This window comes from Motacilla alba, chromosome 3, assembly GCF_015832195.1.
Source record: "Motacilla alba alba isolate MOTALB_02 chromosome 3, Motacilla_alba_V1.0_pri, whole genome shotgun sequence".
Taxonomy (NCBI): domain Eukaryota; kingdom Metazoa; phylum Chordata; class Aves; order Passeriformes; family Motacillidae; genus Motacilla; species Motacilla alba.
The window spans coordinates 99,435,433-99,496,835 of NC_052018.1; the positions used below are offsets into that span (position 1 = coordinate 99,435,433).

At 47.7% G+C, this 61,403-nt stretch overlaps 2 protein-coding genes and 1 long non-coding RNA gene across 12 annotated transcripts in view; 1 reads left to right on the top strand and 2 right to left on the bottom strand.

The window, feature by feature from the left end:
- LOC119699655 overlaps positions 1–21,831 on the bottom strand; it is an 82,681-nt gene extending 60,850 nt beyond the window's left edge. Inside the window, exons 1-10 of one of the 6 annotated variants that reach the window (XM_038133468.1) lie at positions 21,458–21,831; positions 13,415–13,454; positions 10,163–12,301; positions 8,289–9,365; positions 7,298–7,354; positions 6,250–6,350; positions 5,886–5,950; positions 5,153–5,304; positions 4,910–5,062; positions 3,172–3,804 (exon numbers count right to left, since the gene is read on the bottom strand). In XM_038133468.1, coding sequence (XP_037989396.1) covers positions 3,485–3,804; positions 4,910–5,062; positions 5,153–5,304; positions 5,886–5,950; positions 6,250–6,350; positions 7,298–7,354; positions 8,289–9,365; positions 10,163–12,017 — 3,780 coding nt within the window. In that variant the 5' untranslated portion in view covers positions 12,018–12,301; positions 13,415–13,454; positions 21,458–21,831 and the 3' untranslated portion in view covers positions 3,172–3,484. Of the gene's footprint in view, positions 1–3,171; positions 3,805–4,787; positions 5,063–5,152; positions 5,305–5,885; positions 5,951–6,249; positions 6,351–7,297; positions 7,355–8,288; positions 9,366–10,162; positions 12,302–13,414; positions 13,455–21,457 lie in introns of those variants that run through there. The other 5 variants (XM_038133471.1, XR_005256493.1, XM_038133469.1 and 2 more) reach the window with 5 other exon arrangements.
- Positions 21,832–33,499: 11,668 nt separating this feature from the next.
- B3GNT2 (UDP-GlcNAc:betaGal beta-1,3-N-acetylglucosaminyltransferase 2) lies at positions 33,500–49,770 on the bottom strand. Of its 4 annotated transcripts, none has more exons than XM_038132911.1 (2): positions 49,297–49,770; positions 33,500–35,928 (listed from the first exon to the last, which is right to left on the bottom strand). In XM_038132911.1, the coding sequence occupies exon 2, from the start codon at positions 35,917–35,919 to the stop codon at positions 34,726–34,728; it is 1,194 nt and encodes a 397-aa protein (XP_037988839.1). In that variant the 5' UTR covers positions 35,920–35,928; positions 49,297–49,770; the 3' UTR covers positions 33,500–34,725. The 4 variants fall into 4 exon arrangements, with proteins under 4 accessions (XP_037988839.1, XP_037988840.1, XP_037988842.1 ...); XM_038132912.1 differs by lacking the exon at positions 49,297–49,770 and adding an exon at positions 48,859–49,269; XM_038132914.1 differs by lacking the exon at positions 49,297–49,770 and adding an exon at positions 47,833–48,793.
- A 140-nt stretch (positions 49,771–49,910) lies between these two features.
- LOC119698897 lies at positions 49,911–54,368 on the top strand. 2 transcript variants are annotated; one of them, XR_005256303.1, is made up of 3 exons: positions 49,911–51,042; positions 51,830–51,953; positions 52,054–54,368. It is a non-coding gene; the product is annotated as an uncharacterized LOC119698897 (long non-coding RNA). The 2 variants fall into 2 exon arrangements; XR_005256304.1 differs by having other exon boundaries at positions 49,911–50,186; positions 50,689–51,953.
- The last annotated feature ends 7,035 nt before the right edge of the window (positions 54,369–61,403 follow it).

Below are 61,403 nucleotides of genomic sequence, written 5' to 3' on the forward strand. Positions count from 1 at the left end.
GGTGCCAGGAAGCTCGGAGCAGTGGCTGATACCCCAGAGGGCTCTGAGCCCTTCAGAGGGACCTCGACAGCCTGGAGAGATGGGCAGGGAAGAACCTCCTGGAATTCAACAGGGGCAAGTGCAGGGTCCTGCACCCGGGGAGGAACAACCCCAGGCACCAGCACAGGCTGGGGTGGCCTGCTGGGCAGCAGCTCTGCACAGAAGGACCTGGGGCTGCTGCTGGACAATGAGCTGTCCATGGGCCAGCTGTGCCCTGGGGGACAAGAAGGCCAAGGGGACCCTGGGCTGCATTAGGAACTGCACTGCCAGCGGGTCAGGGAGCTGATCCTGCCCCTCTGCTCAGCCTGGGGAGGCCAGTCTGGAGTGCTGTGTCCAGTTCTGGGATCCTCAGGACAAGAGAGACGTGGAGCTCCTGGAGAGGGTCCAGCAGAGGGGGACAAAGATGATGAAGGGACTGGAGCACCTCAGTTCTGAGGAGAGGCTGGGGGAGCTGGGCCTGCTCAGCCTGGAGAAGAGACACTGAGAGGAACCTCATCCATGTCTGTCAGTGCCTGCAGGGAGGGGCCAGAGCATGGACCAGGCTCTGTCCAGAGGCAATGGGACAAGAGGCAATGGGACAATGGGGCAGGAACTGAGGCTCAGGAAGTTCCACCTGAACATGAGGAGGAACTTCCCTGTGCAGTGCCCAAGCACTCAGACAGATTGCCCAGAGAGGCTGTGGAGTCTCCCTCCCTGGGGATAGGCAAGAGCCATCTGGAGGCCCTCCTGTGCCGTGTGCTCTGGGATGGCCCTGCTTGAGCAGGGAGGTTGGAGCAGATGACCCACGGTGGTCCCTTCCAGCCTGACCCATCCTGGGATTCTGGGATGTCAGCCCCTCTCAATTCAACTGGGAGAGCAGGAAAGGAGAGATGGGCTGTTCTTAAAGCCAGCCTAGAGTTCATGAGGCAAAACAGTTTCTTTGGACATACTGGAAAATAAAAAGCAACAACACTATTTGGTACTGAAAGGGTGGATTTTTATAACAGGGAAAACCCATGCTAGCTACTGCTCACAGTGGGCTTGGTCCCTGGCTCTGCCCTGCTCTTTCACACACAGATCACACACATACCTTAGGTGCTCCCAGTAAAAGCCTGACATTTCTCCCAGGCACAGCCATGAGGGGCAGGTGCTGTCACTTCACACCAGATAAGAGGGGTGCAGCATGCCATCTCCACCTCCTGCATGCACCCAGAGCCCAGATGGACCTGCTGCTGCCATGGGTTTGGCTGCAGAAAGCCCTGCCCAGGCACATCCCTCCAGGCTTTCCTCTGTGCCCTGTGCATGAGCATCAGCAGGACATTCCGGGAAAGGTGATCCAATGGGAGGATCATCCATGGGTGATCCTCATGCTTGGGTTACAGAGCAGACTACAGCTGTGTTAAAGGAGCTGGCGTCCAACAGGGGAGCACAGGGTGAGGCTCACCTTGGTCCTGGAAAAGCTGGAAAGAAAGCAGAAGCATCCATTTGCTTATCAGTCGCTTGGCTTTGGGATCCAAACCTTACCTGACTGGAGAGAGAAGAGTTAGCAACCTGAAGAGCCCCCCAAGCCCCCTTTGTGGATCCAAGAAGGGAAAAAGAGAGATAGTGACTGACCAAATCCAAGGCCAAGGTAAAAACAGTATTATTTTAGCCCCTGCTGCTTTTCTTTGATCTTTGAGGAAATAAGCACACTCTGTGCAAACACATTAATGGTTTCCTTCTCTTAACAATGGAAAATTACATCCACTTACCTGCCTCCTAAGGAGAGGTTTGCATTTAATTCTCTGCTATTTACTAAATACTTTGAAAACCATGCATAGAAAATGGTTGGTAAGAGGTGATTGCGCCACGTATGTCAAAGGAAGCAATGATCAGGGTGCCTTCAGGAGACCAATTTTTCTGTTTCACTACCCAAAACTGGATGGCACCAGTGCTGAAGTGAGCTGCTGTTGGGGGAGTGTGTGCAGGGAGGCACCAGCTCTGCCTCACCTGGCTGCAGGCAGGAGAGCCCCATCAGCGGCAGCTAATTCAGATGAGCCTGCCATGGGAGAGCAGCACAGCCACGCCTTGCCAGAGGGGCACAGAGGATGTTTGTTCCTTTATCACCTCAGTACAAACAAGGTGCTCTCAACCTGATTCTGACAACACTGGCATTTGCAGTGCCCCAGTCTGTGTTGAATCAATCCATTGGAAAATCCCCCTCCACACTGCAAATGCTCCTTCTCCAGCAATTCAACAGCTGAGCTAAAGGAACCACCCCTTTCTTTTTTTCTTTGGTGGTTTGTTTTTGGTTGTTTTTTTGTTTTGGTTGTTTGTTTGTTTTTTTTTTTTGTCTGATTGGTTTTGTTGTTTTGTTTTGTTTTTTTTTTTTTTTGGGGGGGTGGGGGAGGAGTATGGAAGCAAATTATCCTAGGGAAACACCCCAGGAGCCCTTTTGACTCCTTCGCCAGTATCCTCACCTGCAGAGAAACACAGCAGGGCCATTCCCAGCCCCCTCTCTGGTGACCGCGCGGAGCAGACCCTGAGCTGGGCGCATCCCTGTGCAATCCCGCTCCCTTCAGCGCACACCTCCAGGGCACATCCTGCCCAAAGCTGCCCGACAGGCGCCGGGACACCACCCCCGAGCGGCCCTGACGGAGCTGTTTGAGGCAGGGAGCCGCAGCCCCGGCCGTGCCCAGCCCCGGGAGCAGCTCCCGGGCAGCTGCAGGCAGCGCCTTCCAGGGCTTTCGGAGGCAGAGAGCTCCCTCCAGCGGGGCTCCTGCCACCGCTCCCTGCACGCTTCTTCCCGGGGAAAGGGGCAATGCCGCTTGAAACCCCCTTAAAAAAGGCAAAGAGAGAAGTTAAAGTTACCAGGCTCCAGCTGCAGGACAAGCTGGGAAGGCAGCTGCGCTTTGCATCCGGCCAGGACGAGGTGGTGGTGGGGCTTCTGCAGCCAGCATCCAAAAATGCTGCAAGCACCAAAAAGGCTGTCCCCGTCACTCAGTGAGTGGGGACACACCTGCCATAACCTGACCAAGTTTCTCACCAAAATTTTAAGTCAAGTTCTGCAGATGTTTCTCAGCCAGGCTGGAAGAAATATCCCACAGATCCTCAGGTCATGCCAAGAGCTCTGCCTTGGGGGCAGGAGAAAGCAGGCAGCACTGAGCAGGATGCAGAATAATTTTTAATTACATATTAAGCACCAAAACATCTTATTTCTCTTTTTCTTTAAAAGAAAAATGAAGTTTTTAATTTTCCTGTGCAGATCTCGAGCAGGGTAAATCAGCAGGCATACAGCAGGGTGGAGCAAACATTTTGTTCCCCAAGCTGAGCAAGCATTAAAAAAATTAAGTTACAACATGAGGAACACTATTGTGGGATATTCATGGCCCACAAAACACAGCAGAAGGGTTGGCACCAGGGCTTGTGGCAGAAATCTGGGGAAATGCAGGAGTGAGTGCACAGGTCTCCGAGGCCTGGGCCCCCCTCAGAGTGGGGGAGGCTGCTCTGGGAAGAGCTGTCCTGCCTGGCCAGGGTGGACACGAACACTCCAGAGCCACTCGGGGGTCCTGGCCCGCAGCTTCAGCTGGAAGGGGTCCAGCTGCAGGCACTCCCCCAGGTTGTGCAGCTCCATGGCTGGCTCCTCCACGGCTCTCACCGGCGGCTCCTCAGGCCTTGGGCTCCTCCTGGGGGTCTGTCCCCACAGGGCTGTGACGCAGAGGACACCAAAGGCCACCAGCAGCACCAGGCCGGCCACGAGGGCTGCCCCCACCAGCATGTCAGCATGGCGGAGGAAGGTGCTGATCCCTGCCAAAGAAAAGCCACGGGCTCATCCCAGTGCCTGCTGCCCCAGGGACACCACTGTGCTCACAGAGTCCTCTGGGAAGTTCAGCATGGCCCCTGCCACCCTCCAGGAACCCTCACGCCTGCCTCCAGGCCAGAGCACATCTTCCAAACCTCCATCCCAGGGAAATACTTAGACCAAAAGCCCAGAGCAGCACAAGGATGGTGCTACCCAAGAAGAACCCTGACAGAGCAAAGCCACTGCCAAAGCCACGTGCAGCTACACAGAGACTAAAAGGTCTGCTGCTGTTCCCATCCAGGCCTGGAGGGACCCTCCCCATGGCCCAACAGATAAAGATGGATTCATAAAATTACCTGTGTCAGAATATAACAATAACCAGCTGATCTGTACGGGCTTAGACTGCTCAAGTAGTTCATTAACTTGGAGTTGGTAGGATGAGTGAGAAATTATATTTGGCTATGAGCTCACGTTAAGGTTTAAACCACTGCAGTGATGTTGAAGTAGTTTTGGTAAAGCAGCTGCAGTGTTTGGAGCACATATTAGAGAATTTTGCTGTTTTCCAGCCTGTGAGGCTCCATTACTCTGCAATTGGATTGGATTAGCCACCACTGATTATAGTCAAGCATCACATGCCATCTTCTCAGCCTTGTGTCGAAGCTGGGATAAACACCAGGAACATCACTGTCCTTCTTACCAAGATCTCCACAGGGTGCCAGGAGATCAAAGGGCATCCCCAGGAGCCACAGGGTTTGCTGATCACATCAGTTACAGCAGAGGTAGCTTATAAATTACCCCTGACCACACTTTGCTTATAACTTAAGGGCTCACATGTGCCAGGTTGCAGCCCCGATGCAGAGAAAGCAGCAGACTGGGGGAAGGGAGCCTAAAGCTCATGGAGAGGTTCTATTCCCAGCTGGGAACTGCCTTGCAAAGGCATTCCACATCCTCACCACACCTGGTAGGGAGACCTAAAGCCACCACTCACAGCACACATCAGCAGAGGTGCAGGACCCCCGGCGTGCTCACTCACTCCAGTGACTCTCCCCCACTCAGGCCAGGAAAGCACCAGCCCACGAGAGGGAGCAGAGCCGCAGTTCCATCCTTTACCTGCTCGGGGGGTGCGGATGCAGAGCGTGCCTGACTTGGTGGGAGAATGGTCCTCGTAGCCCTTCTTGCAGCGGCACAGGTAAGTGCCCACGCCATTGAAGCACTCTGCCTCCTCCCCACAGAGGCCAAGCCCAGCCTGGCACTCGTTCACATCTATAATGGGGAATAGATGCCCTAAGTCAAGTTCAGGCTGGGCATTAAAGGGTTTATCCCAGAAAAAAAAAAATAAAGTGAAGCACCCACCTTCAACAAAGAGTGAAACAAGCTGCAGCTCCTCCACACCCACCAAGGTGCCAAGCAGCTCCTCCAGGTGGGAGTGCAGGAGCAGAGACACGTTCCTCTCCTCTGGCTCCAGGTGCAGCCAGAAGGTGAGCAGCAGGTTGGCATCCCTTGTCCTGTGGGCAAGGGAGAGCCCAGGGTGAGGCAGGAGGAAAAAAAAAATCACTGCAGGCCCAGCTCTGACAGCCCATTTAGACCTTCTACCCTTGGCATAGGATAGTGGTGCTGCAGGCTCTCGCAAAGATGATCTGTGCCAAGAGGCTGCTTTGCACTTGGACCGTGGGAAAAAGGAAAGCCCAGGAATGACTCCTCATCTGAAGCTAGGCTGAAATGATCAGATATTTGTGTAAAGTGAATTGTAGTAGCAATCTGCAGTCCCAGATCAGCCTCTGCTGACAGCTCCCAGCTTTCTCCAGCAGGCACTGTGGCAGGTGAGATTATTCCCTGTTTCCTCCAAAGTTTAAATCCATTTTCTACCTATATAGGCCCCTGATAATACTAAACATCAATTTTCACCATCTCTCCTCCAGAAAACAATTTTTTTTTCTACTTTCAGGACAAGTTACAGATCAAGGAAGAAGAACAAACATGTCTCTTCCTGGGGAAGAAGAGTGAGAAGCTAAGACACTGCTAATCCAAGAAATATTACAGGTTTTAGCAGTCACCTGCCAAGCCAGCGGCACAGCATTAACCCTACCTTTTGACATCCTTTAACTTTATTTCACTGACTCTATTGGCAGAAAGCTTCAGGTTCTTCTGGATCTGCAAAGGAACAGAGTGACCAGTGCTGATTTGATGTTCAAACAGCAGGAGTATGACAGCAAACAGCTTCTTTTCTCACTGTAGCACCCCATCTTGCTCTCCCCTTTCACAAACCCCCTGGGATGCAGAGGATGTCCCACAGCCCGCTGCTCTGAGCCCTTTCTTTAGAAGAATACCAGTTCCCATTTGCTTAGCTCCAGGTGGTCTTCCCCAAACACAAAAGCACAAAATGGTCTCTTCTACATGAAGACTTGGGACATCCCATCTGTTCTTCTCCACCTCCTCATGCCCACACTTACGTGATTCTTCAGAGATTCAAGGAGACCCTTTTGGAACTCACTTCCACCGTGAGGAATCCAGTCCTTGGGTTTGATTTCAACAGTGACTTCAAACAGCACATCTACCAGAAGACACAAGGGTCCTGGCATGTTCAAATGCACGTAATACAAACAGGTTCCCTAAATGAGTTAGTCCTTAAACATCAACACCAGAACAGCACCATGCTTGTGCAGGTCAGTGCCACAGGGGTATTTCCAGGGGCTCTGCATCAGGTAGGACAAGTTGTTGAGTAACAGGTGGACACAAACCTTAGTTAATGCTTGTTGATGAATACTAGAATTGATCTTTCAGAGAAGAACTGACACAAAGCAACATATCCAATACATATCCAATCACATTCACATGCCTTTAGCCCTTCTGTTTCCCAAAGGAATTGATAATTATTGATGGAGTCTAAAAGCCAGTTTCTCTTGGAATCCAGACTGGCACAGATTTGCCAGTTGGCTGTTTAAAACCTATTTGTTCATCAATATTTCCCCCTGTTCAGAGCTCAGGCTCCTTCTGTACTGATTCCTTTGTGCAAGCTGTTTCTGTGGCTTGCTGGGCCATACACACCCTGCATTTATATTGTTTAGTTGCTCTCCCATAAGAGGGTTTTCCTTCTCTCCCTGGTCTCAGGGGCAGGATTTTTGCACATTTCTGATCTTGGTAGTCATGGGACATCCACTGGAATACACTGGAGGAATTGAGGTTCATTGACCTTCATTCATCTTAGAAAAACCTTATTTAAATAGCCAGGAAGTAATGCTTGGACTTTAACAAGCCAGCGTATATGTCAGGGTTGGCACCTGAACTTGGGTTTCTCCAGAGGAGACACACAAAGTGGCCAAAGCACAACTGTGGGATTGCAGTGACATCTTAAAAAATAATATATTCAGAGTGGTTACTACTCAGAAACAACTCCCACTGCTTTCTAAATGTAATGAGCAGGTGATGTCCAGCAAGCCTCAAGCAGCTCCCTGGGCTTGGGGTAGTGTTTTAAGGCACACTTAACTCTGCATGGCTCACCTCCAGGATGGTGCTGGGATTGCAGTCCTGTGTCATTCCCCACCGATGACATCAGATCTGCCAAAGCAAGGGAAAGCATCAGGGTGCTGTCACTGATGTACCAGTAACAGGGAGGGAAAGTAAGTTAGGTCTGTGTCACTTTGCAAAAAGAGTGCCATGTGCCAGCTCCTTCCTCTCTGTTCTTCATACTGAAATTGAATGTCAGGCTCTGAAGACAATCTCTTCTCCTCTACAGTGGAAAGTGTTCTTTAGAAATCACCCAAATAAATCTCATTTCCATTTCTGGAAGCAGACAAACTCTTATCCCTGTAAAACCATCAGAGCTGCCTTGGATCCTAGTGGAGCAAAATATCTTGGGCATTAACATGCCAGCAAATGCAAAAAATCTGCACAAAATCTACAACAGAGGGGCAAGAACAGTTTGGAGGTGAGGAAATACCAATTGAACACATCTTCTGCTTTCAGCAGAAATTAAAACATATCAGTAGCAAAATATTGCCTGTGTAAGTGATCTACCATCAACTCCTAAACTTTCTTAAGAGAAAAGGATTTTTCTAACCTTTCTCCAGCTCCCGGAGCTCAAACTCAATGATCATGCCTGGGAGCACTGTGATAGGCTACAGAGGAATCAGTGCAAGACAGGGCTGTTTAAATCCAAGATGAGCACTCCCAGTCTGCTTTGGGGGTGAAGTCACAGCTGAGAGGCCAGCTCCTCCATGGATAACTCAAAACACTTGGATTAGAAACCAGCCTGTCCCTATGATGAGCAGCATAATCCCATAGATGCCTACATTAGAACTGATGATCCTATGCCTTCTCAAGCCCCTCCCTCCTTGGATACAGGAGTCAAGAGTGGTACCACGTGGCCCAGCTGAAGGTAACAGCCATGTCTACAAATAAAACCTCTTAAGAGAGTGCTGCACCACTGGAGGTGGACATTGCACATTGTCAGGCATCAGTTCAGCCAGTAATAACCAAAAAATCACCTTACCAAAGAGCTCTTCAGTCCTTCCTCCCAGAGACACCCCATCAGCAGCAGTCACACCAGGAGAGGGGTAGAGAGGTGGTTTTGTGCTGGTGTTCAATGGTGGCTCTGCCAGCTCTGGTGTCTGTGTGTGATGTGCAACAGCTAGCACTTCTGAGGGGCTGCCACTGGCCTGACCCAGGGTAGGTGATGTGTCAGAGACACCTACACTGCTGTTTGGCATCTCTGAGCAAGGGGAACCAACTGGGTGACATGGGACCATGGTGACCAGAGCTGTCCCAGGAGACAGCTCCAAGGCAGGTGGCTCAGCTTTGCCCCCATTATGTTGCCCAGCTGAAGCTGGCTCCACCAATGTGTCATCTTCAGTTTCCCTGCCCTTGCTGCCTCTGTCCTCAAGGTTCCTTTCCAGCCTGGTTTCATCCTGACCGTGCTCGCTCCGGTTAGCACCAGACTGATCATCTTCCATGAGATCAGGAGAATGTTGGCCCACTTCTTCTGGGCTCACAAAGTCAGGCTGGATCCCACCACCAGCAGGTGCTGCTGGTGAGCCTGGAGGAGCTGTCAGCATGGACAATAAACCTTTGGTCACCACTGTCCTCCAGCTCTCTTTTTTAGAGGTCTCCTGGACAGGCTCCTGGGGAGCTGCCATGGTATCACTTGAAAAGCCCACAGTTTCAGAGTCTCTGAATACGTAATACTGTCCTCTAAAATACCTGTATTCATGGCTTCTGGAACCACTCCCTGATAGAAACAACACCTGGACCTCAGTGGCTTGTGCAGCAAAGACCAGAGTGCCTCGGTTGTGGCAGGCAAATACCACTTTGGTTTCCACACTTGATGAGACCCCCTGGAAGATGATCTTGTCCTGGTTGTTGCCACAGCCATCACTCCCCTGGAACCCTTGGACATAGATGACAATGTGCTTCTGGGGGCCTGCCCAGATGGTCCAGTTGCACCAGATGTTTGGTTTACCATCCGTGTGCAGCGGGAGGTAAAACAGGCCAGACCCATCCCGGAAGACGAGGTGGCAGCTCCTGATGGGAAAGTACTCAGTTACCCAGGGAGGGCCCAGCTCTGACATATCTGGAACACAGAAAAGAAACATGCTATCAGAGGTTATTATATTCACAAATTATACCACATATTACATTTTATATTATATATCAGACTTTTAGGAGCCCTGCAAACTTCCACACGAGAAGCAGCATTTCAGACCCTCTCCTGCTACAAGATTTCTGTAGTTGCAGCCCCTGGAGCCACAAACCCACACTTCAGCTGGAGCTAAGCTTCTGTGAGAGGCTGCATGAAGCAGAGCCAGTGCCTGCCAGCTCCAAGATGAACCCAGCACTGGGCAGGCCAGTGAGGAGTCCACCCCTGAGAAGGAAGGAGTGGCTGAGGCAAGGTGTGGTGAACTGACTGCAGGTCCCATTCCCTTGCCCTTCCAGAGGTAGGGGAGGAGGTAGAGAAACCAGGAGTGAAGTCAAGCCTGGGAAAAAGGGAGGGGTGGGGGGGAAAGCTGATTTTAAGATTTAGGTTGATTTCTCATTATCCTACCCTAATTTGATTGGTAAGAAACTAAACCAATTTCCCCAAGTCTGTTTTGCCCATGATGGTAGATGGTCAGTGATCTCTCCCTGCCCTTATCTCATCACCTCACAAGCCTTTACTCACATTTTCTCTCCCCTGTCCTGCTGAGGAGCAGCTTTGGAGGGCACCTGGTGTCCAGCCAGGGTCATCCCAGCCCAGTTCTCCCCAGCCAGCAGGTTAGGATTGCCAGGTGGAGACTGCAGGTGAAAGGCACAGCCTTGTCCTTGCCCCTACCAAATACTTTTGACTTCTAAAGATGACTTGTGCCAAGACACAAAGTGCTGGACACCTACCAGCGTGTTTCCCTTGCTGTCCTTCTGGCATCTGGGTGTTCCTGGGTGCACCAGAGGGCTCCCAAGGCTTTTGGTCTCTTGGCAGTGTTTCTCCCCATGGAGCTGCAGGCAGATCTGAGTGTGCAGGAGTGGTGCTGAAGGAGGCAGCTGTTCTCTGTCCTGTACCCACTTGCACAGCCTCTGTGGTTCCCTGCATTTTAAACCCCCTGAATCTGGAGACAGAAGCTGGTTTGTCACTAGCAGCACTGTCCTGATGCTGCACAGGCACCTTGTGCACCTCTCTGGTGTCAGACAGGGAAGCTGGTGTCACCCCAGAGCCTCTGCTGACATGGCCCTCAGACTGAGCAAGCCTCACACCAGGCCCTGGGACAGTGACAAAGACCGGGGAGGGACTCCTGGCCATCAAGCCCTCAGAGACTGTGGTTTCACCCCCCTGCCCCAGCACTAACTTTTGCTTCCCAGGGCCAAGGCATCTGGAGGACCCATCCGTGCCCAGTTCAGAGGCTACTGATGGATGGCAAGGTGGTGAAGGGGAGACCATCTCCTGTCCTCCTGGTCTAGCTGGGGAGATGTCCCTTTGCCTGAGACTGACAGGGTCCCAATCCAGAGCAGGTGGTGGAGAGGCCACCATGGACAGAGACTCCACTTGTGGAGGAAGAGGTGCTTCAGGGACTAAATCCAGAGAGCCAAAGCCTTCAGGGACAGGCACTGTGGAGGAGGTCACCAGGACAGGGATGGTTTCTGTCCCCAGGGCAGGCACAGGTGTGAGAGGATGCTCCAGCCCTGGTGCTGTGGGATGCAGCACTGTTCTCCTCCTGACAGCTCCCCCAAAACTTCCCGGTGAGAAAATATCCATGAGCTTGGTCTGATGGGGGCCAGTTGTGCCTAGCTCAGGTTTAGGCATGGACAAATGCCCCAAACTGCTTTGGCTTCTCTCCGAAAGTAGCTGCAAATTGTCCCTGGTGACCACACCAGAGGGGATCCTGAGGCTGGGCATCAGGCCCTTGGTGAGGCCATCAGCTGGGACACTCAACAGGGCACAGCTTCCATCCTTCTCCAGGCTGGCCATGCTGAGCTGGCTGTCCCTGGTGGGACCTGTGCCCTCCTGGCTTTGTCCTGTGCCAGGGGACAGAGGCTCAGAGCGTGCAGCCAAGGCCAGGTGACCCGTGCCTGTTGGTTTAATGGCAGTCTGCAGGTGGCCCAGATCTTTTGGCCTCAGGGTAGGGCTCAGGACAGGCTGGCTGCTCTCCAGACTCACCCCTGCTGGCTGCCAAAAAGGTTCTGCTCCCTGGAAGGCACCAAGCAAAGGAGTTTCCAAAAGCACACTGTGCACAGGAGCAGAACTCTCAGCACTGTCCTCACTCACAGAGGGATTCTGCTCCCAGATGTCCTGAGCTGCAGTGGGGATTATTCCCTGAGGTGCTCCTATGGCTTGAGCTTCCTGAGGCTCCAGCAGGTCAGACCCCAACCCACAAGGAGCTTTTGTTTCCAGGGCCTGTGTCCTTGCACGTTCACATGGGATAAGCTCTGTAGGACTTCCCACAGCCGTGGTGTCCAGAGTGATCCCTCTTTCCTGCATCAGGTCGCTGCTTAGCACAGTGGTGCTGTCGTGTGTGGTTGCAAAGCCCAGTGCACCTCTAAGGTTTTCAACCCTGCCAGACTGAAAACCACCACCTTTCTTTGGCAGTTTTGAAGCAGAAGTTCCAGAAATTGCATCATCTTTGAAGGAAGTGGCACCTTGCTGGTCTTGGAAGATGTAGTACTTCCCTTGAAATTGTGCATCTCTCTGGTTTGGCAAGTACCTCTTCAGCAGCACAACGTGGACAGCCTGAGCAAAGGTGGCAAAAACATGCATCTCCTTTTTCCAGCAGGCATAAACAACACTGTTTTCCACCAGGGAGGAGACTCCTTCAAACAGAATTTTGTCCTCATTTTTGTTGCAAGCATCCTTAGTGATAAATCCCCGGATATAAATTATGATGTGCTTCCTGGAGCCTGCCCAGATTGTCCAGTTGCACCAAAAGCTTACAGGGAAATCAGCATGGAATGCTGGAGGAGAAAACTCCCCATATTTGTCCTTCAGCACTTTGTGGCAGCTTCTTATAGGCGCATAGGCCAATAACCAAGGAGATGCCAGCTCTGGAAGACAAGAAGCAACAACCAATTTTTTCCCCCATTTCCACCTCCAAAAAGCTAATTACCATCTTTATTTCAAGAAATCATCTTCAGGATCCCTCTCCTCCCCATTTTGGTACCTCCTGCTCCCATTTGCCAACCAACATGGAAACCCATCAGTGGGAAAACATGGGAGTAAACCCTCGGAGAGCCAGAGAAGCCCTGGCCACCACCACCTCCTGCTCCGTGGAGAGCCAGGCTGTGCCCCCACTGCTACAGCCACAGAGCAGGGCACACTCATGCTTTAAGCCCCCCCATGGCCATGCAGGAGCACAGAGGTCCCAGGACAGCCGCACAGCGGGTGCCACTTGTCCCAGGGAGGCAGTTTCTCCTCTGCAGGGTCAGGCTGTTTAGGGACCAGGGCTAAAGGCTCAGGGAGTTGCCCCAGCTGGGTGAGTTAAGGAAGCCAAGAGAGCACTGCTACGTTTTGTTTCGGCCTGTGGGCTGGGTTTGTTGTTGGTACACATGCAGAGCTGGGAGACAAAGCTCTCCTGAAGGCATGTTCAATCACTTTGGTTTAAAGGGCTCAGCCAAGCCAGAAGTTATTAGAGCCCAAACATTAGTATCTCCCCACAGCACTCCAAGTGGAAAGCAGCTTTCCTTAGGCAGGGAAGAGCAGTGTTTTCCAAAACCACTTTCTCAAAGCCAGAAGAGTGGCAAGTTCAGGACAGATACACCCTACAGGAGCACACTTAAAGTTTGGGTTGAACTTTTGCCACTTGTTTGAATTGCTGCAGTGCTTTGCTCCTGCCTGCAGGACCTGCTCTGTGGCAGGGACTTGGCAGCCACAGGACAGTGGCACAGGTTATCTCCCACACCAACACTGGTTTTTCCCTACCCCAGCACTGAGCACTGATCAACCACATCCCACTCCCTCTCCACACCACCCCACAGCCAGATTGTTGCTCCTGATTTTCCACACTATTATTGGTGGCTTAAAGTACCCAACAAGTTCTGGTGGAACAAAAAAAATAAGAACAAAACAGCAACAACAACAACAAAAAATCAAAACCAAAACAAAACCAAAGACCCAAACAAACAAAAAAAAAGGAGGCTAATCTGAGAACTAATTCTTACCTGATCTAATCTTCCAATGTTCCTGAGAGGATCCCCTTGCCTACAAGGAAAGAAAATAGTCCAATTGCAGGCCTAAATACCAATTCCCAGTGTTTATAACACTGCTCGGAGAAATGCCAACACCAGCCCAGTGGGAAGGGAGAACCAAACCCAGCCTGGTGGGTGGGGGTTTTGCCTGCACCTGGACCAAGTCCCAAGGTCACATCATTTATTCCATGTGATTATAAACCTTCTCCCCTGTCTACATCCAGAAGCACTGCCTGATTTGTGCTGTTGGACCACAACCAATACAAAAACCAGCCCCAAAACACAGCAAGCAAAGCTAGTCAGGCTTTAATCACTCAGGGCCAAGCAGAAGAAAGAAGAATTTGCAAGCAGGCAGGACAGCACACCCAAGAGGGGAGTTTCCCACAGGGAGCCAAGTACCCAGCACCCCTCACTCACCCCTGGAGCAGCAGCAGCAGCATCACAGCAGCGCCCCAGCATCACCCCAGGACCCTGCCCAGCAGGAGCTGGCCCCAGCACCCAAGGCATCAAAAGCAGGGCCAGAATAAATGGGGAGGGCAAAGGCCTCATGGCAAAGCTTTACCAGAGGCACAACATTAAATGAGACAAAAAAAAATCCCAAACAAACAAAAAACCAACAAAACATACAAAAACCTCCCTGTGTCTCCCCAGAATAATCCAGCAGGCAGAGCAAATGTGGAGTCACCACCTCTCCCAGACCCTCTCCAAAACACATCCCCACAGCAAAGGGGCTAGCCTGGCAGCCCACTCACTCATATAGGGCTCTGCTTCACCAGTGCCAGCAATTAACTAATAGCAATTAGCTAATCAATGAACTGAGGCCAGCTATAGCTTGTTAGGGACAGACTCGCCCTTTCAGTTTGCTGCCCGCGTGTTGTTTCTGTGCTGGGTATTTGGGTAAAAAACATTTTTCTGTTTATAACACATAAAATTCTAAACTGAAATTAAAGTGGTGCTGATACCCCAATGTGAAACAGAAGCAGAGCCCAAGTTGCTTGTCTTATACAAAAAAAAAAAAAAAAAAAATTAAAATACTAGAGTGGGGAAAAAAAGAGTCCTAATGTAAAAGTGAGTGTTTTCATCACAACATTTTAACCAGCTTCTGCTGAAGGCTGTGATTTCCCCCAGGGCTGCCCCATCCTGAGACAGGACTGAGTGAAACAGGTGAAATTGCCTCGAAACACAAGCATTTACTGAAGTGTGGAGAGCAAATAGCCCAGGTGATGATGTATAAATTATTAGATGCTTAAAATTCTTTCAGCTGTAAGAGTCTAACTTGTCATTAGGAGCCACACAGGCAATTAAGCTGTTTGACATGCAGCTTTGACAATGTTGCTTTTAAAATGTCAATCATCATTTAGCAAAATAATTTTTTTTTTCCTTCCAGCTCATCACAGCCTGAGAAGATGATGGATGTTCAGGGACGAACACCCCCACGGGTTTTTTTGGGCTCAAATCAAGCAGTTCATCAGACTGTCCTAGCTGCCTGGGTTTTCAGTTGCATTGGAGGAAGCAACTGCATCCCAGCTCACAATTTTTAAGCTTTTCCATCCACCCCATTGCAGTCCCAATGACCAAAAGGCCAGAGAGAGCCTGTAACTCTTGCAGCAGGACAAACCTTTCCCTCCACAGCCACCTGCCCATAACTACACAGGCTCACAGTGGCCCCAAGCCCCCTCTTGTTGTCCAGGTGTGGACAGACCTGCAAAACCCCTTTCCCACTTACCACAGAAAGAGACAATCTTGGAAAATCACTCTGAGAGGATGGAGTCCAACCACTAGCCAAACACTGCCTGGCCCAACATGGAGCCACATCTATGGGACTGAAACCCTCCTATGGAGCCTTTGTCCTTATCGGGGACTACAGCTTGCCAGATGTTGACTGGGAACACCGCACAGCTGGCACAAACAGGTTCAGAATGTTCCTACAATGCCTGGATGATGATTTCGTGGTACTAAGAGAGCGACTGAGATGCCCTCCTTGATTTGCTGCTTGCTCACAGAGAGTCTCATGAGTGAAAGAGGCGTTGGTGGCTGTCTTGGCCACAGTGATCACAAAACTATCGAGTTTAAAAATCTCTGTTGACAGGGAGGAAAAAATGCCACCAAAACTTCAACCCTGGATCTGACTTCAGGCTGCTCAGGGAAGTAGAGGATAAGGTTCCCTGGGAAAATGTTTTTACAGGTGCTGGTGTCCATCAGTGCTGGTCACTTTTTAAGCATCACCTTCTAAGGGCACAGGAACAGGCAATTCCCCAAAAGTCAGAAGTCAAGCAGACAAGATAAAAAGCTGGCTTGGCTGAACAGGGATCTTCTGGAAGTATGGAAAAAAGGAAGCAAGGTCAGGTGACATGGAAGGAATACAGAGGTGCTGTTCACCACTGCAGGGAGAAAATTTGTGTGGCCAAAGCTCAGCTGGAGCTGAAGCTGCCCAGCGCTGTGAGAGACCATAAAAACAGGGTTTTTAAATACATCAATATAAAAAAAACAGTGCAGAAGTAATATCAGCCTGTTACAGGATGAGGATGGTCACCTCACAAACAGGGCCATAAAGCAAAGATGTTTAGTGCTTTCTTTGTCTCTGTCTTCAACACCAGTGATGGGGTAAGGGGCTCCCAGCTCCTGAACTGAGCCCTGAGGACCATTCCAGTGCTCCAGCTGGACCCCCATGAGTCTGTGGGGCCTGCTGGGATTCATCTGAGAACACTCCAAGAGCTGGCTGATGTCATTGTGAGGCCTGTCTCCATGATTTTTGAATTGTCTTGGGAATCTGGAGAGGCCACAGAAGCTGGCAGACATTGTCCCAGTTTTCAAGAAGGACAAGAAGGATGACCGTAGAAACTTCAGTCCTGTCACATTCACTTCAGTGACTGGTAAATTATGGGGAGGATTATTCTGGGATGTATTGAAAAGCACCTGAAGGTCAAAGCACTCCTCGGTCACAGCCTGCACAGCTTCATGACAGCAAAGTGCTGCTTTTATCACACCTGATTTCCTTTTATGGCAGGGTAACCCAGCCAGCTGATCCAGGGAAGCCAGGTGATGTTATGCTTTTGGATTTCAGTAAAGCTTTTGATGCTGTCTCTCCTGGGATCCTTCTGGACAAATGTTCATCCCCCAGCTGGATAAACATATCCTGGGATGGGTGAGCTCGCGGCTGGGGCACAAAGGGTTACACTGAATGGGGTGACATCAGACTGGGGGTCTGTCACTACTGGGGTTCTGCAGGGCTCCATCCTTGGCCCTGTGCTCTTCAACATCTCCATAAATGACCTGGACACAGGACTGGGAGGGACACTGAGCCGGTCCACAGACAATACAGAAGGGCAAGGAGCTGTTGACTCCCTCCAAGTCAGGGAAATGCTGCAGAGAGACCTCAACAAATGAGAGGACTGGGCAGTCACCAACCATATGAAGTTTAACAAGGGCAAATGCCAGATTCTGCACCTGGGATGGTGCAGCCCTGGATGCACAGACTGGGGAATGACAGGCTGGAGAGCAGTGCCATGGAAAGGGACCTGGGGATCCTGGTCCATGGCAAGTTGAACATGGGCCAGCAGTGCCCTGCCAGCCAGGAGGGCCACCCGTGTCCTGGGGGGTATCAGGCACAGCATCCCCAGCCGGGCAAGGGAGGGGATTGTCCTGTTCTGCTCTGCACTGGAGCAGCCTCATCTCGAGTGCTGGGGGCAGTTTTGGACACTGTAATATAAAAAAGACATTAAGGTATTAGAGAGTGCCCAAGGGAGGCCACAAGGATGGTGAAAGGTCTGGAAAGGAAGCTGTGAGGAGTGGCTGAGATCACTTGGTCTGTTCTGCCTGGAAGAGACCGAGGGGGACCCTTGCTGCAGTTACAGCTTCCTTGGGAGGGGCAGAGGAGGGGCAGGCACTGATCTCTTCTCACTGGTGACCAGTGACAGGGTTAGGGTTAGGGAATGGCTCTGAAGCTGTGTCAGGGGAGGTTTGGGTTGGATATCAGGAAAAGGTTCTTCACCCGGGGGGGTTGGGTGCTGGAACAGGCTCTCCAGGGTTGTGGTCACAGCACTGAACTGATGGAGTTCAAGTGTTTGGACAACACTCACAGGCACTTGGTGGAATTCTTGGGGCTGTTCTGTGCAGGGCCAGGAGATGGACTTTGATGATCCTTGTAGGTCCCTTCCAACTCAGGATATTCCATGATGACTCCACCCCTCTTTTGGGCCTGGCCATGCAGTTTTTTACCCAGCAAAGAGTACACCTGTCCATACCAGGAGCAGCCAGTTTCTTCAAGGGAATGCTCTGGGAAATGGTATCAAAGGCTTTAATAAAGTTTAGGTAGACAACATCCATGGGCCCATAGACTCCTGTGTGTCCAAGTGGTGTAAACTCCATGTAGATGAGGTTTGCCCTCCTGAACACTGAACAGTGTTGTGCTACCAGGATGTAAACCCTGGAAGGGAGCCCTGCTGCAAAGCAGGGAGGTCCCTAAGGCATCTTCTGGTTCATGAAGAGAAGAGGAGCATTTGCTTAATTTAAGCTTAACAGGTGGTAGAGATGGTGAAATAAATTGTAAGGCCAAGTTTATTTTTTATGTGCTGATATGTAAGGATTTGAGTGAGGAATCTTAATGTGCTTGGTTTGTTTGTTTGGTAGCAAGTCTTGATTTTCAGCCAATCGCCATAAAAACATAAACTACTCATTAGGATGTTTGGCCCTTTTGACTAAATCTTCATGTTCAGCAGTTGCTGATTCTTACTTATTTTGGGTCACCTGGCCTGAGAGCATCTCTTGGAGATCTCGTGGGCACATCCACACTGGCCTGGGCCAAGTTGCATAAATTCTGCATCATGGGGCCAAAATCCCCAAATGAAATGCCGTAGCCTTTCTACCAGCTCCTGCACCCCTGATTTCTCAGGAGGAGATTGAATCACCCCAGGATGAGCTGAGGGACCCAGCATGACCTTCAGAAGCCAAGCAGCTCCACAGCTGCGGAGGAGGGCACAGCTGCCTTGGGGGCTGCCAGTGTGGACAGTCAAAAAAATTAAGCTGATTTCAACAAGTGTTCAAATCTCCCCACAGGCAGCATTATTTACCAGGAGCTGCTACTTACAACTGTTCTGCTGTCATTTATAAGGCACCACAGAGTGTCTGAGAGCTTAGGATAGATAAATTTACCATCTGCCTCCCTCTAGTGATTGCATTGCTGAATAAAGAGAAAGTGAAAATCACACTGGGCTAACATTCATAATTCTCTCATGCACCAAAAGGAAGTGGGAAGAGCTAAAGTAGGATGAGAAATTAGGATTTTGCTCATCACCTCACTAAATAGAAATAACTAGGGTCCAAAACAAAGGGTGACAACTAAAAGCTGTTTGCAAAACAAACATTTTTTTTCTCAAAGACAAGACTATTTTTTAGGAAAAATGGTACCATCAGTGGTAGATTTTTGTTAATAGGTTTCAAAAGCTCTGTTATTCTTTAGAGCTTAGCAATGTGCCCAGTGAAATTCCAGGGACAGATGCAGAGTGCTCATCTCAACAGCTCCATCCCTCTGAGTGAGCTGGGAGGGCTCTGCTTGCAGGGGCTGCTCTATTATTTATATGTACATTATGTAGAACGAGCTCCCTGTATTCAGTGACCAGAGATAAGCATCAGTTTAAGTCCCATTTCTTTGTGTCACTCATTAAAGTCCCGTTTCTTTGTGTCACTCTTTAGCCAGATTGATTTTAGCTCTGTTGGGGCCGAAGGTGCAATTACACTCTCAGATACAATTAAAGGTAAGGGATTTCTCAGGAGCCGATGTTTTCCTTAAATAGGGAGCTGGCTTTCCTTGATCACCAGTTTCTCTTCCTTGATTCAGCTGCTAATCCTCTGGTCTGTGCTCAGGGATGTTTTACATGAGTGATGCCATCATGCTCCGCTTTATCATGGTGAGTGTTTTACCTGTGTTGCTGGTGGACTGTAGTACTGTTAATATAACCAATATATAGCTTAAACTCTGCATTTTGTGGGATTTTTATACACTAATAGCACAGATTGTACACCTGCAAGATTTGTAAAAATATTAGTAGTGATTTTTTCCCTAGGCTTTCAAGGCACCTATTTCTTCTTTATCCCATCCCAGGCATCCTCAGGCACTATTACTTAACCTCAGTGAGAGAAGTTAGACCCGCTGGTACATCCACAAACAAGAGCTGCTGCTCCTGACCTCCCACCTCACCTTGAAGGATGCTCCTGCTCCTCAGAGAAGCAAAACTGATTGCAGCAACACCCAGAGTCAGCTACTACTGCAGCTAGGAGAAATCTAGCTGAAAGCGAGTATTGCTCAAAAGAAACCCCAAAAAACCCCAAAAAACCAAACAAATAAACAAAAACATCAAAACCCAAAACAAACAAACAAAAACAAAAAAAACCCCTAAACTAAAAACCCACCAAGAAGTGCAAGTTCAACACCCAAGCTGTAATATCTTGTTTAGCCCACAAGGGCATCCTCAGATGTTGACAGGAATTCTTTTCCCAATGGGATTATCCCACAGAGCAGAGGGCAGTTCATCAGGGGCATCCTGCTGCCAGAGAGAGCATCTCCCTGGCAACTTTCTATGCCACTTTGGCTCAATAGCAAGCAGGAAAGACATCCCCTTCTTTTCCTTTTTTTCCTTGCAAGGGTGACTTTTATTGGTCCTTCCAAATAAGGACTCAGAGCAGCCACTTCTGCCACCAAGAAAAGCTGCTTGCACCCAAAAAAAAAAAAAAAAAAAAAAAAAAAAAAAAAAAACCTCATTGAGATGGGCTTGGTGAAGTGGCTCATGATGAGAGGGACAGAGCAGCCATCACCCCAGCCAGGGATTTAGGCCCTCTGCTGTCCTGGCAGGGGTAGACATGGCCCTTCTGCCCCAGACCAGAGGGACAGTGGCAGGCAAGAGGGCTGACGGCCATCTCTTCAGCACCAGGAGATTCCAAAGGCAGGGTTGGCTTGAGAGGACCCACTCCAGAGGATATGGGAGGACTGGCATTCAGTCGGGCACGGGCAGGCTCATCCCATTCCTGGATCAGCTGCCACCTTCTGCAGCAGGAGGAAAATTCAGAACACAAACCCTGCAGCAGGGATGCCCCAGCCACTCGCCCTCACACCCAGACGGGCCGTTGCTGCTGCTGGGAGGAAAGCCAGGCTACAGGCAGCTTTGCGTCCTGCAAAGCACTGCAAAACTGATTTATATTAAAAATAAAGAGCGCACAATACCGAAGTGCTTGGGGTTTGTCTATTAATCTCTCAACAGTCAGCTGCAAAACTAACAAATCCTCTGAAATAGCAGTGGGGAGCCGTGTCCCAGCTCTTTCCTCCCTGCCCCCTATAATAGCCAAAAATAATCAATAATGGCTGTCCGAAACAGGGAGACCAAACCAATCCCACAGGCTGCGAGATCATGACTCGCATCTTCGCTCACACGGTGGCTGGGCACAAGAACCCCACGGGGGCTGTGTTTCCCAGCAGCCGCGGTGCAAAATCCCCTCTGGACCAGCGGGCACCCGGCCGGAGCTCCGACATCCCCTCCTTTTGCCGTGACCCTGCAGCGTTGCTCTGCTGGTAAGGACTGAAAATGAGAGCGATGCGGCCAGGGTGAGAGTGGCATCATCCTCCCTGCTTTAAGCGAGCGAGGGCATAATTGAACCTCTCGGGAGCAGCGAGCCCCCGGGGAGGCAGCAGGGTTGTTATTCGGCTGCTAATTGCTGTTTTCGGCTGCCATCGGCAGCGCCAGGGACTTGCTCAGGGTGGCCCGGGGTGGTGACGATGGTGCCGGAGTTTTCCATCCCAATCCCCATCCGAAGGAGCCACCCTCCTGCCCAGGCAGCTCACCCTGCTGGGGTGGATCCGTCCTCTCTCGTGCACATCTGCACGCAGCTGTTTCCCCCCGAAAGGCAGCGGCACCGAGGGAGAACGAAAACCAAAACAAAATTAAAAAGTCTAACCCATTCTAACAGTCCATTCCCTCTGTGGCGACCACATTTCTGGAACTGGCAACAAAACCCAGCATTTCCCACCTGGCTCGCTGCTATCCTGGCTCCCACCGCCCCGGGGGCGGGAGAGACGCAGCCTCGTGTCTGTGTGCTGGCACCGCCTGGGAAAAGCCCCGGAGCGCCTTAGGGACTTTCCCAGCCAGGCAAAAAAAAAAAAAAAAAATCGTTCTGTTGCGCCCTGCTGCCCCAAAGCAGCCTGTCCTGCGATGCACAGGAAAGGGACGCGCCAGCACCGCCCCTCACTTTCAGGATGGCTGCGAGACGCGGCGCGGAGGAACGCGGTTTGTCACCGGGGCCATCCCCGCCTCGCCACCGCCGCTCTCCTGCGGCAGCGCCCGTGCGTGGGAGGCGGCCACGACGCTTTGCTGCTCCTCTCCGTGCTGGTTCATTATTGCACAGCTGGGGGAGAGGGATCCTATTTAAAAATAAATAAAATTTTAAAAGACCTTGGAAAAAAAGGGGAAAAAAAAATAGACACAATGGATGCCACAAAGGCTGTGGCGAGATTGATGGGATTTACTCCCTGCCTGCTCAGGAATGGGGTGCCGAGGGCTGCCATGGATCCTGTTCTGATGCTGTCACAGGTCCAGTGCAAGCTGCTCTTTGACTCGGGTTGTCCCTGTTCCAGGCCAGCATGGCTGGCTCTGCAAAGGGGCTGAGCCAGCACAGCTCTAGTGGGGCCGGGAGCTTGCCTGGTGTCCTGGCAAACGTGCCAAGAGGCCCTAGAAGAGGGATTTTCCCAAAGGCCCTGGGTAGATCTGCACAGCCCTGGTCAGACAAGCTCCCTGGGGTAACACCGCCCTTCCCCTCAGCCAGGGCTGTTACACACACTTCGGGGAGGTGGGTGTGGGATCCCATTGCTTGGATTTGTTTGGGATTCCAAACCTAGGCTGGATGTGTGCCCCAAGCTGGGGGCTGTGACTGGAGGCTGCTGGTGGTGAGTTCTGCCCGGGATGTTCGCTGCTCCACATGCGGGCAGGCAGCCACTGAGCCAGACCAGGGGCACTCAAACTGGCCTTATCTGGGCTGATAAACCCCCCCTCCCATCCTTTGGCTTCCCACAGTGAGGAGGTTCACCACAGGCTCCAGGAACCTGGCGGTGCTGCAGCCTTGCAACTCCCTGCCTAGGAAAAGTCTCAATTCCAACGTGCTGCTGCTGCTGCCTTCACTGGGCACCCACCAAACTGGAAGGTGCTGGAGGAAGGCAGCGGGGTTTGCTGAGGTGTGAAAAGGAAAAAATAAACCAAAGAAACTGGTGCTTTCAGGATGATACTGCAGTCAGGAAGTGGTTTAAAAAACAGTGTTGAAGATAAAAGTGAGACCATGGCACCAGTTTTTCCTCCAGTGCCGTTAATCACACGTGGTTCTGGAGCATGACAATGTATTACTGGTACAGAGCTACCACTTCCTGCTCTTGCTAAAGACTCTTACACAGAGCAGAAGTGAAGGCAAATGTTGAAAATCCAGCAAACAAATCATGAAAATGAGGACAAATCCCTGCTCTGAAAGGCTGCAGGAAGCACTGCTCTGTAAGTCCACGAAGCCGCTGGGGGACTACAGTAGCAAAGGCAATAAAAGAGATGGATTCTTCTTCCTGCTCTGTGCGGAGAGCAAATGGCTCCCAAATATTGTGCCTGACAGCACACCCTTTGAAATCACCCAGACATGAGCTGTGGTGCCTCCGGCTTCAGACAAAAGCCAGGTGTTTTGATGGAAACCCCTTGGGGAATGAGTGCTCAGAAACAGTCTGTTTCTGGGGCTGTACAACAAAGCCAGTGGCAAAGCCCTGCCTGATTTCAAGGCAGACATGAGCTCAGCCTGAAAGGTCTAAATCCCAGCTGCTCTGTGAGTGCCTGCGGGGAGGATGACTGGGCTCATGCTGGCAGCTGCCATCACCCTCAGCATCAGCTCTTGGAGAAACAATCAGAAACACAGCCAATTCCTCCAGCAGGACGTTCCAGTGACTGTGCCACAAACGTGAACATCCCCAAACCACAGACTGAATGAGCTATTGAAGGGGAATTTCCTCCCCCTTCAGCCTGAACTCTCTTTTACTTCTACTAATGACTCCACATGAAGGAATCCAGATGTTAAAAACAGCAGTCAGGCCAAAAGCTGGCCCATGTCCGTGTGTGACACTTCCCCTCTGTCCTGGCTGGCTGGGTTGGGAAAGAGCAGGAACCCAGCTGAGCAGCAGATTGCATTGGCTGAACAACTGCCAGCAGCCACAGCAACTCACCAGCCAGAGAGAAAAATCCCACCTGGAGCAAGCCAGAATAATTGTTGGTTAAAAAAAATAGACTGAGCAAACATTGCAGCCCTTCATGGCTCTGAAAATCAACATCAAATTTTTAAAAAGATAGTAAGAGGTGTGCTTGGAAAGGGGATTTGTAAAATGGTAACTTGGTCACCACAGGGGAGTGCCACCCACGCTGAGCCAGGGAGGATCTTGTGCCGTAGATAATTCTGCAGGGCCCAATTCATCTAGTAACGCATTTATAGGGATTTTCAACAAATAGGTCTGCCTGCAGTGGAACAGGGCCTTAATATCCCCTGAAGAGGCTCGTTGGTGGCTCTTAGACACCAGCACCCATCAAAAACCCTCCTGGTTGGGGCTTTTTGCTCAGCTGGGCTGATTTGTCCAGCCCTGATTTGGATGAAAATGGTTCACCTGCTGCCACCCCTGCCCTGGCAGCCTGCTGGCCAGGGAGCAGAGGGGCTGAGACAGTCATTCTTTAAATGCAGAAGTAATTTGGCAGCTGGGCTTATGGCAAATGATCCTAATGAAAAGCAGCTGTCTCATGCCTGTAAATAGGATTGTCTATGCAGCATTTTGTCCTAATAGAGTAAAATCAGAAGATAGGAATTTTATATAGAAGAAGAGTTGCAGTCTCAAATCTAAGCTCTACTGACAGGCCAGCACCATTGGCTAGAGCAGGAGGATTTAGGGACAGTCTAAAAAACCTCAGCACAGAGAAGTCAGGGTACCTCAAACAGCTTTTAATACCCTCCCCTGCTTCCAGCCACTCTGTAAAGCCCTCTAGCAAAAGACACACTTTATATCACATGAACCTCTCCAATCCCAAGCTTCCCTTGCTCTCCCAGGCTGGTTTCTCTGCCAGGCCCTTGTTGGCCTCCCCAGGCTCTTGCTGGTGGCTCATCCCCAGCTGGGTTTGTGCTGACTGACCGCAGAGAAACCCAGCTCAACCTTCCTCCCTGAGCAGGCACTGATCCAAAGGACAGCCTGTCCATGACACAAAGTGAGTGGAAGCTGGGGGTCTACTGGACTCTGCTGGAGGACACCAGGATGGTGAAGGGTCTGGAGGAGAAGCCGTGTGAGGAGCAGCTGAGCTCACTTGGTCTGATCAGGCTGGACAAGAGAAAACCGAGGGAAAACCTCAGTGGGGTCTTCAGCATCCTCACTGGGGGCAGCACTCTCAAGGCCAGTGCCAGTGATCCCAAAATCCACCAGAAAATAAACTTTCCAACACAATTTGAAGCATTAGAAAGCTGGCATCCTTTATCAGCACAGGACACAAAGGAAGATGACTCCTTCAATCTGAGGTGTGTGGTGAGACTTCGCAGCAGGGTTTTTATTCCATCACATTCATACATATTCATTACAATGTGCCTCCTAGCTTATACATAAACATCACTTTTCCTAGAACTAATTTGCATGCATCAGTCTCCTACTTGAAGGCCTTTTATGGTCCTGGAGGGTCATCTAAAGGGGTCTCTGGTGGTTGTACTCACTGAATCCTTCAATATAACAGGTGGCCTTTCCTTCAGCTTTTTTTTTTTTTTGGGCATGCAGTGTTGCGTCTTGTTACGTAACTTGCTGAAAACCCACTACAGACCTCTTTATCTGTTTCTCCACACACGCATTTCCTGCTACATTTATCATCCTGAGTGCTTGCCTTTACATTCTTTCATCTTTTTTGCTAGTTATTCTTTAGGCTCTGCCCAGCAACTTCAGGGGAGCTGAAAATTTCTATTCTCTATGTTATTTATCAACAGGACTTGAGGAAATGGTATGAAGCTGAGTCAGGGGAGGTTTAGTTTGGTATCAGGAAAAGCCAGTGCCTGCTGTGTGTAAAAAAGCCCGTAAGTTTTTCCTGTGCTTCTGGTTCACTCCTGTTGAAGACCCCCATTTGCTTTTCCAGGCTACTCTTGATTCTGTAGCTCTCTCTCAGGCCTTTCCTCAGTCATTCCTTCCCAAATCCAGGGCTCACACCTCGCACAGACTGAAGCTGCTACCTGTGGGTCCCTGTGGTCTCCTTCTGCACCTTCTGCAGTTCGCCTCTGTCCTTTTGGGATGAGCAAACCCAAACTGTGTGCATATTGAAAATATGGATGGGCTGTGGATTTACTGTATGTCAGCCCAGTAAGATATGACACAGCTGCTAAGAGCACTTGGAGCTCTTCTAACTCTTTATCCTGCTTCTTGAATACCAAACTCTTTTTCCTCCAAGTGTATGTTTATAAAGATTTTCAGATCTTAACATGAACAAAAATTCCCTGGAGCTGAGACTGGCGTCATGCCGAGCTATATATCATTGTAAAAGACAAATTCCAGACCCTGGGATATTCAGAACAGACCAAAATAAAAGGAAAAGAAACTCAAGAGGAATTTAAAAAGAAGTAGGTAGGAGGGATGTTTAATGTAATGTTAAAGCGGCACCAGTTTATTCAAGCAGATGCCAGTGACTAAATGAAAGGCTGGTTGTTTTCTTCTGCAATTTGTGCCCTTTCCTTTCACAGGTCTCCCTTCTGGGGATAGAAACAATAACATCAGCTCTGGAGCGCCATGTTTATCTGCTCACTCCTACAGAACTACACCCACACGGGTGATCTGGAGTCTGTTTAGCCCCCCAGAGACATGCAAGGTGTAAACATGCAACTGGAAATCAACGATCCACGGGTTTTTCAAAACCACTGTGCTTCACTTGAAATCATGGACAAGATACAGACAGAGGGGGGGAAAAAAGCCTCTAAAATATTTCTGTGTACCAGATACAGGCAGGTGAAGGGCATCATTTACCACTTCAGCTGCTCCACATGAGGCTGGGCTTGGCACCATTCCTGCCCAGACCTTTTCTGCTGGGCCGGATTGCCGGGGAAGGGCACAGCTGCTGGATCTGGACTCACGCTGCCCTCAAACACCTTCTCCCAGCCTGGTGAAACTGGGACAGTGGTGACTTTATCACCTGGGCTTCTCCTGGTTGCTGCAGTGCTCTGGGACACAGCCCTGCACATTCACCAGTTGGGAAGGTGTGGAATGACTCTCCTGGATTGTGCAGTAGCCTCCCCTCCAGACAGACACCATCCACAGGATGGATGTCAACAGGATGGAATACAAAGATGGATCTTCTCTAGCAGGCTTCCCACTCAGCAAATGTGGCTCAAGGGTTTCCTGAACAGAGCTGTGCTGAGAGTCTCCCTATCCTCATCTGACCTTGGCAATCTCCTACAGAGATCAGAGTTCATCCACATCCTGTTTGGATGAGGGACAACAGAGTGTCACTGGATTCAACCACAGCTTTCTCCATGGAAAGGTTAAACTGCAGCAAGTCCCCTTGCTTCTCCAGGCAGGAGGCACAGAGAGCTACCCAACACGAAATAAAGAGGGAAATAATTCCATCCCATGCCCTTGTTCTTTGAAGTGACGTGAGGCAAAGGACTGAATCATAGACACAGGGAATGAGGGACTCATTATTATTAAGTGCCATTAAAAATTCCAGTGCAAAACTCATCTGTGTAATTAGGTCAGTATCAACTACCCCGATAGAATGATTCAGGTCTCTCCAGCATTAAACACCAGCTACCTACAACAAACATCCTCAAAGAGGGAAAATCCAGAATGGACCAGCTGGGAACAAGTGAAAATAAACCTGGGAAAGGATGTCACACTCTTAACCACCCACACAGAGCAGGAGGTCCACGTTCTCTCCTAAAACACACTCAGAGTATGGAAAAAGTACAGGCAAGCAGGAAAGGACCCTCACATGTGCTGGAACTGCCTGGGAAGTGGAATAAGGGACCAGGCATCCTCTGAGATTCAGTGCATTTAGTTCGTGCCAGATCCTCCTCCCAAGACACAGGCACATATTTCACTTCACTTTCCAGCAGGCAGATGCAACTCTATCACACAGGATGGCTCAGGCAACATAGAGGAGAGCTGGGAAACATAACAAATTATGGCATAAGCAAATGCTATTTCAGTGTAGCAAATTGAAGGATGTCAGTTCCAAACTTAGATCAAACATGAATATTCTTGAAAAGTTTTGAGATGCTTCAATTAGAGGTCCAAAGACAACTCCTCCACAATGCCCCTACTGTGGCATTCACTTTCTGGCAGCACTGAATCCAATTTTTTCACATTTAATATTATTCCACTTATAGTTAAAATGGTTAATCTTGCTTTCCTGTGAGGAAGAAAGCACAGGAATTAAAGATTAGAAAGCTGGAGAAGAATAAATGGATAATCAGCATTGAATAAGAACTGCTGACATGTATCACATGAAGATACACTTCATGGAGGAAACAAAAACCCTGTTCCGTACATATATCACCACTGACTACCTATAAACCTTCAATTTTTCCTATCATACTTTGTTACTAAAAGATCACCAGGGCATGAGGTTTAAGTTGTATCACTGATGGCTGTACCAACCACACCCCCTGGGCTGGTCCAGTCCGAAAAGATTCTGACGATATTCCCAGTGTTCACTCAAATTGTGTGCAGGGAGGAGGCAGCTGCCTGACAATCTTCTCATTCTTGGAGCACTGGATGCTGGATGTTCATACAGCACAGGGTTTGCTATAGAGCTCTTTGCCTGTGAAGGTTAAAAAAAAAAAAAAAAAAAAAAAAAGACGAATTCCTGGAAGATAATTTTGCTGCTTGTCACCAACCCCTGTGGTCTAGAGCATCTTCTAATGATTAAAGGCTCTCATGAGCTACCAGAAGTGTTTTGTTCTTCCTCTGAGGGGCTGGAGGGGCAATGGAGCCCTGCGTAGGTCCAGCTCTTCCTTGAGCACACATTAGAGCAATCCAGGTTGTATTGTTATGGAGAAGAGATGACAGCTCTTAGAACAAATTCCCAGACCAGCTCCAACAAGGAACTTCTCTGAAAACTGAAGGGCACAAACAAAGCTCCCCTCTCTTGAAAGTCATCCAGTTTCCAGGTATCACAAAGCATGGCTTATGTTTCAGCTTTCTTGATAGGGATACTCACCATTATCTTCTGCTAAGCATCATCACATTTGCTGGCGCTGTATCAAAATCATGTAGGACAGGCCTAAGAAAAACAATTCGCTTGGCCTCTCTGGCATTTATGTTCTCATAAACAAAGTGGTCAACAAGTGACAAGATGATGAAACTTTTAGGTTTCTTGAGCAGCAGCCAAACCTACATCTAAAGCAGAAGTCTGTTTCTTAACATATTAGAAAGATTGAAAGGAAAGGAAATTGAGACAATTTCCTTTGGATTTTTATCTTTAAAAAATTTCTCCCACTTCCCACTGTGACTAAACAAGATATCCATCAAAGTGAGGGCTCATTTTTTTAGTTCATCTCAGCCTTGTATTTCCTACTCTGGCAAGATTTTGAAACATCTGTAGTAGGGATTTCTTTCCACCCACTGCTCTCCCCCCTCATTTGTTTCTCAAAAAGAATTTGTATATGTTTGAATATGTGACGATAAGAAATGCAAACTGTTATGCAGATTTTGGAAAAGAAGAAAAGCACAAGGGGTCTCTAGGGACATAAACATACTTGCATTTTCTTCAATATTGCTGAAGAATAATTCAAATCTCAGTGAAATTTTGCTCTAATAGGAGGCTCACAGGTGAGCTTTCAGGTCTGATCTGCTAAAGACAGGTGAGAGCCTCCCCACTTGGCCAAGCAGTTCTATAGCATAAATCTGAGCATAAATCACACAGCTATTTCCAGCTCTACCACAATCTAATATTACAGGATACCAGGAAAGCAGGAGCACAAAACATTAAGAACCAGAACAATCCTACAGGTAAGAAGACAGTGAAGAAGTGGCTTGAAGGGTGACGTTTGGATGTGGCTTGATGGCTGAAGTCACAATTCAAATTTATTGTGCAAATGAAAGATCTGTGTTCTTAAATCTTGTGACTTCCTTTCAGCAGGGCTTTCAAATACTCATCACACACAGGCATTCTGGCTGATCTGCCAGCACGTTGTCGGTGTAATGTCCCCAAAAAAAGGCAAAATTTGGGCTGTCATGAGACACTGACTTTTCTGGAAGAGGGGGAATATCAGTGATAGGAGTAGTGAGGAAAAAATATGACACATTTAAGACAAATGAGGAAACACAAATGAATCATCTTTGCAGAATTCAGCCAAAATTCATCCAGAGGGATGGAAGAGGAGAAAAGGACACAAAAATACAGCCACAGCAAATACTAAGCTGCAACTCTGGTCTTAAAAATCTAACAGGAGATGTCTGGGGAGTATTTCTAATCCCTTTAGAAATGCTCTCCAAATCTGTCCAGAGCAGTTTTGTTTAAAGATATTACAATAGGAGTGGCAGTAGAAAAGCCAATTCCAAAATCAGAAAGTTTACAGCTTGTTTGGCAGCTCAGCATTTTTCCTCCATTTACTCCCGTTTGAAACAGTTTGAAGTCAGGCTCTGATAGAAGTGATTTTGTAAATTTTTTGTAACTTTCTCAGAAAACCTTGAAGTTTACTGGAGAGGCAAGCACAGTGTCCACCAAGAGATGAGAGAGATGATGGGACAGAGGGAACAAAAACATATGACAAGGCAGGAAAGATGGATTCATTTAGATGGAGAGCTTAGCAGGAAAGACTGGAAATTACACAGGTTGAACATGCAGAGGTAAATCAAGGAGACTAGAAATTAGGAGACCGATTGGAATTGTCTCCATATAAAATTTGAAATTGTCAAATTTATCTCGATGTGTTTCTGACAGGAAACTCACTGTGCATTCATCTGAAGCACATCACTCATGTCTGAAGTCTTTAGGCTTGAAGGCAACTTAAATACTATATATAACTGCAATAACATGAAAATACAGAAAACTAAGCAAAAATTGAGGTCACAGAGATTTGTTCCATACCTACCATTTGTTCCAGATGTTAACAGAGCCTGAGGGCATGACTGACACCCCAAGACCGACTTAAGCCCAGCTCACCTGGTTGAGTCAGGTGTTATCAGACAAGGTACAAATGTTTTCACTGACAAATGGAAATGGACTTTTTATCTTTTGAAAAGGCTGGCCTGCAAAGCCCACAAGGTGCTGCTCAGCCACCCCTGAGCAGAATCCAGCCAGAGCTGTTTAAACACTACTCAGAGCAGGCTGAGCCAATACAAATATAAATTGTGATTAGCAACCGAATACCTGGTCTGAGAGCAACAAGAGAAAAACTGACCTGCTCAGTATTTCATCACTCCTGACATTTTGAAAATTTGCTTCAGAACTGCAGTTTACTTTAATTCTCACTCCCACTCCTGTTCTCACCTTCATCCAGAAAGGAGGGGGGCAACAACTTAAAAAAGTCAGAGGAAGAAAAAGCAGAGAATTTGAAGAATGATTTGTGCTAGGGCTGATTGACAGACATTGCTCCATTCAGAACCATCTCCATGATTTCTGTCGATGAAAGGGATCCATTAAGCCGCTCTCTCTGCCCTATTTGCTTGCTAAGTTGGTTTCATGACTATTCTGAGAAGGAAATAGTTCAGTGCAGACATGAACTCATTTGATAGGTGCCCTCAAGCAAATGCAACTCGAGTGGAAATGTTAGACACATGAGGTGCAGTAAGGCAGAAGGGAAAGGAGGCCAAATTTCAGGGGGTGAATGCTGACTGTGGGCTAGATCAGAACAGTAGCACCAGATAAGAGCTGGATTGCTCACTGTTGCATCACAAAGCCCCAAATTCAGCATTACCTGAGTGAGGATTCTTGCTGACTTGCATACCCAATGCAAACCTTCCAGTGAATTCTAATGGGCCTCTTTCTTGTACTTTCCAGCCAAAACCCTTTTTGAAGTTTGGCTTTCTGTGCTCCCAACATTGAAAGGCAGAAAAGGACTGCCAGGAATTCTCTTATCACCAACCCTGTCAAGTGCTACATTTCACTCAAGCCTATATAACAAAGCTGGGTAGGGGAGGAAGGGATCCAAGTATAAAATGTAGTCAGGCCAAGGAACCAACTGGCAGAAAACAGGGACTCCATCCTCTGGAAGATAAACCTTATAATTTGTGCATTAATTATAGCTCATTTACCTTCCTTATCCTGTATTTTCTCCTCCCAACTGGATTTTGAAGCAAAGGCCTGAGCCTTTATACAAACAAGCTAATGGATTCTAATGGCTCACCCTGATGCAGCATTATTTAATCATAGCAGCACTTCATTTTCCCTGCTGTATTCAGGGAAGCAAAAAGAACAAAGAACAAAGACTGCATCCACATTCAGCTGTCTCAACCTAAGACATCTTATTTCAGTTTCCAAATTCCATTCTTTCTATTGTAGTCAAATTTTCTCATGCCTTCATCTTAGTAGACTCCTTCCCTTTAATTTAAGAAAAGATACAACAGAAATCTAAGTATTTAACAGCATTTAAGAAAGAGTAGAATGCAGCAGTTGCAGGTTGTTGCATATTTTTCAAAGATTTTTCACCTTCTGTGTCCCAACTGTCCCCAGATCCCATTCTCATCGTGCTTTTAGATGCATTCTGTTCCTTTATCTCTGTTATTTATTTGCCTTACTCTTTACTCCACACACTCCCAGTTATTTGCCAAGACAATTCTTTCTCCGTGGGAGTGGACAAGGCACAGCCACCAGTGCTCCTCCACACTTGGAGTAAACAAAAGTGGTCTGTCAGATTCCTCCTCCAGCATCTTTTGCCTATTTGGCCCCCCAGCACCACCTGCTCAGACTTGTCCTCTGCTCTTCCTCCTGTCCCTTCAGAGGGTGGGGAAATGCTTTCTCACAGCATTTCTCCTCCCCAAGTGCCACTCAGCCTGTTTTTCCTTATTATCAGGTGTGTCCCACGCAAGAGACCTGGTTTTTACCTCATGGTTGCCAGGAAAGGTATAAATTAAATAATTAATACTGGCACTCCACCAATCACACCCGTTTCATTTAACATCACATGTGTGCTCCACCCTATCTTACTCACACGATTTAATTCTTGGGCTCTTTTCCTGTCCCTCTTTTTGCTGCAATCCTGCTGTTAGTGTTTGATCCTCCCACAGACCTCAGCAGTTTGTTCAGTGCTCACTTGTCTCTGCCTCTCTCCACTCTCCCCTAGCGCCCTCCTTTTCATCTCTGCCTCACCTTTTCTCTCCCCCTTCCTCCTTCCCCCACACCAAGACTCTTAACACTACATCTCTCCTGGCATCTCTCACCATCAGCATAACTTATTTTCTTTCACTTGGCTCAAATCTTGAGGAAAATCCCATGAATATTTAAAGAAACAGGGTAGGAAGTAACTCATGTAAAACCTGCAGCTCTTTCAGAAAGGTGTCACTTCCCATGAGGAATGACAAAGCACAAGGGTCAAACCTCAAAGCACAACACCAGAGCACAGCCTGTCTTTTATCCATGATCATCTCATGGTCAACATGATCATCTACAGAACAAAGAGGTGGAAGACCAGAACACCTCACCTCTCCCTGGACAAATAAAGCATCCCATTTGTTCCAGGTAAATGAAAGAAAAAGGAAGCAGGTTAAAAAGCAAAAAAGAACTGTTTCTGCCAAGTTGTTTCAATCAAAAATTCAAGTGCCAGCCATTCAATCCACTCCTTGACTCCTTTCAGTTGCACAGCAATGGTATTGTACAGACAATTATTTCTGTACATACTGTTTGTCCCAAGGCACTTAATGCCGCCCTTGCTTTCACCAGAGTTGTCAATCTATTCCAGCATCTAATAAATACAGGTACAGCTGTGACATTTTCTTGATAGTGTGCTACACAAGCTTACAGAAATCTGTCAAATAAAACCTTTTGTTTCTGAACTTCTAAAACGTAGAGTGCAACTGCTCTACAAGTCAACATGAAGCATTACCAGAAATATTTAAATCACATTTTATTTTTCAAATTCAAAAATAACAATTAGCTTTATTTACCACGTTACACATCTCAGATTTAAAATATCATGCTCTATTTAAATATCCGAGTGACAACACTATACAAATAAAATGTTACACAAAATATATTTAAGAAAATGTTTTGGTCTTCAATCTGAACAATAAATAGACAGGCACTTCTACATATACAAAGAAAGCGACCACTATTTAGAGTAATTCTTATAAGCAAGATGTGGAAATAGAGAAGATCTCAGTGTCAAGGACACGTAACTCTACATGAGGCTTCATGCAAACTTCAAAGTTTGGTTTGGAATTTGAAACTCTTGGGATGTGCACAATTCTGGGTTCGCCGGCGCTTTACAGGAGACCCAAACCATGCTCTCAAGAAGCAATGTGCAATTTCAGTCATTTCCAGCAAATCAAGCTACCTGCTCACATTTAGTGCCCAAAAAGAAAACATGGATTGACCAGAGTAGCTTTCCACACAAATAACATGAGCAACAAGTCAGCTTCAGGATGTAGGCTTGAGGCAGGGGCAGCCCTACCTGCCCAGCCCTGAAAAAACCTCATCTTTTTTCTTACACATTGAGCTCTTAGGGGGCATTTCAAGCAGAATGATGCTCTTTTTTTTGTTTAAAAAAAAAAAAAAGCTTCATCTAATAAAAGGGTAAATCCTTCAGATACATGTACACTTTGCACAAAGGATCGTAAGCGAAGGGGAAAAAAATACTGTTCCAGGATGCAAAAGAACTGAAAACTGTAAATAAAATAAAAAAACCCAAAATTTAAAGTCTTGTAACCATATCATACCTAAAAGTAAAACTACATTCCCACAATTTGTGTATCTTCAATTTACAGTGGTTTCCACACACAAACACCACTCAAGGGAAAATTATTTTTCACCATCACAATAGATGAAAGATGCATTGTGGTAGGCAATCCCTATTTCCAGTACAGCTAAGCAGTCACTGACAGCTAGTTATAGCCTCAAAGTCTTTTTTAAAACTAAGACGAATATTGAAAAATAATGACCACCAGGACCACCAGTGGAAAAGTCAGGACCAAGTCTTCAAGCCATCCCTTCAAATTTATTACTCTCGATTTCAGAAGTACAGGAAAAAGTTTACAGCAAAAATTCGACTATTAAACAGAGCTTCAGTGATCCAAACTTGCAAAGTGTTTTGGACTTAAGACACTTATGCACATTACTTTAACAATTTAAGTGTGGGTCTTGCAAGCGTGTCCAAATCCTAATCATTTCTTGAGGTTTTCTACTATGCACTAACATTAAGTTTGTGTAGGAACAGATGTTATTTCTGTATTTCTCTTCGATATCAAATGTTTTGAAGCCTTTGTGTTTTTCCGGAGCAAGCCCAAGCTTCTGAAGGCACATTCCAGTATAAACATCATCAATAGGGTAGAGGAGTACCTGGTCAGATGCATTATTCAGTCTTAGTGCCAGATCACCAGAGTACAGGAACCCACCGCCTCCTGCGTACGGGGGATACGAACCTTCATAAACGCTCTCTGGGATGTAGTACTTTAATTTTTTCTCTCTGTGAGGTCCAGCATCTTTGATCACATCACCTATAAATAAGTCTTTGGCTTTTTCCTTTGATAAGCTCTTCAAGTAATCCAGGATCTGATTGGTATTCACAAAAACATCATCATCACCCTTAAAAATAAACTGGACATTTGCGCAGCTACTGCTGACCCACTTCAGAAACAGCACCTCCTTTAGAGTCAGATTGAAGAAAGTGTCCCTGTAGTTCCAGAGGAGAATGTCTCGGTGGGTGTCACTCTCAAATTTAATCATGTGTGAAAGGTCAGGAAAATGATCCTCTGGTGGGGTCTGCCCAAGTAAGAAGACCCTTCTGACTATCACATCCCCTGATTCTATTTCCTTGCCCCAGGATTCCCTAATTGCTTGTCTTCTATCAAAATGGGGTATAAGTGACTTAATAGCCAGCAGCAGGAAAGGTTTCTGTTCACACTTGTTTGGCTGATCCATTAGCAATGAGTAATTTCTACACCTCAAATAGAGGAGGAAGTCTTTGAATCTGTCTGGCAAGTTTGCAAAGTCACTAACCTCTGAGTGCACCAAGGGGTCAGGGTCACAGGAACTGAGGGCACTCAGGTTAGAAACCAAGTTCTCTTCCACAGTCATATTGGAAAGTAAGGACAGAATAGGGTTGTACAGCAGCTCAAGCTTCTGTTGCTGTTTGTTCCAATAAGCTTTGTGAGGAGTGTATTTCCTCCAGAATTTGCTACGTGGTATAACAACACGGCCTTTTGCATTCTTGTCTTGGCTGCCGCTCTTCGAGACTTCCACGATCACATAAATAAAAATGTTTACCATCATCAGAATTCCCAGCAGCTTTAATCTTCTGCGTCCAACACTCATTTCTCATATCTAGAAATAAATTAAAAAAAAGATTTTTAGCTTTCTTCACAGCAAGTTCTTGATCTCATTAAAAATGCAAACTACTTTCAAATGCAAACTAGTAGCCTAAAAACCAAGGTTACCTACACCCCCGAAGAAGCAAAAGCTAATCTGTCTCCAACACACACACATATGGTTTGGGGTTTCATCACCAAGCTGGTACAAATGTGAAGTTTCCATTTACAGCTTAGGAAAGTTACACAGCTTTTCATGGGGAGTCTAAATTAGCCAGCAGTTTCTGCTTCTCATTTAGATCTCCTTTAAACACTTGACTGTATAATAATTAGAATCTGAGCCCTCAGCTTGGCAGACTGAGAAACTTTTTTTTTTTTCTGCTAGTAAGGTGAGCTGAAGGGTATAGAATAAATTGCTATATGATAAGGTCAGTTATTTTTAAATTAGGTTTCAAGCTTTTATACTTGCACTCTCACACCTTCCAACTACCTAACGGTCAGAGTCATGTTTTAAAGCACACAATCACTTTCTGACAATTTCACTTGGCTGTTCCTTGGAAGAAAGGCTGACAAAACTTGCCAGCTGCATTGCTGATATTCAGACAGAAGAGAACAAGACCCTGGAATTTTTTTCCCCTTCCAACTTGGGAAAAAAGGAATTCAAACAGTAAATGAAAGTAGAAGTGTAATTATTACTAGGAAGGAAAAAAACCCTGAAAAGAAATTAAAAAAGGAGAGGTCCCCCATATATACAAGACTTGGAACAGTATGTGTATATCTTTGTCATACAAAAAAATTCTGTGATCCATCTTCAGTTTTTACTGGAGGAGAAAATGGATCAATCCCTCTTTCTTCCACAGCTGACAGAATGCAGGTACAAGGCATACAGTACAAGGAGCAAACATGAAAACAGTCTGTTCCTCTAGACCAGTGCTTACCAAACTGTTTACTAGCCCTGGGGTACATCAATGTACAAGCTCCACAAACAATTCAGAATGAATAAGAAGGTTACAAAGACTATGCTGAAGTCACATACAGAACTCACTGTCAAAGACACTTTCATGTGCCAGGAATATAAATGATTATTGGAAGATCAGAAAAACCTAATGTAATAAAGAATTTGTACTGACTGCTGGAAGCCCAGCTGTGAGCACTGCCTCGGGCCCTGAGGTCACAGAGCAACAGCAGACAGGGAGGCAGACTGAGAAGTACACCTTGTACTCGCTGCTGTTTTCTTTTTTTCAGCCATCCCCAGACACCTGAGCTACGCTGACCCTTGGTCTCTTACAGTTTTATCAGTCTTACTTTTACTCCTCAACAAGTTAACACTAAACTTCTAAAATTTAGGAAGAAAGCAGCAAGTAAATAATCAGTAATCTTTTTTTCTCTTATTTGACCAATAACCATTATTAAATCCAAAAGGGGGTGTGTGGGTGTTTTTCTGGAACTGAAATCCAAAGCCACTCCTAGAAACCATGGGCTCTCAGAAAAATGCCTGTGCTTCCTCAAGTACCATCTGCATATTTATCTGTGTATAGGCTCAGGCCAGATCTACTTTAATTAATATTCTACTCTCAGTCAGCTATGAAGTTTCTGTTCTAATTTTAAAGTAGTTTTCTCCTATACTTCAAAGACAAAACCACACTTGTGGTCAGTGCCATCATTTAAGATAAACAGCTGAACTGTTCAGAAAGCACTGGGTTTGGTCACATAAAGTTCAAAGAAACTTTATCCTCCTCTTTAGCTGCCACTAAAACCAGATAAATACACCGGTTTTCTACATTTATCTTTCACTAGACACAAAAATACTGGAGAAGGAGCAGTCCCCTGTTTTGTGCTGTTCCACAGAGCTCAGCACGAACATCAGGGCTTATCTGCCCTGACCTCAACAGCACTTCCCATTAAGCAACAAATGAGGGGGTATCTGACCTACGATCCCAGGACTCCAGAGACAACAGGGTGACTGCTCCCTCCTAGGAACAGCCAGCAAACAAGAGCTCAATCAAAGCTTGATTTTCCAGGATATGCAGCACCACACAGCTCATCTGCCACAGCCCCCAGCTTACCAAGCTGAGAGTATTCAACACCTCTAAGGCATCTGGATACTTGACCTGAGAGTCTTCTGACACAATGAGACATCATTTGCATCATTCAGTCCACTATGACTGCAATCCCCTGCAGCAAGTGAGACAGGGATCCTGAGCAGAAAAATCCCCATTTACTGTTGGACTTGGTAGAGCTTTTCAGCAGAAAATGTACAAGTCTAGCAAGGTGACAGCGGTTCCATCTCACAAAGCACAGTAAATGGTATCACCACTACAAGCAAATACTCACAGCCTCTACCCTGTTCCAGGCTGTGGATCCTCGGGCAGCTGAGCCAATAATATCATCTGATGTAAAAGCCCAAGGTAAAACACCCAACTTTTCCACCTCCTTGGAGTCTGACAGAAGCCATGGCCTTTCACTGTAAATATCTTTCTGAGGGCAGGAGTTAGGCTGTATTTTCTAAGTGGGCTGAGTACCACATCTACATTATCTGACTGCCAAACCCAAGCATTACAAGCCCATTTACTTACTGGGGCTGACAAAAGATAAGATAATCCCTATGACCTGCAAGTGTCACACCTACCACCCTACTGGTCCAGGACTAAACTATCTGGAATCTGGCAAAGCCAAGCTGCAATTCAGGTATCTAACAGACATCACCACCCTTCTCTCTTTGCAGAGACTGTAGCTGGTGTTAGGGCAGACTTGGATGTTCCCATATAACTTCAGTTTAGGGCCCGATATCCCTCACAGCAGCTGTACATGCAGCACCACTTCTGACAGCGCCAGCAACAGCACGTGCAGTAGTGACACTGCTGCTTCTGAAATCAACTGGTTTAGCTACTTAACACATCACAAGCCATATGGAGTCCTTCTAACCTCCTGTGAGATGAATCAGTTGTCTAATAGCTCAGCTCTGTTCAGTGAGTCAAGAGATTTCTGCACTGAGCAACAGCAGTTTTGGAGCGAGATGATGTTGAGAGCCCCGGGCTGTTGTAACGAGTCTGTGCCATTTCCAGCTTTAAAGAACTTGAACACTGCTTATTTTCTAACTGCACACCATCAAATCTCTTTCCCCCCCTCAGAATTTTACAAAAATCCCCTTTCATAGGACAGTAATTAAGAAAACCTTAAGAATAGGAGAATATTGAACAGATACCCGTGTTGCCCTTCTGCAGAAGCCCATCTTACACAGTGGTTACCACTGGAAACAGTCAATGTTTTCTGCGTTCTCCAACCAAGACAGCCTGAAACAATGTTACAGCTGCAGGAAAGTAACCACGACAGCAACACGCACAAAGCATGAACAACTGCACTGAAATTCAGAGCAGCTGATGTTTGTTTTAACATTACTTGCATATACCTGCTTTGACACATTTTTGAGCATATTATTTAGCTCTGGGAGAAATTCTAATCTTCCAGTATTTTAATACCAAAGGACACCAGTGAAACTCAGGCATGGAATTTCAAGATCCAAGTCAATATAGCAAGACTAGGGAAGGCTGTGCATATGTTTTCCTAAAACATAGCCCAGGGCATAAAGAACTAAAAAGCGTTTGAATAAAGGCCAAAGTAACTTCACGTTCTGTCTCCCACTAGTTATCTTCAGCACATTTTTGTTCAAAACCCCCTCAAAAACAACAACAAAAAACCAACAACTCCAGCAACCCCCCCCCCCCATCCAAGAGAACCAATGGTAGTGAGGTATTTGTCTGGTAGTGTTCCTCTGGTTCTCTGTAATTGGGTTTTAGAGGGCCAGACTTGCATTTGAGCAATGTTTACTTATGTAACTGAACCTAGTCTCACTTTGTCCATTTTTCGAATCTCTCTATATTTTCAGCTTCTGTGAATTATCCTGGTTCCTCAATTTTTCCCCACACCAAGAACTTCTAATGTTTCGCTATTCTATTACAACACAAGAGAGGAACCCTCAGAGAACACTAATTATTAATTAAAAATATATGACATTATTTTCTCTATATACATTTGCCATACCCTTCTGTCTGCTCATTTTTGATACGACAGTAACAACAACAAAAAGAAATAATTTAGTACTTTAATTCAGTACTTTAAAAATTAAGTGGAGATTTTTTTAGAGTTATATATCAGTGGATTTTGGTATGAGGCATAAGCCTCATACCAAAACAGTCTGTTCTGCACAAAGACCATGAAGTCATCGTGCACCCCACACAAGGGATGGCTCTGGAGTGCAAGAGCAAAGCAAGACTCCACTTGCAGGCTCTCTGACCTCACCCAAGTTGCAACCACAACCGAGCAGAGGAAACATGTTCCAGCAGGGCTCTTCTCCAGCACCAGCCACAAGTGACCACATTCCTGCACTGGGCCTCCCTGAGCCGAGTCAGCCTTCATTAGGTGAGAGCATCATCCTACAAACCTGCCAGCAGATGCTCGCTGAAGCCAGCTGCCGCAGGAGCAGCGCAGACAGCCCCTGCAGCCACCTGTGGGATCTGTGAGCACTGCCTTTAAATCTCTCACACTGCCACCACCTGCACGGCAGGAGGGTTTGGTTGTCTAGAGTCTTGCTTCTCCAAGCAATCAGATAACTCACATTGCTCAGAGCAGTCACATTCCGGTGAAACTCCAGAAGTTAACTTGTCAAAAGCTGCTACAAACCCGTGGGGAAGTCCCTACTGCATTTAAGTTTGTATAAGCTTCATAAGAACTCCAAACTCCCTCTCTCTAATACCTACTTGATTTGTGCCCCACACTAATGATGTCAGCTCTCAACTGTGCTATTAAAAGACTAAACAGTTCTTTCATTTACTGCTGAATGCTAAGTTCTGAGGAGCAGAATTCCAGAAACTTCACAGTAAGTTTTACTGTGTTTCCTGCCACCATCTGGACTAATTTCAGGTCTTCCCCTACCTCTAGCTCCTTCAGCAGAAAAGAGAAGCTATCAGAACATTGCCTTTTAAGGTGTGCTATTTAAAATAACATCTATGAAACAGAAGTTTTGTTGACTTTATATTGGTGCTTAGAAATACTGCAGCAACACCCACAGTCTGCATCGAGTTATCTTTGCATCAAGTTATCTTTACAAAGTCATTCAAAAAAGTAAGTAAAAACTTACTTTTAACTTCCTTAAAATCACCCTATGTGAAATTCCTCCTTGACAGAACACTTACAGAAGAAGAAGAGATACCATCGTCTCACCACTGTCTCTAACTGAATACTTCCAACCCCAAACCAAACTGCTGAAATCCCCAAACTTTCAACCAGTGTAATTTATTTTTTCAGCCATTTTAAAATAAGTCAGCTACCAGTAAATCATCAGATTATCCCAACCCTGTCTGCATTTTAAGTAATTTGAAGGTGTCTCTCACAAAAGCTCTGGGTTTGATTGAGAAAATATTTAAATATGGTGCACCTACTGAATTCACTGCAAGTTAGACCTAAATATTTTCTTTTAACCTGTTAAAATTAAATCCTTGGATTGGCTGAAAGAATGTTCTGTTGCATATTTGAATTCTTGTGTTTCTATAGAAGATCAAGGCATATGCAAGAAAAGGCCATTATGAAAAATATTAAACTCAATCCCGAGTTTAATGGATATTCCAATTTTTCTGTTGGTATAGACTACTTGAGTTTGGTCATGGTTTTCCACAGGGATGAACAAGCAATCTAGCTGCACATGTACACCACACCTCCATAAGTCAATTTAAACAATGGCAGTGTCTCAATAAATTAGTGCATCATGCTAACATCACCATTCTGCACTAGCATGCCTGCAGCCACACTAGACAGTTATAAAGGTGTTCCTAACTGCTCATGAAAAAAAAAAACCAACCCAAACCAACAAAAACCTTGTGATGAAAAAGGTCTGGTTTCTTTGTTTAACAGTAAAAATAGTTTGGGTTGTTAGTCTTGGATTTTTTTTTTCCAGTAATTGAGATTTCACACTGACAACCAAGTGTAAGATCTCAACTCACTACAAAAATGAATAATAAAGTTTAATATGCCAGTAGTCGAGGGCCTGTGGTAGCAGATGTGACCTGTTTTTCCCAATTTGTTAATGCAGAAAATTTCCATGTCATTCTAAGGTCAGTTCAAGCTTGAGAATGATGACACTGTAAATTCATTAGGAATAACCTGGAGCTGCCAGCTTCTGATTTAAGAAGAATTTTAGTTTTCACTTGACAGGCATCAGCTTGAACGAACAGTAAATTATAAAGAATCAAGAGAAGGGGTTTAACCAAGTGTCAGCAGAGAAATATTTCTTGGAACAAAATTAATTGTCATTCATCACATCAATTAGAAGTTGGGGAGCACAGTTCCATGGCAGTTTAAAACAGTTTCAGTCATAGCTGACTCATTCCTGTAATTTATTCCTTCCCCTGCATAAGCTGCACAGTCCCATCTACCTTTGCACTGATTTGATTGTGGTGAATCATTTCAGTTAGCAGGAGGACGATGAAGAGCCGACAACAAAGCAGCAATTAGCTTTCAGCCAGCTCGCATCACCCGATGATGTGCTGCACACACACCGGGAGTGGTGCAGGAGTAGAGGGAAGGCTCGCACAGCCCGGGTCACAGCAGAGCCCATCTGTCACCAGCCTCAGCTTTCATGTACCAGCACACTCTTGCCTCTGCTTCCCACCTTCATCCAGAGCTCCCTCGGGCAGGGTCAGACACAACCAGCAGTGCTCCACCAGATGCACATAGAGTCTGGGTCACCTAATCCACTACAAGGTACACCCCAGGCCCGAATTTCTCTGGCATTTTCTGTACTCAGGTCAGGGGGCAGCAACTGGGCCAGCGTGACCCACCCACGTCTGCTGTTTGCTGTGGGAACGGCTCCTTTCAGCTGCACCTTATCTGCCCATAATTACTAGAAAGCCAAGGAAGTGGATAAGGAGGCACCTTCCTGCCAGACACCTCGTGCTTGGATCAGTGCTAGTTCTGCTGAGAAAGAATGGATATAACACACTGCAAACCTGACTGATGCTTTCAGTGGGCATTTAAAGAGAGGGGTCTGCAGGAAACACATTCTCTTCTTACTTTTGTGCTGTATTTGAAATACAACTCGTGATTTAGAAAACCTAGGCAAAATGCAGATAACCATCATTTCCACAAACAAGACAACTCATCTGCTCCTGATCTCTTCCAGTTTTATCTTAAAACCAGTAATTAATCCTGCCTTAACTATATTCCAACCACCTTTATGTCTGCACAGAGAGCCATCATTATTTAGTCAACCAAAAAAACCATCCTTCAAGCACCATACCTCAGGCCATTAAAATTCCACCTTTGCTTTGTCTTCTGGCCCACCTTAGACACAAAACACACTACAAAAACTATGTTTCAAAAACAAGAACAGTGTAGCTTGGTACGGCTGATGAAGTCAACACCTACCCTTGGTTACCACTGTCCTTTTGGGTTAAAAATAAACACTGGTTTTCAATTTGACTTCCCCAAGCTGCTGCCTTTATGTGATGGGGTACACAACTGGAAAGGTAAAATTCCCAGCCATATTCCCTGCCAGTGCTATGTGGTTACGCAGAAGTCAATTCAAACCAAATTTATATAGAGAATATTCATCTCAGAATTCTGGGATCTGCCTCTGAACCTACAATACTGAGCTAAACACATGGTGAAGAAAGCAAAACCTACATTTTGAAATGCAAATACATGAAAAATACTTTTGCCTTCAAGTGGTTTTGGTTTCAGGTATAATTAACATTTACAGGAAAAGTTCTTCATCTTTCTGAATAATTCATTTAAAGTTCAGAAAAATCAGTGGAGTTGTAAGCAGAGAAGTTCATTGTCCTCCTTCAAAGCTGTAAAACCTGAGATACAGATCTTGTTCCAGCCTACTAAGTTTATGGAAAAGGGAACAATTTCTCCAGCAGCTTTAGGCAGCTAAAGATGCATATAAGTATCAGGAGGATTTTGTAAAGGATCTTTAAGCCAGCTAGGCAGCTAACTCCCGTTTTTTTAACAGATAAGCATCTAACCCGATTAGAAACTTCTAAATCTGAGTAGCACCTTCTGTGCCTGTTACCTGCACACCAAGTGAGCAGCCACAAAGCTTGAGAGTGGTTTGAGTAATCAACTTAAGGCTGTTCTGCATGGGTTTTAATTGTTTTTATTCAAAAGCAGATCAACAGTAAGCTTGCAACAACAATTTCCATCCCAAAGACAGCTTCCCATTAGCAGTTTCTAATTTTCAACTACCAGATTGAAAAATATAATTGCTCAAGTAAAATAAACCGGCACTAGATTCAGGATACATTTGGGCATTCAGCAGCAGCTCTCCTTAAACTCAGTTAAAAAGAATTCCACCCTTTCCCAGGCCATGAATTCCCATATTTGCGTGGCTCACCGTGTTACATTATGTATAACCCTGAAGACAAGCAGAAGGTATTTGCTTTGGAGACAAGAAAAGGTTATTTCTCAACTTGCTTAGTTCCTCAATTCAGTTCACGACCCAGCTGCACGAACAGCTACACCAGCACAAGGCGGGGAGCACAGACACAGCTTCAGCCTGCCCGGGATACAGCAGGATGCTCCCGGCAGCAAACTGGGGCAGGAGCCTGCAGATCCCACAGCACGCACACCTCGGTGGGGCACACAAACCTTCAACCACACCGTAAACTCTCCTGTAAATCCCATACCAATGTGCAGGTCGTCTGCCGGTTCATAAACCACTGAGCCTCGGAGAATTAACCTTTTATGGGAAAATTAGTCATTCCCAGCCACAAGTCAAGATTTCTTGCTCATTTGATCCAGATAGCTGGCTTACAATTGAAGGGATTTGGTCAATTCACTCTCAAGACTAACTCTTCTGAGTGTGCTTAAGATGAAGCAGCTGCTAAATTTCAGAAGTTATTCACAAAGACAGAGAAAACTGTCTCCAAATTAAATGCTTTTCAATTCTTAACAGTTGTATTTCTCCCAAACAACAAAGCTTTCTTAACCAACTGCTGATGGAAACTGTTTCATCAATTCTCCCATGAAAACTCTCAGCACGGCACCCATCACACACAGAGATTCTTTTCCTTACTTTAAGGTTAATTGCCTCTCACGAGGCACCAATTCAATCATTCTTCTGCACAGTTCATCACAAGACAGTTTAATGATCCAGTCTTTCCACTAGCTTTTACACGATCTGGAAACTGGGGGAGGTTTATACTTAGGCACTTTTGAAATCCTAAAAGGCTCAAGGAAATCAGCAAAAAAGATACAGGCAAAGAGCAGGATCGAGTCCCAGGTACCTGTCAGTGCTTCCCATGTAAAAGCAAAATGTGACTGGACAGGTCTGACACTTATTCCACAACTTTTGGTCGGTGACTTCTTCACTCTATGCTAAAATGACAGGAAGAGCCTGTATTTCACTCTACCATCATCACCATCATCTTTTCTTTCTTTTTTGCTGTTTTTTAAGGACATGAAGGGTGCTTGCTTACATAAAGGGATACAACCGTGACCTGATAAAAACATCTAAATATATCTCTGTGCGGTCAGAACATGGCAGAACAGGGATAACACATTAGGAATTTTTGTGAACCGCACTCACAGGCACAAATTCTTCTCCAAACCACATGAAGCACTGTCCCGTGCAGGGCCAGGAGTTGGACTCCAATGATCCCTGTGGGGATCCCTGTTCCAACTATGATTCCATAATAAGCACTCACATGAACACAGCCCATGACACACCAGAAACATCAAACACCAACCCCATGACTGCACATGCACCCAATCACCCAACCTTTTTCCTAAATTAACTGTTAACATTCTGGTTAAAAATGCATTAGGGACTAATATTGCATATACCTGAAAAAAAAAGTTTAAATTTAAAAAGTAAATTCATGCCTATTTTCTTCCAAATTACTCCTGCATTTTTACCAGAGTAATAGAAAATGTAATCAAGATATATACTAAGAAAAGAATCCCAAACCAACAACCTGTGAGAGGGCCTTCAAGAAACATTAACATGAAAACAAGAAGTTCTCATTATTTTGATGAAATATGTGGGTTTTCTATATTCTGTGCTTTTTACAGAAAAAGTTCACTCTTACGAGTATCTTCCATCCACCCTGCCTTTGGCCTATTCCTGGCAAGTTGGAGAATTACACACTAAACTCTACCTACAAGAAACCTCCCAGCCTCTAATATGCAGACTGCAAATTCCTCAAAAAGAAGCAATTTACGGTTTTATTACTGCAGGAAGCATAACCAAATTCAGTAAAAGATGAAGATCTGGAATGTCAGCCTGGTGCATTTCCCACAGAGCTGCTTTAGTCACTTAGCAACACAAGGCACAAGTCTGACAGCACACAGGAAAAGTCCACCAAGTAACCAGCTCTGAGAAGTTTCGCAACCTGCCTGAAGTCAAGATTTTGCAAGATCATCTGACACATTTGTCAAAAATTCAGTGATCTGTGGAGAAAGAACAAGGTACCAAAGAGCTTGACCGAGGATTTGAATTGATACTGCTCAATCTTTTTCCTGTCCTCTGGTTAATTTGGAGCAATATGACCATACAGGTTTTGGTCAAGTGCACAGATCAATGGCAAGCCAGCCCTGCTTCCTGGCTGCTGTGATAATGACAGTATTGGCTGTGGTAGGAGACACGATCACATCCTTTGTCTCAAACATGATCAGCACTGACACAGCCTTTTGTCACTACCACTTTTCCCACTTTTCCCTCCTTCAAGTGGATTTACACAGCCAACAGGAAAAATCACTGTCAGAGCTGGATTCACTGTGAATATAGCTGCACCAGGTGGCAGTAAAATGACAATTCCTCGGGGTCTCAGCACTCACAAGTCACCACGGAGCAGCACTCCTCCAAAAGACTTGGTTCTCCAAGGAATCTTTGCCAGGGTAGGCAAGAAGATGAAGACTCAAATGCTGCATTCTCCCCCCCCACCCCCCCCATCTATATACTCTGTGACTTCTTCATGCAGACAATTGCCCAGATTTGCCAGCACAGTTTACAACACCACCTTATCCACTCTCATTTCTCATCAAGCACTGCTTTTTCTCTGAGCAAACACCACTGCTCCACTGATCTCCTCAGCAGCATCTTCATTACCAAGAAGTATTTTTAAAAATTCAGGATCAGCTTCCAGGCAATAATAATAATAATAATTTTTTTGACTAACAGTGACACTGTGTTCGTTAGAAACAATCTCTGGGGAGATTAGTGAGCTTTACCTATTATGAAACAGGGCATCAGACAGCCAGCTAGCACTCCCAGCCACCTAAAGCATGACCTTCAAAAACAAGTCCTTTCAGCAGTACTACCTTGCTGCATTTTCCTCGTCGTGGGGAAAAGAAAGGAGCACAAACCCAAGCAAAACCCCTTCACAGGTGACAAGGCGACAGAATTACTTTAAATACATTCTGGTTTTTTATGCTCTATCCATAGGTTCCCTACAGCCATACAGCTCGGTACTGCACAACATCTCCTGTAGAAAGTCACGTTCAAAGCAAGCAGCAAAACCAGGGCTTCTGTTAAGGCAAAATATTTTGACTCTGACAATATTACATTTTTAGGTAAAAGACAAATATTCTGTACTGTAATCTATCTCCACGGCAGTACTGTTTTTTAAAGATATCTATCTTCTCGAGTTGTTTACAGCCCCAGGAAGAAGAAAAAAAACAAACAAAAAACCCCAACGAAACAAAAAAAAAACCCAACCCAAACCATTACGAATTAAATCTGCCGAATGAGAAAAGCTGATTCTCTGTTTCGTTTCCTCTCCTCCACGCATTTCGCAACAATTCAGCGCTCATTCAACTCCTCCGGTGGTTTATCAGGCATCACGGCCGGTTCCCCGGGAGGCAGGGCAGCCTCTGCCAGCAGCGTGGGCTCTCCATCCGAACCGAACCCGAGCGTGCCACTCACCCGAGTGTCACCTGCCGCCCCCGCCCCACACGCCCTCGGTGACAGCACCGGAGCCAAAGCGGAACTGCAAGAAGAACATGAAACGGCTTTGAGCAGCTTGGGAAGAGAACTGGATTGCGGGCTGTCTCTCTCTTTAAGACAGTGAGCAATAATTTACCAGAAATTTCCTCAAAGGACAACGCTATAATCATGTTTTCTCAATAACTCGCAGATGCCATGTCCAGCATGTAATTTTGTACACACATCTTTCTACGGCCAGACTAAACTCCTATGACCAAACCGAGTCTTTCTGTCCAAAATATATTCAAATAAAAAAATAAAAAATAAGGAGAAGGGAGGGAAGGAGAAAATCCCACAAGGAAAAAACAACAACCAAACCACGTAAGCTCTTATTTTGCATAGTTAAAACTAACCATGAGTATTTAATAATCAACCCCAAGAGCACTGAGCATTGTCGGAAGTCGGATTAAAGGGTTACTCAAGTAACTTTCACCACAAATTTTTGCAGGATGACTAATGAGTCGCGAGCTGCAGTTTAGCCACAATCCCTGCGAGTATCCTGAAGTCCCCTCCTGACGGAGCATAGGATGTGTCAGGAAGTTTGAAGGAAAAAGCATAATCTCGTAAAGGAGCACATAGATTCAGGCCAACTCCAGCAAAAATACCACTTTCTCCCCTTTCAGGTGCACCAAAGCCCATACTTTAGTGCCACTGCCTCAGCACTACACGGTCTAGAATCCCGACGCGGATGTTAATTATTAACCCGCTGGGTCGCAGCGGGCTAATGAGGTGACCCCAGGAGCGCCGCGAGTGTCCCCGCTCCGCCACCGCCGCCCTCTGTCCCTCCCCTCCAGCCCAGGAGCGGACTGCAGCAGCTCCCGGCACTGCCGCAGCCCCGCGGCTCGGGCTTTCTCCGGAAAAACCTCACGGCTTGGGCAGCACCAACGCCGCCTCCCCACGGTTAAATGAACAAACTAAAATAAAATCTAAAAAAAAAAAAATTTTAAAAAGCGAGGACAAACATACGGTGGGCTGAGCTGGCCTGACTTTCATCCCTGCCCAGCAGACTGCGCCTCTCTCCGCCTGGCTCCCGCCGCTCTGGCCGCAACATGTGCCGGCTGCCCGCGCTGCCGGGGCAGGGACTCCGCGCCCGCGTGCTGTGACCCCACCCTGCCGCCGCCTGTCACCTCCCAGCCGGGGAAAAGGAAATCCCAGCCCTAAAAAACCCCCGGTTTACGCCTCCGGCCGTTCGCCCCCCGCGCCGCCAGCTCACAGCGGTCGCTACGCAAACAAGCGAGAGGCGACGGGGAAGGAAAACCTGAACGAGCACGGGAGGCAAAAATTAAGTTAAAAACCGGGGCTTTTTCGCCCCCCGTCCCTCCTCAGCCGCTCCGGCAGCGCCGATCCCCGCCGGCCCGCGGAGGCAGCGTTGGTGGGGGCGGCGGCCGAGCCCCCCGCCCGTACCTTGCCAGGCTGCCGCGGGGCTCCGCCGGGGTTCTCGCTGCCGCCGCCTCCGCATCCACCATGCTTTGTCCGGCCGCGGGCTGCCCTCGCCGCGGGCTCCCACCCGCCCGGCCCCGGCCTGCCGCCCCACCACGGCCCTCGCGGCTCCGCGCCGCCGCCCCGCTCCGCCGGCCCCCGCAGCAGGCGGGGGCTCCGCACCTGAGGGCGATGCCGGGGCGGCGCCGAGGCGGCCGCGGAAGGGCTCGTCCCCCGTCCCCTCGGGACGGCGCGCACCCCGCCGCTGTGTCCTCAGGGCCGGCCGCGCCTGAGGTGCGCGCCTGCGGCGGGCGGAGCGGAGCCGGGGCCGCGGCGAGGAGGAGGAGGAGGCGGCGGGGGCGGCGGAGCCGCGGCGGGGCGGGGGCGCGGCCGGGCAGCGCCTCTCACTTGTTGCCCTGTGGCGGAGCCCCGCGCGCGCGCCCCGCCCGCCTCCCCGCCCGGCGCCGCCGCGCGCCGCAGGGGGCGGTGGCGAGGCGCTGAGCGGCCGCGCGCCGGCCCCGGCCCCGCCCCCCGCCCGGCCGCCGGCGCCGCGGGTTGGCGGAGCGCGCGGCGCGCGCCCCGCGGGGCCGGGCGGGGCAGCGGCCGGGGGGTCCCCGCGCGCGCCGGGGCCGTCCCTGCGGTTGGCGGAGCGCCGCGGCCCTGAGGGGACCGCGCGGGCGGGCGGAGCGGGAGGCCTGGCGCGGTCCGAGCCCGGCAGGACGCGGAGCTCTCCCGCCGGCACCGCGGGGCCGCCTCCGGGCCCGGGCTGTAGAACTGGGAGGTGTTTACCGCAGAAAAGGTGTTTGTGTTGGTGGCGGAGCGAGGGGAAGGGAAGGAACCGCTGCGTTGCCCTGTTCGCCTTCCAGCCGGGCCAGGTGCTGCTCCCTCCCTGTGGGAACGGCCCCACACCGGGCACCCTCCCGCTGGGGGTGGCCCCGGTGACACCTGGCTCCTGAGCCCCGGGTGACACCTGGCTCCCGAGCCAGCTCTGGTGTGCTGGCAGCGGGCGCTGTGTCCCTCTGTGCGCACCGCGGGTCGCCGGCCATTCCCTTAGGACAGTTTTCCCTCGAGGTTTTTTTCCACACGGCCTCAAGCAAAAGGGGAAAACCCCTCAGCCGTGCTGCGAAATGCATTGCCACATCACTTTTAAATGTTTCTTCTTTGAGAGAAACATTGTTGCTTCCACTTCGTGGAAGTCTTCAAGGCTTTTGCTAACGAGTCCAGGAGGGAGAAGCAAAGGGGTGTCTCAGGCTGTCGAGGCTTCCCTGAGTGAAGAAGTTCGTGAGAATTTCCGATTTTGGAAATTCGCCTTCCAGTGAAGGCGTGCATGACTCATTCATTAGTAACCTCTTTTGTTGTTGTTTGCTTACTTGCTAGGTTGATGAGCCTACAAATGCTAGCCAGACGTCCCTGTGGAAACAAACCAAAGGAAACTCTCAGGAATCCAGGATGCTTACTGGAATAAACATAGAAATGTGTGCTGCTACAGCAAAGAGGGCAAATCTTTTCGTGGACAGATCAATAGCAACCAGCAGACAGATTTGCTGTTCCCACGGACTGTGAACCTCTCAGCTTTTTGTCCTACACTGGATGAAAATGAACACATGTCATTTGTTCCTATTTTTAGCACCTGCATTCTCGATCCAGTATAAGGAGAGGCCCGATCAAAGGAATTGTCTCAATGTCACCTGGCACAATCATCTAAAAATTGTTTTCGTTGCAAAGGGAAGGGTAAGTATGTCCTTGTGATCCATGAAAACACAGGTTATTCACTTCCATTTTACAGCACTCATTTTCACCAGAATTCAACAGCTGGTGTGCACAGCCCTAAACACAGCCAGTTTGGGAAACAGCATCACTACCCACTGCACATCCCCAGCTCCCCATACTCTGTGTGTTAAATATTGCATGCCAATAGGAAACCTGCTGCAAGTCTCCTGGAGCTGCTCTAAAACCTTTGCTCGGAACTCTGAAAGAAACGTCCCCATTCACAGTGCTTTGGTAGAGACGTTGCATATTTCATCCCTCTTCAAATATTTATATATGTACTTCACGTTTGAGTAAAGCTGTCCTTTTCATCGGAGCAGGAAGATTACAGCAAAGGGAGGAATTACCCTAAATTGGCAAACATCATTGTCTATTAAGTAACACAAGGGTTTGAAAGAAGAATTGAGTGTCTGGCAGCCAGGAGCTTGGCTCCACTGCACAGGAGATTTCATAATTATATGTTTTGAGATCAACTGTAAAAAAAAATTAAAACAAAAAAACAAAAATCAACTAGAGCAGTGTATCCCGTGACACTGGGTGCTAAGGAGCCTGGAAAAACACGTTGAAGCTAAAAGAGTTGGTTAATGCTGAAATGGTCTGCTGCCTTTGGGGGAAAGACATTTCTCCCTCCTCCCAGTCCCACACCCAGGCCCTGCCTGCTCCTCTGTAATCAGAGCTGGTTACGGGGCTGCCTTTGGAGACCTTCACAGGGGAGGTTTTTTAATCCAAATATAGTCCTTGATCCACTCAGCAGCCAGGCCTCAACAGTTGTCTGGAAAATACCTGGAACCAACACTGGCATTGCCCACAGCCTGACTGAGATGCTCCTGCTGTGCTCAGAGCAGCTGTGCCCTAAAAACCCCAGGGGAGGTGAGGTGAGGCCTCATTTTGCTGCCCTGCTCTCCTAAGCAGGGCACTCCACCTTCCCCGGATCCAAACCAGGGATGTTTCTCACCTGGTGCTGCCAATTTACAGGTCCTGGGTGGAGCAGGACAGCAGGGACCGCATCTCAGCACAGAAGTGCAACCTCTCCTGGATGGCTGCTTGTACTGGGGTGAAACCAAGGGAGGCCTGGAAAATGTGTGGTTAAAGTTATTGTGCAGTTTGCTTCCATGGAAGAAGAAGCAGGGTTTTCATGTTTCAGGTCTGTAAATCCAAGTTTTATGGCAGACACAGCAGTAAATCATTGAACCTTTTTTTTCCCCTCCTGAGAAAGACAGCAAATCCTTTTGACTGCAGCAGCTTTAATTTGGTCTGAATCTAGAATAACATTTTTGCCTGTGTATTCAAAAGCACCACCTTCACTCAACATCATGATGCAAATAATGAGATGCAGTGTACAGCCCTTGTCAGGGAGTTGCAGAGCACCAAACATTTCCCAGGAGCTCGGTACTGGGAAGTCTCAGGGCATTGGTGTCACATCACTTGGTGACACAAATTCTTGTTGCCCGAGTTTTTCCATAGGTAGCATGGCACGTCCCAGATGGCCAGAAAAGAAAATCTTTTAAAAAGATTCAACTCTTATTTTTTATCAAGTTCAAAATAGTTTCAGGGTTTTTTTTTTTTTGTCTTGTGTGGGTTTTGTTTTTTTTGTTTTGTTTTTGTTGCTGTTGTTTGTTTTTTGGGAGGGTTTTTTTGTTTTTTGTTTGGTTTTTTTTCTCCCCCAGGCTATTTATTCACAGTATTTGGTGCACTGTAATAAAAGCTGACCTGGGGACTGCTACGTTCACATAAATGGAAGCGAGCTATGTACTTTGGCCTTTTCTCTAGCATTTGCCTGTTAATTAATAATTGGTACATTGCCAGGAGCAAAGAAGTAGGAATGAGATTCAGGTTATAAAATCTTCAAGGTTATCTCGCTTTCCCTGCAGCAAAGCAAGAGCGAGGGGGGCGGGACAGAGCCAAGGTGCTGAGAGAAGGGGACGGGCTGTGGGCCACTCGCCCCAGGGGCCATGTGCTGCATTCCCAGGGGACCCACATCCCAGCACTCCTGGAGCTGCCGGCACGGCACGTCCTCCCGCCGCGACGGGAGAGCAGCAGGCCCAGGGATTTCCCTGTCTGTTGCCGGGATTCCTGGGTACCTGCCTGAAGCCACCCTTGGGAACGCGGCTGGCTTGTCCCCCACTGCAGCTCAGCCAAGGGGACCAGCGCCCAGCTGGGCAGAAACATGGAGCAGCCGCTTTCCCTGGGTCTGGCATGACTGGCAGTCGCTGACATTATGGAAGCGCTTGTCCCAGAGCCCTCACACCGTGTCCAGAACGTGCACCCACATCTCTCAGCCCTTGCCCCAAAATGTGCACCCACGTCCCCGTGCTGAAAAGGCTGCAGGCACACAGGTACTGAAACACCTCCTCCCCACCTGTGAACACTCTCTTGGCTCTCCGGAATCAAAACCCTTCCATAAGGCCAGGACAGCTGGAATTAATTTTCTGAGCTGGACTAAAGCTTATCCAGGATACCGATCTGCCTGATTTTTGTGGACAGATTGGTGTGGCTAGAGGACACCTGGAGAGCACAGGACAAACCCGAGCATGCTTCTGTGACCAAAGGGGATAAGAACAGGAGATAAGAGACTAAAATTTAAATAATGACTAGAAACTAAGGATTTCTCCTGTGGCATGCAAGCTCCTCAACTGCAGTAAGAAAAAAAATTTAAAGCAAAGGTGACATGCAATTCAAGCTGGAGCATCTCCTTTCCTCCAGGAATGAGCCTGCTTTTTGCCACCCAAATGTTTGAGCCTGGAATTCAGACAAGCGAAGAGCTTTTCCCAGGGTAGGCAGGGTCTGTCAGCAAGGCTTGCCAGCAACACAAGCACAACATTTCAGTTGTCTCCTCACACAGTCATTTCCCCACCTTCTGCCCCTGCCACACGCAGGCCAGCCAGCACAGCAAGTGCTACAGAGGTCTTTTGCTCCACTGCCCTTTGCTTTTGTACCTTGGTGAGATGGGGGAGCTGTGCCTGGCAGGTTCATCTTTGGCAAAACCACTCAAGTCAAAGAGATTGGCACATGTGCTTCAGAAGACCACGGTTTTGGTTTTTTTCCTCTGGAGCATTGCAGCTTTGCTCTTGCAGGCACGGCAGAAGAGGACAGAGCCTGTGGAAAGGAAGTTGCCCCTGTTGAGCTGTATGCTGCCATTTGCAAGCTGTGGGCAGAGCTGCACTGTGCTGGTACTGATTTGCATTTGCCAAGAATAATTACTCCTGAGCTGCTTGGATTCAAATAGTTTCCCTGCTCTGGAAGGACGTACCTGCCTATTTCAGACACAGGCTGCAGTAACTAACACTCTTTGCCTCCATGTGGGGCTCCTTTTCCTTGCAGACAAGGCAGGCACAGCAGTGCAGTGTGCAGGACACAAGAGGATGGAGAAGAACCCGCTTGAAATTCAATTTCTATAGTAGCAGAAACTGGACAATAATTATTTTGCAAAAAACCAAAAAGACACCTGCTCTATAGAAACCATCTTTTTTGTGTCCTAGAAACGTGAGCTCCTTGCACCACTCCTTACCTCTGTTCAGAGGCATCCCACTGCATTTTGCAGCAAGACCTGAAGAGCTGCAGAACTGAAGAAGCTCCAGGTGAAGAGTCAAAGTCACTTTTCTCCTTTGTTTACACCTAGAAAAAAGTGTACTGGACCCACTTCAGCTAAACCCCTTCTGCTTGGCTTTTACTTTTTAGCAGATGCAGTTTTAAGCATCAGCAAAATCCCAGATGAGGGAAAACTGCCAGTTCTCACATGTCACTTAGATTTTTCCAAACCATCTTGATTTCAGGCACCTCCTGGATGAGACTCCCTTGGACTGTCACAGTGCCAGCTTGGGTAACTCCAGTTAAAACCAGTCCTGGGAAGGTGCTGGCTTCCAGGCTGGCTGATTCTGGGTGGCAAAGGAAGCTGTGCCAACACCGTGTACAGGAGGTTTTCCAAGACACTCCCAACCCTGGGCAAAGCTCTCAGCTTTGGGCACAGCTGCTACCATAGTGAAATCCTGCTCAGCCCATGGGAGCTGCACACCAGTGGCAGAGGCACTGTGCCATCAGGCCTGGGGCTGCTGCTCCTGGCTGAGGGCTCCTTCTTTGGATGGCAGGAGCAGAAGGGTCACCAAAACCAGGGCGAAGAGAGTGCTTGGGCTCATTTATATGGTGGCAGTGTTGGAGTGGGACCTACATGGGCTGTTTTGGAGCACCCTCCAAGGCACTCATGAGGCTCTATCCAGAAGGGAATTTCTGCCAGCCCTCTGGGCTCTCTGTCAGGACAGCAGTTACAAGCCCTGGGTGCAGAGACCTGTCCAGCACGCTGGTGCCCAGCCTGCAGAGCACCCTGGGGCCTCACTCCCAACTCCCTGTTCTGCACCATCCCGCTGCCAATGGCTTCTTCCGCCAGGCGCTCATGACTCACCTGGTTTCCCCCAAGACCTGCCACTGTTCTCCTGTAACCATTTCAGGTGGATTTGTGCTCCTAAAAGCCACCCGAGGCCACGGGCGGTTTGCCATGCCTCAGTGCTGACTTAGACACACTGTTACTGCCCAGCCCATCCGGGGTGCAGGATGTGGCCCCCGGTGCATCAGAATTACAATAGATCAAAGCAGGAGATCGCAAAGCTTTTCTCCTCTTGTTGTAGGATCTGCAGATAACAAATCATATAATAAATAATAATTCAGAAATAAAAAACAGGACAAAGGGAAATTAAATAATCCACGTATCAAGTTTTAATATCCAGCCTCATAGCCACAGGTTACTGAAGAATGACATGGAGGGAAGATATCTCCTGCATTAGGGACTGGGATCAGCAACATTATTGAAGTAGATGAAGCATTTTCTCTATGCTGCTTGGAGAAATCCCCCTGATATGGATGTGCTCACTATAAATAAATAAAACTTCAGAAACCAGCAGAGATGAGATCTAGCCTTGTAAATTAGTAAACCACTGCCCCAAGTATGGAATCACTGCAGGATTTGAGCCTGATCCTGTACACATTTAACCTCCCCCATGTAAATAGTCCTCTGGAGTTAATGGAGCTGTACTAATTTGGAATGGCTGGAGATTAAGCCGTTGGGGTTAAGCATTTCAGCCAGCTCTGACTGCAGCACGCTGCAGTTACAGGGCTGTTGGATGACTCAAAGGTGCTCCCGTGCTCTGGAATAAAAGCATCCATGGCCATTACACCATGTCCCCAAGCAACCCTGCAGGCAATGCAGCCCGGGTACGGCACTGGTCCTTCACAGGTTTTTTCTTCAGACAGAGGAATCCTGTCCTGCCGGGTAGGGAAGGGTGCAGACACTTTGCCCAGTGCTCCAATGTAAAGCTAATTTCTTTCTTTCGTTCTCCCTGGGTATGTACCAAGGTTTTCCAGACACTATTTCACTACTGTTACACTGCTTGCAAGCATCTTAATTTAAATCCCATTATGGATGCACCAGGGCAAAATGATCTGTCCACAGCTGAAATAATAAACTGGAGTGAAAACATCCTTGGGCTGTGAAGAGGCTAGAACAAGCACTAACTGAAATGTATAAACTTACATAACATTATTTACAGAAAGGAGCCCAATTGTCAAAGGCCCTAAGAGAGCTGGAACATGGGAATGTTTGTTCTCCTTGCAAAGAATAATTAATTATGCAAGTTTATAAATTCCAGTTGCTTTGCTTGCTCATCTCCTGATGTGCCTAAGGACTGCCTGGAAGGTATTTACAGTTCCCAGCCACTGGTTCTAGAGGCATTTTTGTAACCTTGTACTTCTGCATGCCATTGCCTCACAGGATCTTGGAGTAGGGGATTAACTCTGCACACCTTGTTCCTCGGCCACAGAAAAATGCAGATTTGTTCTGAGGTTCTGCAGGAGTGAGTTTATTTTAGGGAGAGGCCTGGAGGAGGCCACCACATGTTTTTCAGAGGGTGGTGGGATGGCTGCTGCGTTCTGTGAGTGCAGAGAGAGCCCTGAGCCATGCGCAGGTGGCTGGGATCAAGCAGACACTTCTCTCTCTCTCTCTCTCTATCTCTGCCTGGGCCACCCATCCGCTCCTGAGGTGGCTTTGCTTATTTGTCCCTTTTGCTGCCAAGAGCAGAGATGCCATGAAGGCTAAAAAGCCCTCCGAGGTTTGATTTGCCAGGCAGGAAAAGTGCCACTAATTATTGAAATGCACTATATAGTTTCCCAGCAGTGCTGTGTTCAGCCAGGGCTGCCAACTGGCCAGAAAACTCAGGAAATTATTGCTACCTCCCAGGCTCCTCTCAGAAACACTATGGATTTGGGTTTTGTGCTGCGATTGCTGTTTTTCTCCCATCCACTCCTGTAAAATGTCACTCCTCGAGGGTCTGAGGCACTTGCTGGCATCCAAAAATGCCATTTATGCAATTACCTGGTTTTATGTATTCTCCAATACCATCCCATTACAAGAGCTAATGTCTGAGTGCTGGAGTTCCAGTGCTGCTGGCCACTAAGGCAATTAAAATGCAAGTACCAAGTCACCTGTGTGCAGAGAAAATAATAAACAGGAAAACATCTTTGGGGAAATCTCTCTTGTACCTCCTTGCTCACAGATGCCCTCTCACAGCTCCGCATTTCAGGGACCTCCAGCTGCTGCAATAACCCTGCAAATGCCCCAGGGTCAAAACCCCCAGGTGGGATCTCCACCCCGACATGCCTTCAAACCTGTTTTCCTGCAAATTCTTGCACTGCAAGATCTGTCTTTCTACTATTAAAAGCAAGAAAGAAGGGCAAAGCATTTGGGGACTTGAGCTTGGGGTTGATCAGCCCCATCCCATCTGGAGGGAAGCTCCACAGCACCACCCACAATTTTGTGCTTGGACAACAAGCTCAGGTGATATCCCAAAACAACACTTCCCAAGTGGCACTGGCAGTTCAGAGGTGAGGCTGCAGCTGCGTCCCTCTTGCCACCTTTCCATGGGAGGTGACACACCATGTCCTCCGGGACTTCTGTGGCCCCGTGGAATCACCCACAGGATTCACACTACTGGGAAAAGGCATCTTTGGTATTGTGTGTCCTTTTTGAGGAGAGGGGGCCTCTTCCATAGCTTTGGCAAAGATTGGCTGAACCAGTGTGGCCTGGATGGGTGCAAACAGCTGGATTTTGGTGCACTGAGGGGAGGTGCACTGATGGTGATGGGAGCACAGCTCTAGCCTCCACATTGGATTAAATGACACCCCCCAGCCATACTTCCCTGGGATTTGGGAATAATTTTTGAGGAGGATTTTAACAGGCCCAGCTTCAAGGCAAGGAGCCCTCGCCTGTTTTTCCAGTCTCAAGCCACATGAAACACAACACATTAAAAAGTCATCAGTGGCTGCTGCTACAGGACCACTGCATTCCCCTTATTCAAAAGGCTCCCTCTGTCCCCAGCACTGAGGACCTCTTCATAAATATTTGGAATGAATGAATAAACTGTTGAAACTGCCTAGAAGGAGAAGAAAACATTTCTGTGAGCAATCTATGGCCAGTGTGAGCCTTGGGGTAAAACTTCTCAGGTACTTGCACACCTACAAATGGTCAGTAAATACTTAAATGAGGAAATCTCCTCAGAAAAATGGTGAGCAATTTGTTTTATCAATAGGTAGCAAAGAACTGACACACAGAAAAGAAAATCTCTCAAAATATCAATCAGTTCATTAAAAAGTCCAAGCACAGTATGATATGGAGATTATGGGCTCCTGTGAAATCCCATTGTGTGAAACACAATGAGAGCATACCCACTATTACTTACACTTGCAAAAGGGCCTGTAAGAAAAAAAAATTAAAAATAGACTAAGCAACCTGAATAATCAGAAAGTAAATCAACACCAACATAAAATAAATATATCATCATCTGCTGCTTTCCTTGGCCCAAAACATTATGAAAACCAGCACTCACTTGGCTTAGATTTGGGAAAACACGGTGTACCTAAGCCATTTTTGGGTTTTTTTTTTTTCAAATACAGATATCCTAGAAGAACGCTTTAAAATCTCAGCAGTTCTGGGCATATGCAGACCAAGAGAAGAGAAAATTGCACTAAGAGTAATGGTCTCGTCAAGCAGAGAGCGAGTGCGGGGCTTGCCAGGGGTGGAATGTGTGATTGAAGGCGGCAGCACCCAGACATTTCAGGGAGCTCCTGGTTCATGAAGAGAGCAGCAGCTCGGAGGAATCTCCAGAAAACACGGAGCAGCTGCAGGAATAACCTGCAGGGCATTTCAGCAGAGCAAAAGCTGACACGGAAAGGAAGCTGAAGGCTGCTACAGAAGCTCCGTGCGAGGCGGCCGGGCCGGGCCGAACATCACGTGTGGGCTGAGTCACCGGGAGCCAGCGGTGCCAGGGCTGCGGCAGCCGCCTCCGCTCACCGCGGGGACAGCGGCCCCTGCCCTCCGCAGCTGTCACCGGGAAACGCCAGCCCCAGTGGGGCAGCAGCGAAGCGCCGCGGCCGCCGGGGCTGGCCCCTGCCTCAGCAGCAGCCGCCCGGCCCGGCCGCAGGCACCACGGGGCAGGCCGGATCACAGCCCAGCCCCGGGGAGCCAGGCTGCCCCAGCCCCCGTGTCTGCCAGCAAAGCAGAGAGCAGCGGCTGCCGCTGCGGGGACAGCTTCCTAAGCCTAAGGACACTGGAGCCTGGCAGCAGTTGTGTCCCTGGCTGCCTTTGAGGAGTGGGCAGGACAGCCTCCCTCAGGTGGGATTCCCTCCTTCGGTCTTTCTTCCCGCTGCTTCTCCCTCCCTTCCTCTCCCCCTCTGGCCGTGCTGGGCTGCTGCTCCCTTGCTGTGAAGTGACGCCTGCCTGCTTCCCTGGAGCAAGGAGGAAGAGGAGGAGGAGGAGGTGATGGCCCTGGTGCCACACTGCTGGCCTGGCTTAGCACATGGCACAGGAGCTGGGGCCATGGCAGGAACCACAGGGGTCTCCAAAGCTGGATGAGGCCCCAGTGGCCAACAGGGCTGTGCTGGGATGTCTGCTCAGCTGATCTATGCAAGATTCCAGCGGCCGCGTGTGGTCGCAGCCACTGCAGGAATTGCCTGGCCGTGCATTCAGGATGAGTCTGGTTTACATCTGGGCTTTGGGGGAGGATTTATGAAATGTCTCCTGAACAGGAGCTGTCATGTGCCAGCACCACAGAGATATTTAGCAGGACCACAGATAGGAAGTGACATCCCAAGAGAAGCCATGGGTGCTTGTACCTTTCACTCAAGGAAGCAAAGCAGAGCGGCACCAGAGGCCTTGTCCCCGCCAGGCTCAGCCAGAAGTGGCCACCAGGCTCAGAACACCGAGGGCAGGGGCAGATGGATGTACACACACAGAAACCACCTCAGCAGGAAGGCACGGCCCTGCCAAGGAGCAAACCTGACCTCGTGTCCCAGCAGCAGCCGAGGATTACAGCATTGGGAAGCACAGCATTCCCTTCCCTGCCACATCAAACCTGGTGAAGGAGGAACAATTTTGCTGCCCAGTGACTGAGCAGTGTGGTCCTCAACACACTCAGTGCTTTTTTTTTCTTTTTCCTTTTTTGTTTTGCACAGTACTTTAGAAAGATCCCCCAAGAAGAGAATGAGGACGGTTAGGTATCCAGGGGAGGGAAGATTAGGAAGAGAGAGAAGCATCCACCCATAAAAACATACCACTTCAGACCTCAACTAAGAGAGTATCCAATTATTTCTTAAATGTCTCCTAGACTTTTTGCCTCAGCCTCCTTGCCTTGTTAGCCATTCCACATATTTATTATTCTTTGCATGAAATAATACTTCCTGACATCTGTTCCCAGTTTGTTTCTCTTTAATTTCCATTTATAGCACATTTTCCTATCCTCTGACCATGTTAAAATAAAACAATAAGTATGTTTGACACAGTGCAAGCTACTTAAGATCATGATCCTTCCCTGACCTTGATGTATTTTTTAAAAAAATATGTCCTAAAACACAGAAAGCACTTGAATGAGCTTAGTTGAAAAAGGCAACAGAAAGCTCAGAGAATCACAAAGCACTCATTTCACAGCAGTGCTGCAGCCAGTGACTCAGGGAGCAGCACGAGGAGCAGTTTGTGGTTACAACCCAGTTCCTCCTGACAAGGATCACCTGAAGGCAGCTGGGAAAACAGAGGTGCTGGGGGCTCCATGAGATGAGAGGGCAGAACCAGGAGGCTGTAAGAGAAAAGGCAACAGTGCGACAGGCGCAGCAAAGGAAATGTTAATTTCCTGTGCAGGAACACAAACTGGCTGGAGGGATGTTTCCCCTTCTGACCAGGCAGATGGGAAAAGGTGCCCTTCCCTTGCTCTGAAGAGATTTTGTATCCAAGTGCAATCTGGCAACTCCACAAGCAATAAATTCTCAAGGAGAAGTGATGAGGAGTGCTTTAG

What these genes read in the sequence shown, in the direction of transcription:
- B3GNT2 (XM_038132911.1), bottom strand. Translation starts at nt 35,919, where the DNA reads ATGAGTGTTGGACGCAGAAGATTAAAGCTGCTGGGAATTCTGATGATG.